The 72089-nt window shown below is 35.5% G+C and overlaps 6 protein-coding genes across 6 annotated transcripts; 3 read left to right on the top strand and 3 right to left on the bottom strand.

Moving 5' to 3' along the window:
• The first annotated feature begins 26503 nt into the window (after positions 1 to 26503).
• Dph2 (Diphthamide biosynthesis 2) lies at positions 26504 to 29153 on the top strand. Its single transcript, XM_073963884.1, has 3 exons — positions 26504 to 26792; positions 26845 to 26988; positions 27743 to 29153. Exons 1-3 carry the CDS (start codon positions 26649 to 26651, stop codon positions 28916 to 28918), a joined length of 1464 nt encoding a protein of 487 aa, XP_073819985.1. The 5' UTR covers positions 26504 to 26648; the 3' UTR covers positions 28919 to 29153.
• A 1439-nt stretch (positions 29154 to 30592) lies between these two features.
• On the bottom strand, positions 30593 to 32950 carry UQCR-C1 (Ubiquinol-cytochrome c reductase core protein 1). Its single transcript, XM_073958935.1, has 4 exons — positions 32695 to 32950; positions 32188 to 32400; positions 31416 to 32121; positions 30593 to 31351 (listed from the first exon to the last, which is right to left on the bottom strand). The coding sequence occupies exons 1-4, from the start codon at positions 32761 to 32763 to the stop codon at positions 30915 to 30917; spliced, it is 1425 nt and encodes a 474-aa protein (XP_073815036.1). The 5' UTR covers positions 32764 to 32950; the 3' UTR covers positions 30593 to 30914.
• Positions 32951 to 35911: 2961 nt separating this feature from the next.
• Positions 35912 to 36984, top strand: CycC (cyclin C). The gene is made up of 2 exons (XM_073958934.1): positions 35912 to 36622; positions 36680 to 36984. The coding sequence occupies exons 1-2, from the start codon at positions 36035 to 36037 to the stop codon at positions 36893 to 36895; spliced, it is 804 nt and encodes a 267-aa protein (XP_073815035.1). The 5' UTR covers positions 35912 to 36034; the 3' UTR covers positions 36896 to 36984.
• Positions 36985 to 39071: 2087 nt separating this feature from the next.
• On the top strand, positions 39072 to 44725 carry LOC141388731 (uncharacterized). Its single transcript, XM_073958931.1, has 7 exons — positions 39072 to 40210; positions 41211 to 42367; positions 42451 to 42668; positions 43310 to 43386; positions 43447 to 44018; positions 44210 to 44365; positions 44425 to 44725. The coding sequence occupies exons 2-6, from the start codon at positions 41329 to 41331 to the stop codon at positions 44284 to 44286; spliced, it is 1983 nt and encodes a 660-aa protein (XP_073815032.1). The 5' UTR covers positions 39072 to 40210; positions 41211 to 41328; the 3' UTR covers positions 44287 to 44365; positions 44425 to 44725.
• LOC141388732 (GPALPP motifs-containing protein 1) lies at positions 44658 to 48785 on the bottom strand. Its single transcript, XM_073958932.1, has 4 exons — positions 48461 to 48785; positions 45923 to 46667; positions 44971 to 45187; positions 44658 to 44915 (listed from the first exon to the last, which is right to left on the bottom strand). The coding sequence occupies exons 2-4, from the start codon at positions 46591 to 46593 to the stop codon at positions 44751 to 44753; spliced, it is 1053 nt and encodes a 350-aa protein (XP_073815033.1). The 5' UTR covers positions 46594 to 46667; positions 48461 to 48785; the 3' UTR covers positions 44658 to 44750.
• LOC141388733 (phosphatidate cytidylyltransferase, mitochondrial) lies at positions 46702 to 48564 on the bottom strand. Its single transcript, XM_073958933.1, has one exon. It carries the CDS (start codon positions 48406 to 48408, stop codon positions 47401 to 47403), a length of 1008 nt encoding a protein of 335 aa, XP_073815034.1. The 5' UTR covers positions 48409 to 48564; the 3' UTR covers positions 46702 to 47400.
• Positions 48786 to 72089: the final 23304 nt, after the last annotated feature.

The following is a 72089-nucleotide window of genomic DNA, read 5'->3' as shown; positions in this document are numbered from 1 at the left end:
ATAAGATTCAGTAGAAATAATACAAATACATATGAATGTCTCTCCATATTTATGTTCTGTAGTTGATTAACAATGAATATTCTAAAGAATATGTTAGGAAAAACAAACAGATTAGCTTATGGGCTCAAATATAGGAAAAAGTTTAGCATTTGTCCACATTTTATTAATTTTTAGTGGTATAGAAATTTATCCTCGGAGTCGGAGCCGGAGTCGTGAAAAAACTGGCCCGGAGTCGGAGTCGAGCCAAAAATACCTCGACTCCGAAACCCTGGTAGCGGTACCACGCGATTCCGGGTATTTTGAAGCGTTTATCTACATTTTCGGTCTGAATTGGTTGTAATTTGGTATTTGGGGTTCCCAGTACTCACAAACCTTCTGCACCAAAAATTGTGGACAAAGATCCGGGGTTTGGTATAGATTCATATAACGGTACCTCCCAATTTCAGATATTTTTATCTACAATTTTGGACCGAATGGGCTGTAATTTGGTATTTGGAGTTCTCGTTGACAGGGAAACTTCCTCACCAAAAAGTGTGGACATACGTATGTCCAGGTTTTGGTAACAGTGGCAAAAAATGGTAAAAGTGGTGAACTGCTCTCATATAAGCTTTGTTCCTTTAGTCCCAATTTACATTAGGCGAGTTTACTTGCGGCAATTGTCAGTTTGTAGGTGAGAGAGGGTGCTGAGAGGCAAAGGGTTACCATATGCCTCACCTCTCTCTCCTACAAAATGACAATTGCCGCAAGTAAACTCGCCCAATGTAAATTGGGACTTACTTTTTATACCCTCCACCATAAGATGGGGGTATATTAAGTTTGTCATTCCGTTTGAACCTACTCGAAATAATCATTGTAGACCCCACAAACTATAGATATTTTTGATCAGCGTACAATTCTACATCGATATAGCCATGACCATCCGTCTGTCCGTCTGTGGAAATCACTCAAAAGTCCGAACGGATTGAAGTAGGTGGATGAACTTTTGGTAAAATCTATTATATGTACGTAGGACTTCTGGTATTGAAAGCCCCATACACAGTACGCGCCACTTTAAGAAATTTTGAATGTATTAGTTGCATTTGACCAAAGAATCGGTTGAAACTTTGTATTTTGTGTTTCCAGAGGCTAAGAAACATTTCTACCAACAAATGTTTATATACATATGTATGTAGGTCCACGTTTTCATATATAGTACGATATTTGGTGTATATCCCAATTTTCGGCATTTTGAAGGGCCTTCAGCCTCATTATAACACCGAAATGGCTGAAATTTCATACATAGTCTTCGCTGAGGGTATAAAACTTTCCACCTGAAATTGGTCGGTATATTATTCAACGTTTTCATATAGCCCCCACAGAACGGTAGCGCCCGATTTTCGGTATTTTGAAGGTTTTAGCCTCATTATGACATATGACCAAAGTGGCTGACATTTGGTATTTAGTCTTTTTCTGGGCTACAACAATTTCTCTCAGAAATTTGTCGGTGTAGGTCAAAGTTTTGATGGGACGTTACCTCCCGATTAACTGTATTTTAAAGGTTGTAGCCTCATTATTTCACCGAAGTGGCTGAAATTTTGTGTTTGGTCTTTTTCTGGGATACCCCCGATTTTCGGTATTTTGAAGGTATGTCCTCAATATACCACCGAAATTTTTGAAATTTGGTATTCAGTGTCAGATGGGGGTGCAAAATTTTCAACCTAATATTTTCGGTATAGGCCCATGTCTTCATATAGCCCCCATAGAACGGAACATCCCGATTTTCGGTATGTTGACAGTTGCTGCTCAATATTCCATCGAAATGACTGATATTTGGTATTAAGTCTTAGATACGGGTATGAAAAAATTCCACCCGAAATTTGCCGGTATAGGTCGACGACCACAAATAGCCCCCATAAGACCGTACTTCCCGATTTTCGGTATTTTGAAAGTTGTGGTCTCAAATTTCCACCGATATGACTGAAATTTAATATTTAAACAGCCATGGGTGTACAAAATATTGCAGAAGAGAATTGTTAGTATTCGAAGGTTGTGTCAGTATTTTGAAGGTTGTGCCTTCAATATCCTTTCGAAACTTTCCACCTGAAATTTTCCGGTATTGTTCCATGTCTTGTTGAAATAACTGAAATTTGGTAGTTCGTCTTCGCTGGAGTTACGAAACTTTTCTCCAGAAATTTATCGGTACAGTAGTGCGATTCTCTAATGCCATGTTCATACCAGCATTTAAATCACTTTGTTTGCTGTCATAATTACGTACACGAATTAAACCGTTCATACGACATTGTACACAATTCATAGCAACATGATTCATATTTTCATTCTTTTTATTTACTGATTTTAGAGAAAGTTTCAACCAAAAGACAAGCACAACAAGTCATAAAGAATCAGTCGGCTTTGCCGACAGAGATATACCCTCAGCCTGTGCAAATTGAAACACTTTTTTCACAAAAAAATTATGTAATTAGGGGGTTCCAAAATGTTGGTCGTATGAACCGACAAGAATGTTGATTGAGATTAACGTTAAAAAATTTTGCGGAAAAGGTACTTAAAGGAATGGACCGACATAGACCATGGGGGAGCCATAGGTGCTGTTTTCTCAAGAAGTATGGACTTGCCCCTGAAACAACTTTTACCATCGTAATTGAGGCAGCGAATGTAAGCTGCTTCAACAAAAATCAAAGTGATTCAATAGCAGGTCTTAAAGTGAACTTATCCAAAATTTTGTGTGGGAGGTACGGGATGGAGTGGACAAATATAGTCCATATTCGAACCTGATATATATCTGGTAGATATTATGAGAATGTGTAAAGTATGGACCAAATCGGTCACTCCCATCGAGAGTTATCGTGCGCACAAATTTTCTGAATATTTTTGAACATCTGTGGGGTAGGTACCTAAAGGAGGAAGGAGGACCGATATTGCTTATCTACGAACTTAAACTAAGTTTGAAAACAATATTAGGAAGGCCAAATTTTGGCCGGAATCGGCATATCCGTTCGATAATTATCTTGCACTTCCACCCATAAACATGGTGTCATAGGGTTTGTTTTTCAACTTTCAGGCTATTTTTTCAGGAAGTATGGACTTGTTACAACAAAAGATGTTACAACAAAAACCAAGGCGATTCGAGAGCAGGTCCTAAACTGAACTTTTCTGAAATTTTGTATGGGAGGTACTCGAAGGAGTTTACCGATTGAGTCCATATTGGAACCTCATCTAAGTCTGGTAGAAATTTCATAATGTGCAAAGTATGGACCAAATCGGTTACTCCCTTCAAGAGTTATCGTACGCACAAATTTTCCGAAAATTTTCGAACTTTTGTGGGGGAGGTACCGGAAGGAGTGGACCGATATAATCCATCTTTTATCTTGAACTAAATTTGGACAAAATATTACGAAAGCCAAATTTTGGACCGAATCGGCAGATCCGTTCGAGAGTTATCTTGCGCTCCAACCACTACACACGGTGTCATAGGGTTTTTTGTAACTTTTAGGCTATTTTCTCAGGAAGTATGGACTTGCCCCTAATGAAACTTACAGCGTCGTATAGAGGACAGCGAATACAACTTGCGTAAACAAAAATCAAAGCGATTCGAGACCAGATCCTAAACTGAACTTTTCCGAAATTTTGTGTGGGAGGTACCCGAAGGAGTGGACCGATTGAGTCCATATTGGAACCTCATCCAAGTTTGGTAGAAATTACACGATGTGTAAAGTATGGACCAAATCGGTTATTCCCTACAAGAGTTATCGTGCGCACAAGTTTTGCGACAATTTTTGAACATTTGTGGGGGAGGTGCCTGAAGGAGTGGACCTATATGGCCCATCTTCGAACTTAAATCGAATCTGGACAAAATATTTCGATACCCAAAATTTGAACCGAATCGATTGATCCGTTCGAGAGTTATCGTGCGCACCAGCCAGCCAGACAGACAGACGGACAGACAGACAGACGGACGGACATTGCTAGATCTACTCAAAATTGTCTGAAACGGATATCGTACAAACATACTTGGGGTCTAAAACCATTATTTCGATGAGGCACATTTTTTGTCGTATCAAAGTGTAAATACCCTCTTTAGCCTAAAGGCTGAGGGTATAATTAATTGATATGAGCTGAAAAAATATTTTACCATCTTTCAGTAGTGGGATTCTGTAAATCATTTTTGTTGTTATCGATAATTGTCGATAAAATTAAAATGCTTATAATTTCGATAATTAACGAAAATTTTTTTTTTTGATGCCAACTTTTCTTTATGTTTTTAGTCATAATTTTGCGATTTAGTTTTACCGGTTTTTGTCGGTAACAGCAAAAATGAGTTACAGAATCCCACTACAGATATCTATTTTGGTGTTTTCAGTATATTTTTTAATTTTTCTATTTTCAAAGACCTGCCAAAATATCTTGTTGGTATATGTACACACTTTTTGGCAGGCACTTGATTTTTGTTTCTAGATGTGTAAGCGAATTTAAAACGATGGATAAGAAATGCAACTGCAATGATAAAGAAGTCAAAAATTGCTATGACTTGAATGTATACTAGTCATTAAACTTTTTACTTTTTTTACTTTTACTTTTCATTCATGTTTTGTAGTTTTTCTAAAAATGTATGGGTTTTTAATAAATTTTTATTTTTTATTTTTCCTGTCATAATTAATTTATTTCGATAAATTCTCTCATTTGTTAGAGATGGAACATATTTTATCGTCTTTCGGAGAGTAATTTAAATTGAACAATGTACAAAAATCGTTGTTCGGTCTCAAAATTTTGTAAGGGAAATGAAGTAATTTGGTTTCGAATAACGAATGGAGAGCGAATTAGCCTTAGTATGTACAAGGCATTAAAATATTTACATATTTTTTTATTAAAATATATGAGAATCAGTGTAACTCTATTATCCGGGAAAATCGATAATCTGTAATCGCTCCGATCCCGACCATTACGGATAATCGAGGTTCGACTGTATATCAGCCTCATTCCGTTGTCAAACGCTTTATTGTAGCTACTGAACTTCTCGACTCGTGGACCTTTCTGAAATTCCACACCCTCCGAACGGCATAGAGTTTTTACCGTGAACAAATGTTTTAAAGAAACCAATTGCCCTTTTGCTAGTGTTACAATTAAAGTCCTCGCTGCACTGTGGTCCCAACCTTGCGACAAATTTAAAAAACGATGTCAACAAATTTCAATGACAATTTAGCAAATTTAGCTCTAAACATATCATATTTTAATATTGCAGCAATATTTTTGTAATTTATAACGGTACTTAACAAAGCAAAACAGAAAAAGTTGACATTTAAGTATGAGGTCTTATACCCCGTTTGCACTTAACCGGATTTAATAAACCCACTGGGTTTCAAATGTCAATTCCATAGGTCACGGTCCACATTAGCGTGAATTTCATTAAAAAAGTTCATGAAATTAGCCGTTTTTAGATCGAGTTTCATAGTAGAGTAAAATCATGAAATTGCTGTAGTGGGAAATTCAATCTAAGAACGCCTACTTTCATGAAATTTTTTAATGAAATTTACTGACCGGCAATATCGCAAACGTTAAACTCGCAGTTTTAAAGATTAAAAAAACGACAGTAACCCTGCGTTTGCAAATGCCAGTATTGGCAAGACAATAGCAAAAATACAAACCTTTTTCATCACAAATACATTTATAAATATGTATGTATAGAGAAAAATATGACTGTATTGGTAAAAATGGTTTGTAATTTTGCTATTGTCTTGCCAATACTGTCTGTGTGTAAACGCCTAGTAAGATACTGACTTCTTACACGACAAATAACTGCAAATTTAAGAGATAAAACACTTTTTTTCGAAATGGAAGTTTTAGTAAAATGTATTTTAATTACTTACTTACTTACTTACTTACTTACTTACTTACTTACTTACTTACTTACTTACTTACTTACTTACTTACTTACTTACTTACTTACTTACTTACTTACTTACTTACTTACTTACTTACTTACTTACTTACTTACTTACTTACTTACTTACTTACTTACTTACTTACTTACTTACTTACTTACTTACTTACTTACTTACTTACTTACTTACTTACTTTCTTACTTACTTACTTACCTACTTACTTACTTACTTACATTAGTCGTGTTTCTTTCGGTGCCTGAGTTAGCAGTTTTTACCACTTTTTACACGCAAAGTGTTCCCTTACTTTTAAAACCATACAATTTATAGCTTTGTTCCTTAGCGTTAAGGTTTCTTAAAGTTTTACCATTTTTAACTTGGAAAGCATTCCTTAACCACAAAAAGTAGTAAAACTTGAAGAAAATTTTAGGAGAGAGTATGCCAAAATGACGTTCTTTTTACTACTTTCTACTCGACAAATTTTGTTGTGTAAAAAGTGGAAAATCTGTCAAACTGCTGATTTGACATTTATTTGACAATTAAGGCAAAAGAAAACAACGCACATTGTCAAAGCAAAATATACTGAAATAAAATATATAAAGAAATAAATATAAATAATACAAAATAAACCAGTAAAATAAAAACTAAAAACAGTGACATTTATTTTATTTTTGTTATTTTTTTAAGACGACATGTTTGCTTTTTTGCCATTGCTACCAGATCTACTATTTTTCCGTTCCCTTCCTTTACTTTTGTGCAAAACTTGTTACGTGAGAGCAATTTTGAGAGTTCTCTCTTTTGCCACTTTTACTATTAAACAAGTAAGAAAAGCGTTAAGTTCGGCCGGCTGTATTAAAGTGAATAATAACAATTAGTTTAATTTTGTTTATGAAAGTTCTAAACTCTTCCTTTTATTGCAGGAGTAGTACATATACACATCTGAACTGATAATACTCCCTTCAAAACAGCTCATATGTCGAAGGTCACACTAGAGTGGTTTTATTGAAACTTTATACTATCACTCTACTGTGAAACTCGACCTAGGAACCCTTGTTTTCATGAAATTGTTTCAATGAAACACTCTAGTGTGACCTTCGACTATCGGGTGACATTTTTGTCCTTTCCAAAACTTGGACCAATATTTATAATTTTCCGAATTGAGCGAAATACATAAAATTGGGCACCGACTAGACCTAAACCTGGATATTCCGGATTTGGATAGTTAACAACATCGGGAGCACCGTTTTATGGAGGCTGTACAAAACGTAATGAATGAAAAGTTCAAATAAAAGTTGACAACACCCCTGCTATCGGTAGAACTTTACGACTACTTTTTATTCGTCGCTAACTTACCGAAAAACATCGCTAATTGGCGAAATTATAAGCATTTTAATGTTACCGATATTTGCCGATAACTCAAAAAATGTGTTATGCCTTGTTCATACTATGGCTAATTCGCTCTCCATTCATTATTCGAACCCAAATTACGATATAAATACTTCATTTCCCATACAAAATTTTGAGACCAAACAACGATTTTTGTACATTGTTAAATTTAAATTACTCTCCGAAAGACGATAAAATATGTCCCATCTCTAACAAATGAGAGAATTTATCGAAATAAATTAATTATGACAGGAAAAATAAAAAATAAAAATTTATTAAAAACCAAAACATTTTTAGAAAAACTACAAAACATGAATGAAAAGTAAACGGTTTAACAACTAGTATACATTCAAGACATAGCAAATTTTGTCTTCTCTTTCATTGCAGTTGCATTTCTTATCCATCGTTTCAAATTCGGGTACAAATTTATAAGCAAAAATCAAATGCCTGCCAGAAAGTCTGTACACCAAAAAGTTGTTTTGCAGGTCTCTCTCCTTAATTTTGAAAATAGAAAAATTAAAAAATGTTCTAAAAACACCAAAATTGTGAAAAAAATTGAAAACATGAATGAAAATAATATAATTTAATATTAAATAGATATCTGAAAGAAGGAAAATTTTTTCAGTTTATATTAACTAATTTAACTTGCCATTTGGCTGAAATTTTCTTTAAAATCAGTAAATAAAAAGTGTGAAAATTTGAATCATGTTGCTATGATTTGAGTAACATGTCGTATGAACGGGTTAATTCGTATACGTAATTATGAGAGGGAACAACGTGATTCAAATACTGGTATGAACATGACATTTGTAAGAGCAATTATGAATTTAATGTAAAGTTTAAAAAAATGAGACTGTTCTAAAATTATACATTTCCGTACTGTTTTTGTCCATTGAATTTTGAACGAATGAATTATAATCACGTTCGACTGTACTTCGCTGAGGCATACAGATCAGGAAAATGGGATTAAAAATCACGATATTTAAAATTAAGAATGAAAAGCGAGCAGTGAAAATCAATTCTTAGTTCGGCTTTTAGGGCATAGAGGGTAGGTAACCTAAGTAAGAAGTATGTTCGTAGCTTAAGTCTTTTGTTTTATGAAACTGAAAACTACACACGGTGCGCCTTAACTAATTTTAAATGGAAGGTTCTTACACCTGGCAAGAAATATCAAGAAAAAAATCGCCGGAGGGGTTTTCCAATAAACCGCGATTTAAGTTCACATTTTTAGGGGTTCTTTAGGTTTTCACGATTTTTTTGTTTCTTGATATTTCCCATCTATGAGCATGGTAGTTTCAAAATCTGCAAAAACTTCCCCTTCCATTTAAATTTGGTTAAGGCACACCGTGTACATAGATATTTGTGAGTTTTTAATTTTTCATTCTTTTCACTCCACATATTTTCCGTTAGACTTGACTGCTCAACATAACATACAAATTAGAATGACCCAAAAAAAAAAACAAAAATTTTAATTTTTGGAAGTCCTACCCCCAATTCTTTTCCATTTGATCCAAAAACCTTATATATTAAATTTGATGGCGATCGGCTAAGGTTAACCCGTCTTACCTAGCGATTTTTGTTTCCATAATAAATTGTATGGGGCCCAAGGTGAATTTTCAGGAAAATCTCTAAATGGCACAATTATGGTCCGATCGATGATAAAACTTTACCAGTTCACTATTGTGGCTAAAAAACGATATCTATCTAAACTGGTCATGAGATAGCAATTTTGAGCAACTTTGACAGTTCTCTCTTTTACCAAAAAGTAAAGGAACAAAGCTTTTGTTGTTTTTCAAAAAACTTAAGGCCTCGGCACATACGGCGCGTTGAGCGTTGTGTTACAACAACCACATGAAAACTTCAAGAACAAACTTGGCATCACTTACACATTTTTCATGTGGTTGTTGTTTTCAACGCGCAACGCGTCGCACAACGTACCGTATGTGCCGGGGGCTTTAGCATAACTTACACTTTTTGCATGTGGTTGTTGTAACGCGACGCTCAATGCGCCGTATGTGCCGCGGCCTTTAAGACATCACTTACATATTTTTCATGTGGTTGTTGTTCTCAACGCGTGACGCGACTCACAACGAACCGTATGTGACGGGGCCATAAGTTATTTTTTGAGTTACCGACAAAAATCGGTAAAATCAAAACGCAAAATTTTGAATGAAATTTTCAAATAAAAGTTGACAACACTGTTACCATCGGTAGAACCATGGTACAATAATTCATAGGTAGGCCAGGTATGAGAATCGCCAAAAAATACAACCCTGTCGCTATGGCGTAAAACGTCAAAATTGTTTTGATGAATGATAACGGATGAGTAAACAAAGAAGAAGAACGAAATGTTGAAATGAAAACAAAACAGAGTTGAATTTTTTGATCAATAATAAATATCAACTCTGCATGTCAACACGGTTTTGACAGATTAAGGGATAACAAAAAAAAAATTTTTAATCAGCTGTTAGCTGTGGCCTACCTAAGAATTATTGTTCCATGGGTAGAACACTACGACTACTTTTTATTCGTCGCTAATGCTTGGTTTACATTTACGAAATCCACTTGATTTCAACTGTCAATTCCATTGCTTAAATGTCAAATGAAATCCAATGGATTTCGGATGAGTTTTCATTTGACGTGTACCCAAAGGAATTGACAGTTAAAATCGAGTGGATTTCGAAAATGTAAACCAAGCATAACTTACCAAAAAACATCGTTATACCCCGGTTACACTATTGAAGGTTAACCCACTGGGTTTAATAGATCCAGTGGGTTAATCTTTGCTGGTTACACTTAGCTTTTCGAGGATATAAACTGTCAGCTGATGTTTGTTTACATATACATACAAAATAACTAATAAAGTCGTGTTATAAACTTATCGTATGAGATATCGTATCGTATCTCGTGAGATATCGTCCCCTCTATGCTCATATTTGGTCTGTTCCTTTACTTTTGAAAATGGTTAAACCGGCAAAGTAGTAAAAGTTGTAAACTGCTCACATATGAATTGTATGGTGTCAGAAGTAAAGGAACGCTTTTCTGTTCCAGAACCTGCAAGAATCTACTATTTTTTACTACGATAGTATTTTTCCCTTTATGTTATCGGAAAAAAATAGTAAAAATTAGTAGATTCTTGCAGTACTGGAACAGACCAAGGGATACATTTTTGTATCATGGCATCAAGCGTACTTTTTTTTAAAAAAAGTGTCTAATACCCTAGACAGACGGCAGCGTTAATTTGCATTAACTGCCTTAATTCAAATTTATTCGTGCATTATCCACATTCTTAATGCACAAAATCAAAGGAAATTTAAACTGAATTTAGCAATTTCAATATGGCAATGCTGTTGAAAATCAATTGTCTTTTGTCAAATTTCCATGTTTAAGAAAGCAAATCTTTCGCGAGTAGAATAGCAGCTAATCGTTTTTCACGCCTTCTAACATATCTCTTTTTCAAAGTTTTATTTTCACAAAAAATTTCATTACCCACCATACCAATTCTATCGAAAATTATATCTTCCTCAAATGTTTTGTTAAAGTTTTGCAATATTTTTATAATATTAAAAAGACTCAAAAATATCGCGAATAAATTAAATTTATTTTTGCTTCATCGTGGTGAAAAGGTCAAAGGTAGAAAGTGTATTTGTTTCGCATTTTTTGGCTAGCTTTATAAAATGGTCTGCTGGGTACAAACAAACAACACAAACAGCTGTTTCATAAATGCAGATACTATCGTCTGTCAGGGCGAAAAATTAATTCAAATAAGGAAATTTTTAATGCAAATTAACTCTGCCGTCTGTCTAGGGTATAATGTAAAAAAAGAAATGATTTTATGATTTTCAAATAACTTTAGATTTATTAACTCCATAAAATCTCATGCGACCAATCGTAAACGTGTAAAACACGACAAACTCTGTTGCAAAAACTGTTGCAACTTTTGGTAGAGTAGAGCTGCTAGAGTTGGATTTTTTTGCACAAATGCCGAATACAACACTGTATTTTTGGTGGATTTGTGTCGGATTTAAAATAAACCCAGTCGTGAGAGGATTTAATTTTTGTATGGCAAATCTGGTCAGATTTGACCAGATTAAGCAATAAATCCTCATGAAGTGGGTTAACCCGGCAAAAAGCTGTAGTATAACCGTTCTTTATAATTACCAAAATTATAAACATTTTAATTTTACCGACATTTGTCGGTAACTCAAAAAATGAGTTAGAGAATCGCACTTCTGACAAAAAAAATAAAGAAGGCGGAACCAATTTTCGAACTAGGTTGCACTTTTCTTTTTTATTCTTTTTATCAGAAGCAAGCACCCGAGGAAGCTTATGTACCTAAGCTTTTAGAACTTTCATAAACTAAAGGAATGTAATTGTTCCTATTCACTTCAATGAAATTCGTGGTGGAGGGTATAAAAAGTTCGGCCCGGCGTTGCTTTATTTTTGGTGAAAGAATAAAGAACGGCCAAGACGAATTTGAAATAGGTCGTTTTTCATTTATTCTTTTACTAGAGAAGAAAGCAAGCAACGAGCTGATTGAGTTTCGGCCTTTACTTTTTTAATTTTATAATAAAATATTGGAAATTTATGCACTCTTTTTTGTCATAGGAAAAATTTTATGGGAGCTTGTAGAGATCTACAAAATGGTTTGCTTGGTCCACACTAGCGTGAATTTCCTTAAAAAAATTCACGAAATTATGCGTTTCTAGATCGAGTTCCATAGAAGAATAAAATCAATTGCTGTAGTGGGGAATTCGATCTAAGAACGCTAAAGGTGAAAACACAATGAGAAATTCATGCTTATCCAAGCCTGAATTTGTCTAAAGGAATAAAGAAATCCAAAATCGCATTTGAATTAGGTATTAACTGGTCTTTATTCATTTACATGAAATTGAGCGTGAAACAAGCAACAAAAGTCATTGTGTTTCTACCTTAAAGCTGGAAACACATACAACGTTTGGGTAAAGTTTTGTGTCGTTTTGGCCGTTTTTACACTGTTGGGCATGATGCCGAAAAATTCAAATTCATTTGAAATATATGCCGAAAAACAGATAAACGCTGGACTTTCGTATCGTCGTCGCCCTGTTGTTGTTGTTTTTTCTCGACGCCCAACGCAAAACTTTAATCAAACGTTGTATCTGATTTCAGCTTAATTGCATGAAATTTTTTAATGAAATTCACGCTAGTGTGCAATGTATATCGAAATCGAGTGGATATCAGCTGTCAATTCCTTTGTGTATACGTCAAATGAAATCTCATCTGAAATCCATTGAGTTTCATTTGACGTTGAGTCAATGGAACTGATAGTTGGAATCGGGTGGATTTCGTAAATGTAAAACTAGCACTACACGACATGGTAGAATAAGAAAAGGTAGCAGCAATACACAGCTGATTCATGGCCCAATTATAAAGGTCCTCTCTCAAAAACAAATGATTTTGATTTGAGCTGTCAAAATTCATATTTGTCATTTGAATTCGATGTGAGGTAGAGAAATGTCAAACTGTAGAGGAACAGGTAGATGCATGGTACAATTACTTAGGTAAAAGCCTCAGCCCTGCTGATCGAATCTAAAACGTAAAAAAAAAACTAAGAATTCGCTATGAAAAATCAAAACAAACAACCATATGATTCGGTAAGTAAGAGATAGCATGTGTTCACTTCACTGTACAAACACAAGCGATAAAAAGAGACAACAAGAAACCATTTGGCGAAAATTTTGACAGTTTACATTACAAAAAAAGTTGCTTTGTTGTAGCAATTCGCCGATGTTTCTACCTAAGTAATTGTACCATGGGTAGATGTATATCGAAAAAAGAAAACAAATCAACTTTATTGCTCTGTTCCAGAACCTGCAAGAAGCTACTATTTTTACTACGATAGTATTTTTCCCTTTATGTTATCGGAAAAAATAGTAAAAATTAGTAGATTCTTGCAGTTCTGGAAAAAACCATATGTTGTACACGTAAAATGTCAACATTTGTTGTGCTTTGTATTAGAATTTAATTTACAATAACTTATTTTGGCAGTTAAAGATCGATCAGCTGGTATTTTCTGTTACGCCAAACAAAAATAACTGCGTCAACAACTTTTTCTCGGAAAATGTTATGTATGCATCTACCTTAATTGACAATAAAGAAATTCGCCTCAAACATATTCCGTGTCGGCGAAAACAAATTTTTCGCCTTTGTTTATGAATTTTGACATTTCAAATCTTTGTTATTGTTTGAATTCGCTTGAGAGGGGACCTGTATAATTGGGCCATGAGCTGATTGAACTGGGTTGTAACCATGGTACAATTACTTAGGTAAAAACATAGGCGAATTGCTACAACAAAGCATCTTTTTTGTAATGTTAAACGTCAAAATTTTTGTCAAGTGGTCTCTTGTTGTCTCTTTTTATCGCATGTGTTTGTCTATAAAGCGAACACATTCTATCTCTAACTTACCAAATCATATGGTTTTTGTTTTGATTTTTCATGGCGAATTCCTAGTTTTTTTGACGTTTTAGATTCGATCAGCTGGGCTGAGGCATCTACCTTTGTAATTGTACCATGGTTGTAACCATGAGGAAATAATAAGGTGGCGTAAAATGACCAGATGATTGGTTTCAATCTGTCAAATTTGTTGTTATTGTGAATAAATTGTATGAAAACGTAAACAAACATTTTGACATATCATGGTACAATTAAAACGTAGATGCCTCAGCCCAGCTGATCGAATCTAAAACGTCAAAAAACTAGGAATTCGCCATGAAAAATCAAAACAAAAAACATATGATTCGGTAAGAAAGAGATGGCATGTCTACGCTTTATAGACAAACACAAGCGATAAAAAGAGACAACAAGAGATCATTTGGCAAACATTTTGACAGTTTACATTACAAAAAAAGTTGCTTTGTTGTAGCAATTCGCCGTTCTTTCTACCTTTTTAATTGTACCATGTGACATATTGAAGAATTTTTGGCCAAAACAGAGTTGTATTTGTGCTACTTACGTGACCTGTTAAATAGATCATGGTTGTAACGTTAGTGTCAAATTTCATATTACATTTTATACATTTATTTCTATTTCGATGTACATTAGGGACATATATTTTTTGAGAAAAAAAATATCATTCGGAAAAAACCATTTCCCAGAAAGACTTCTTCATATCAATGATATGTAACCTCCTCCAAGTTCGAACGATAAGCCGCGCAGTAAATCCCCGCTTGTAGAGGCGATACAACGTTTGTTAATATGTGAGGTATTTTGTTAAAATTTAAAAAAATAAAGCCCTAATAAACATGTGCTTCTTTGATTTCTAAAACAAAACATTGAAACAGCTTCTCCTTTTTCTATGAATATCCAGCGACCCCAAACTTTTCTGCAAGAATTCTACTTTCTGCGAGAATTTATGCATTTAGTGGAATGATGTGGAAACATAAAAATTGAAAATGTAAAGAATTTTCATTCATGTTTTCCAAAATATTCAAACAAATGTGAAAAATTATTAGTTTTTTAAATTCCAATAATTTATAAACATTTCAGACATTTCCATGGTACAAGAATAAAGGTAGTTTCATGCTAACAACTGATTTAAATTTTTTTCAAATTTTGAATTTGAAGTACGTTCATTGTCACTCTGAATTTGACATAGTATGTATGTACGTATGTGTGTCTGTCAAGTGCCAGTCTTTTAATATTGTTACGGAATTAGATTTAACTAATCTCCGTGTAGACGTTGTTTTATTCCCCAGTACGATTTGTACCCAATAAAACAGGGTTCGTTTTAGATTACGTTTCTACAATGCTTTATTTACTTTATTACACTTATTCAGAACCGACTTTAATTACAAAGCACACAGCAAGTCTCTAGTTAGCACGCAGCTCTTATTTAACCGATCTGTTCAGTTCAACGCTTAAAACACAACAACTCACTGTTGCCATTCGTAACTCTATTTATACCCAAAATCTCCTTGGTCTACAAATATCTAGAACATATGGCAACCTCACGAATCTGTGAAGCGAACACACAGACACACATTCGCACTAAGCGAACAACCATACTCACATACATACAAGTAGACAAGCACAGTAATGACGTAATTACAACAACAAACAACTACACGAAATACAAGAAGTAGGAACTTAACGATAATTACATTATTATGGCAAAACAAACAAAAGAACATTAACAAAAGGTAATGTAACGACTAGAATGATGAAGAGAGTTCTACATGGTAGTTGTTGTTGCTTAAATAAAGTAACTGCGTAATAAAACTTTACGTTACAATTCAAATTTTTAAATTAACGGAAATTAAACTAAACTAACTTAAACCTATCAGTTACATTCGTAACATTGCCTCCCGCTTAAGCCTGTTCGTCCCGAATAGGCACAGTTCCCTCTCGGTGGTATGGGCATTGGTAACACTGCCTCCCGCTAAAGCCTGTTCCTCTTGACTAGACGCAGTTCTCGTTCCTTAGTGGTGGCAACCGATTTAGATGTACCCTCTACTGCGTCAGCTTTGGACTTCTGCTCTTCTGGACGTTGCTTTCTCTCCAGGAATCTTGACGTTATACCTTCTTTCTTTGTGGTCACCTTCCTAGGTGCCACCTGGTCTTCATCGGACTTGTCCTTCCTTGTTGTATGCCCGTTTTTCGATGGACATTTCCTCGACATACATCTTCGCTTTTTCCTCCTCGTTGCGAGATTTTTCCACTTTCCTACGGGCCATTTGTCGGCGGCTTCCACCTTCAGCGTATGGACATCGACAGCGATCTCGCCGGATTCTGCCTTTGGGCGATGTTTGTTTTTCTCGTTGTAGCCCACATTTATCGGTATTTCCACATTGGACCAAGTCATCACACGGTGCTTTATGTCCAGATTGATACCGAAGGCAATCATGAAGTCTACACCAAGTATAACTTCGTCCATAATATCGGCCACTACAAAATCGAAATTTACAGATTTTCTACCCATGCTCAGCCTTTGGTAGGCCTTTCCATGCACCGTTCTAGTCTCGCCTGTGGCCGTCCGCAATTTGACTCCATTTAACGGCAATACCTTCCCTTTTACCAAAGCCGGTCTAATAATGTTGCACCGGTGTCCAATGTCAAGGTACGCAATACACCATTGACGAAGCCTTTAACCGTCAAGTTGTGATTCTTCTGCTGGACTATGGCTATAGAAATTGTGGGACCATCGTTTTCATCCTCTGCCACCGGCGCCTCGTGATTAGCAGAACTTGCTGTATCTGATTCACCTGATGTCTCTCTTTGCAGATTCTTGGCCACCGGTTGGTCGTTGCTTTTTGAAGGCGGTGAGGTGGATCTGGGCCTTGCTTGTCTCACATTGCATTCTCGGGCCAAGTGTCCAGTTTTCCGACAGTTATAACAAGTCTTTTTCGTTCTAGGAGCCCCTCGTTTCACATGCATTAGTGCATCTTTCAGCAGGTCGACAACGGTCTGGGAATTGTTGTCCTCAACTTCCAGCCTCCGCACGTTGTAAGCTTTAGGTTTCACCAGCATCTTCGCGGTTTCTTGGCCCAGGGCAAATAACACGGTTTCTGCAAATGTTCCTATCGGTGCCGCATACGTCGCAAATTTTATCTCTGGATCACGAATACCACTTGCAAATGTCTCAATCTTTATGCGGTCCACCAACGGATGTGTCTCTCCTGGATATGCCAGCTGCGCCAATCGCTCTATATCAGCCGCAAAGTCTTGTAAGGTCTCATTTGGCTTCTGGACTCTTCCCCTCAGTTCCATTCGGTAGATCTCTTGCTTGTGTTCACTACCGTACCTACGTTCAAGAGCAGCCATTATATCTCCATAGTTATTCCTAGAAGCGGCGGGAATACTCTGCAATACGTCAGCAGCATCACCCTTCAATGCCATCAGGAGTGATACCGCTTTGTCGTTTTCGTCCCAAGAATCTCTAGCAGCCATTGTCTCGAACTGTAATTTGAACACATTGAAAGAGGTAGAGCCGTCGAACACTGGAGGCTTAATTTTTAACGTGTTATGAATAGCTCTCACTGGGCCACCTTTGATTTCCAGTTCCGACATTTTCTTTTCAAGGTTCACAAATTTCTCATCATGGGCCAGAACTTTCTCGTCAACAGACAAAATCTTTTTATCCAACTCTTTCATTTGTACTTCCACGTTTTCTACTCTCTTTTCAATCACTAACGTGATGTTCTCGAGTTTCTCGTTAATATTTCTAGAGTTCTCTTCTAACTTTTCCTCCAATTTCCTGGAATATTCTTCACTCTTTCTGGAATTTTCTTCGCTCATTCGACAATTTTCTGCTTTCATTTCCATCATAAGTCTGGAATTTTCTTCCATTTTAGCATCTAATTTCTCCATCATTTTACTGGAATTTTCTTCAACCATTCTGCAATTTTCTGCTTTCATTTCCATCATAAGTCTAGAAGTTTCTTCATTCTTTCTAGACATCTCTTCTAACATCTTACAGTTGTCAGATTTCATTTCCGCCATAAGTCTGGAAGTTTCTTCATTTTTCTTATTCATTTCCAGCATCATCATAGCCAGCATTGATTTCAAATCGTCACCCCTGGCAGCTACCGACGAAACTTCCTGAACGCTGGATTCGCCCTTTGCCGATAACTCGACTTCCTCCTTACCGTCGAACTCATATTCATCGATGTTCATTCCACGGCGCTCGAACTCTTCCAACAAGCGTTTTTGTAGTTCGGCCTTGTTGCCAGTAGAACACAACTCCAACTTATTTAGCTCCTTCTTCAAGTCTTCCACTCATAGATCCTTAAACTTCATTGTAGGATGATCGTAATCTCACTTCCTGACACCAATTGTTACGGAATTAGATTTAACTAATCTCCGTGTAGACGTTGTTTTATTCCCCAGTACGATTTGTACCCAATAAAACAGGGTTCGTTTTAGATTACGTTTCTACAATGCTTTATTTACTTTATTACACTTATTCAGAACCGACTTTAATTACAAAGCACACAGCAAGTCTCTAGTTAGCACGCAGCTCTTATTTAACCGATCTGTTCAGTTCAACGCTTAAAACACAACAACTCACTGTTGCCATTCGTAACTCTATTTATACCCAAAATCTCCTTGGTCTAGAATATCTAGAACATATGGCAACCTCTCGAATCTGTGAAGCGAACACACAGACACACATTCGCACTAAGCGAACAACCATACTCACATACATACAAGTAGACAAGCACAGTAATGACGTAATTACAACAACAAACAACTACACGAAATACAAGAAGTAGGAACTTAACGATAATTACATTATTATGGCAAAACAAACAAAAGAACATTAACAAAAGGTAATGTAACGACTAGAATGATGAAGAGAGTTCTACATGGTAGTTGTTGTTGCTTAAATAAAGTAACTGCGTAATAAAACTTTACGTTACAATTCAAATTTTTAAATTAACGGAAATTAAACTAAACTAACTTAAACCTATCAGTTACATTCGTAACAATATGCCTGTCTGCGTACTCGATAATTTGTAATAATTATTACAAATGTTTCAAATTTTGACAGTTGTATAAAGGAAAAGTTGCTGAAAAATGTGTTTCTGCAACATTTAGTAAGTAAAAAGACACACCAAATATTGATTTGTTTTTATAAACTGAAATGAAAAATGTTTGTTTAAAAATTATGTTTTCCTGGTCGTCAAAATGTGCAAACGGGAACTAGGTATAATAAAGAGGCTGCTATTGGTGTAACCTTCACTGATCTGCTGTTGGAGGAACTATGTACATTTGAAGAAATCCCTCATTGATGTTGGTCGTGGTTTTTACCCAACCAGCATGCAAAGATTCGGACAAACATCAATCTGTTTTGGGAATTCTGGCTGAGTTATGACTGACTAAACCTCAAGAAATTGTCATCTACCACGAAAAGAAATTTGGCGAATGCCCGGTCTGTGCAAAAGTGGTAAGAAATGCAAGCCGTTTACAGCAGTTTCGTTGTTGTCAACGAGAATTTCGGAGTAGAAACCCAAGCCTTGGAAGACATCAAGGAAGCTGTGTTTCTTTCAATAGTGTGTAACTAAACCATATCTGTAATAGATTTAACAGAAGTGAAACATCATTTGTTATGTTTAAAACCTTTTATTAATAAAAAAGTAACTAAAATTAACAAGATCTGTTCATCTGTGTGTAGACTCAATTCTTCCTGGACTGGCTTCGCCCATAAATTGGGGGCAGTCCCAATCCACCTGTAGGCCATGTCTATTGAGGCTGCATCGTCCGGATCATAACTGTCTTGGCAGTTGGCGTTCGTCTGCTGCGATTGATGGAGGCGGGGGAAGTTTGACCTATAGATAGTGACAGTGATGCTTAAGGAGGTAACACACAGGCAGTTACTGCATCGACAACATCTTGTTTTGTTTATGTACTGGTGAAATTTTGGTATCCTCAACAAGATGGTCCACTGGTAACATGAGGATCCACCCTGTTGCAGTCGGAGCTGCATTCTGGCAGGTTTGAATATTCTTCGATTGCGTAACGCTAACATTTGCGTACCACGCTGGCGCCTCATAGCTTACCACAGGGTTTCTTTATCAGCGCCCCAAATATTGCCGACCAGCGACTGGAGCACTTTCTTCCTCCTTCCGATCTTGTCGCAAATAGAATTCTCAGAATTCCGTCGTTATTTCTGCTACAATACTAATAACACTAGCGTGAATCCCCATCTGCATGATTTTTCAAACAGTTCGTGTGTTTCTGTTGATGTGGGGTTTGGTAGCTGCTGTTCTAAAATTAATGTCATCAATGACTTCAGCAAAGGCACTCATTTTTGGTAAATACCTTTGGTGTTGTTGCCTGCAGATTTCGTTGTTCCATAGCATCTATAACGGCGGGATAGTTGAAATTCGGTGGTGTCAAAAGTGGATTTTATAAGGGAGCCTTACCAGCCAGGGGATTTACTAAAATTTTCAATGACTTTTATTGAAGAACAAAAATATAATCAGAAACAAATGTAGTTTGTTTTTATTTTTATTACGAAATGCCATGTCAAATATTTGTTGTTCTTTATTTGACATGGTCCTGTACAGACATACAGAGTTGCATAAACATTCATTTCGTAGATGAGATTACCTTTTATCATTCTACCATGAGACATTTCCTTCCCAATAGAAAATCGAGTCTTCGATGACATTTTCGTCGACGATTCGTTGACGAATGTTCCGAAATTGTCATGTACGACAACTTGCATGACCATGTCTTGCATTGTGTCTTGACAACAAACCGAAAAATGCTCAAAAGTGTGCTTTGAAACAATTGTATACATATTTATTCCATGGTACAATAAGGAAGGTAGAACAGGTTCGAAAAAACGATAGAAATTCAACCCTACACATATGCCCGCTTCCTGTCAGAATTGTTATACTGGCATATACAACAGGTTGCCTTTGTTTGTTTAATATTTTTTGTCATTTTATCCAATTCGTTGAAACAGCGCGAAAATGAATGAAACATAAATATTTGTTTTCACATAACATCGAAACTCGGTCAAAAACTTATTTTCAAATTAAGTTTGATAAATATATTCTACAACGGCTCTGTAATTAACGATTTCATTGCAATTTATTTTGAATCTATTTTGAAAACATTTTTAATATTTTTCAAAACAAACACATACACACACAAAATAAAAACTTCACATTGACAAAAGTCGGTCACACTCAGAAAAAAAATTGAAATCAGATGTGAGCTCTGTTATACCTTTCTATTTATACCATGATTTATTCAGATATACAATTTTTGATTTCCTATAAATGTAAAATTATAAAGTCACAAAATTCGGAAACCGCGTTACTAATTAAACAATTTTTATTTATACAACCTGAATTATGTAGAAAACGGTAAGTTAGATTAAATAAAATTAAAACAAAATAAAATTAAATACTCTAAAATTATTATTAGTTATTTTTGAATAGGTGCATTTAGGTTGAAAAACATTGAAAATTCCAGCGACTGTAAAATACAACGTCTGTGGTATATGGTAAGATTTTAGAATATTTAGAGATACTCACAACATTCATTTAAAGTCATTTCTTTTTGCAGAATCCAGAAATAAAAGTAGGTCGCCTTTCAGTCGGCAGGGGTAAGAAGTATAAGGCGTGGTAAAGCTTGAAGCAAAATGGTGGATTGTAAAATATACGGGAGCTAAGTATTATTAATTGTTTAACTAATTTATTTTGTTAATAAATTATATATTTTATAATGAAATAAAAATTTGACACACGTCATCGATGACTAGTAGCAAGACAGGGTCGGTGAAACAGTCGTCGACGAAATACGGGGATTTTAGTCATCTAGATCGTCGTCGACGACAACTTCGCCTATCCTGTCGCCCAAGTTGTCGAGCATGAATACTGGGACACTTGTGTGAAAATATCGTCAACGATCCCAAAGGGCTGTCTCCAAAGAGTCGTGAACGAATTGGAAATGTCGTGCAGGATTCATCAATGTTGTCTTAAAGACACTTTCTATTGGGTTGTTTGGTTTACAAATACAACTGGCAGTAACGTTACAAACAAAAACAATTCCTTTGTGGTTGTTGTTCGAGTTGTATTTGTTGTAGTATTTACTTTACCTTATATTTGTTCTACCATGACTACACGAGTAAACAAAACGGACGAACGCTTAAATGTCCAACATGTTCGATAGTGTGTACGGAGTTTCCAAGTGATTAAACGTAATCAGCTGATCAATACTGCACCTATACGTACGTTGTTCACTAATTCTAATTTCGTTTCGGCATCATTTAGGACCAGAGACCTGCGCCGAGCAAAGTTTGTCGGCGGCGGCGGCTTATGTTGAAAAATGTCAGCGGCGGCTATCAGCCGGCTGTGAGCCGATGTTTTTAACAATTTTTCATATTGCATTACATCGTTTTTATACCCTCCACCATAGGATGGGTGTATATTAAGTTTGTCACTACGTTTGTAACTACTCGAAACAATCATTGTAGACCCCACAAACTATATATATTCTTGATCAGCGTGCAATTCTACATCGATATAGCCATGTCCGTCTCTAGCGTCCGAACGGATTGACGAAGGTGAATGAAATTTTGGGAAAATCTATTATATATACGTAGGACTTTTGGTATTGAAAGCGGGCTATGTAGGTCCACGCTTTCGTATAGCCCCCATAAAAAATGACGCGTGACGCGTCGTCGTTTTAAGGAATTTTTAAGATAATTGTCCCATTTAACCACCGAATTGGTTGTAATTTGGTATTTTGTGCCTCCAGAGACCAAAAAACATTCCTACCAAAGTTGGTTTATATAGGTCCACGTTTTGGTATAGCCCCCATATAACGCCCCATATAAAGTACGCGCCATTTTAATATATTTTGAATGTATTAGTCCCATTTGACGACAGAATCGGTTGTAACTTTGCATTTTGTGTTTTAAGAAGCTAAGAAACATTTCTACCATAAAACGTTTATATAGGTCCACATTTTGATATAGCCCCATAGGACGATATCTCCCGATTTTCGGTATTTTGAAGGTTTTGGCCTCATTATCACACCGAGATGGCTAAAATTGTGGTGGAGGGTATAAAAAGTTCGGCCCGACCGAACTTAACACTTTTTTACTTGTTAATAATAAAAATATATACAGCTGTGTTCAAAATAATAGGAGTGCTCATTCACACCAAGGGAATGGTTGCATAAACGTGGTTAAACTTACCCATTTTGGTTTATTTTGAATTTGTTTAACATTGTTGACATCCCAAAAGTTAATTGATCAGCAGAAATGTGTCAATCCATTTTAAATTATTTTCTGTTTACACCAACATTATAAATCGCCTTCAAATTTGTTGTTCAAAAAAATAGGAGTGCGGAAGAAAAAGGGCAATAAAAATATTTTTAGTTGAGTTTAAGATCAAAATTGTCTACATTTTAGTTGACAGTAGTGAATCCAATGGATTTTATGAGATTTTATGGCTGTTTGAAAACAAAAGTCCTTTGGGGGTAGCCTAAAAACTGGTGATTGTCCTTGCAGCAATTTTTTCCATAAATTGAGCACTTATCGGGTAAGACAATGTATTTTGGAGACAGAACTTTAGTGATTAGAGTTTTTTGATGCTCTGGCTGTTATCTCGAACAATATATAATGATCGGTATCCAGGAAATTCGTGTATTTTGATCCTTGAGCCAAGTTAAAGCCGGTTTCCATTAACTCTTTACGTAAGGATCGGTTAAAAAAGCGTATCTATAAGGCATTAATTTCTCGATCAAGTGATGTTTTGAGGTCCTTAGAATCTTAACTGCACGCAGAATTCATAATATGGTTCATTTTTGAATAATTGGATGATTGGCACATATGAGACATTTTTCAAAACGCTTTGTTAAGGAGGAAACTTTAAAGGCAAACTTTTGAAGCTGGCCTAAGATTATTTTTATTAGGTTTTGCATCGTATAGTAAACAGTTATCTAATGAAACTAACCTAAATGAAGTATTTTTGAGTGAAAAACGTAAGTTTATATTGAAAAATATATTACGGCGTATACCAACCATAGTGCAATCCCAGCCTGCCTATCGCTAAATGGCTCAAAGTACATTTCAACCGTTCACGTTTTAAACATTTTTTGAATAGAAGCGAAATTGATTGCATACACAAGGTTAGCATCCTAAGGACTTCCAAATATTATTTGGTTGGGGAATAAATTCCTTATAGATACGCTTTTTTGGACGATCCTTACCTTAAGGGCTAATGTAAACTGTCTTAAGCTTGGCTCAAGGATCAAAATACACAAATTTATGGGATACCAATCATTATATATTGTTAGAGATAACATCCATAGCACCAAACAAATCTAATCGTTAAAACTTTTCTCTACAAAATCCATTGGGTTGCCCAATAAGTGTTCAATTTATGGAAAAAATTTCTGCAAGGACAATCGCCTGTTTTTGGCTACCTCCAAAGGACTTTTGTTTTCAAACAGCAATCAAATCTCATAAAATCTATTGGATTTACTACTGTTAACTAAAATATTGACAATTTTGATCCTAAACTCAACTAAAAATATTTTTATCGTCCTTTTTCTTCCACACTCCTATTTTTTTGAACAAAAACTTTAAACACGGTTTATAATGTTGGTGTAAACAGTAAATAATTTAAAACAGATTTCCACATTTCTGCTGATGAATTAACTGTTGGGATGTCAACAATGTTAAACAAATTCAAAATAAACCAAAATGGGTAAGTTTAACCATATTTTTTGACAATTTTCATTTTTTGTATGAGCGTTCCTATTATTTTGAACGCAACTGTATGTACACACATAGGCATTTTAAACAACAATTAAAAATATTGCATACATTTTTATTAAAAACATTTTATTTGTAATTTAAGGATTAGGAATTAAGTTTTGATTTTTCAAAATAGTCTGGCTTAATCCCTTTTGTTGTTTTAATATTTAAAACAACAAGTTTATTAGTGGAGAAGGTTTGGCATTGTTCGCCAAGGGGTAAGGCAAGGAAAACTAGTTTCGATCCACGCCACTGGATCTCATCAGTTCCCTTTGTTTCTTGTTTGTGGATATTCTCCACCGAAGTTATTTTTCAATAACTTCTTCAACAAGGAACTTTTTATACCCAAACATCAATCGTATATAAGCTACCAAACAGCATTTGGGTATGTGCATTTGTTGAAAAATCAACGACACATACGAGTGGAAGAAGGTTTGCTTTGTTTCGAAAACACTTTCGTCGGAGTTGTGTTAGGTTACCAAAGAAAAACTTCTCATTGAAGGGTTTTCTTTGTTTACGTTTATACTTCGAGCTGACGATTGAAAAAAGTTCCTTGTTGAAGAAGTTATTGAAAAATAACTTCGGTGGAGAATATGCACAAACAAGAAACAAAGGGAACTGATGAGATCCAGTGGCGTGGATCGAAACTAGTCTTCCTTGCCTTACCCCTTGGCGAACAATGCCAAACCTTCTCCACTAATAAACTTGTTGTTTTAAATATTAAAACAACAAAAGGGATTAAGCCAGACTATTTTGAAAAATCAAAATTGTAACAGCTATCCCAATTAAATAAACGCCACCAATGTTCTATTTGAGAAACACTGGCACGGTTTTGTGTGTTGTTGGTATATAAGCTACCAAACAGCATTTGGGTATGTGCATTTGTTGAAAAATCAACGACACATACGAGTGGAAGAAGGTTTGCTTTGTTTCGAAAACACTTTCGTCGGAGTTGTGTTAGGTTACCAAAGAAAAACTTCTCATTGAAGGGTTTTCTTTGTTTACGTTTATACTTCGAGCTGACGATTGATGTTTGGGTATAAAAAGTTCCTTGTTGAAGAAGTTATTGAAAAATAACTTCGGTGGAGAATATCCACAAACAAGAAACAAAGGGAACTGATGAGATCCAGTGGCGTGGATCGAAACTAGTCTTCCTTGCCTTACCCCTTGGCGAACAATGCCAAACCTTCTCCACTAATAAACTTGTTGTTTTAAATATTAAAACAACAAAAGGGATTAAGCCAGACTATTTTGAAAAATCAAAATTGTAACAGCTATCCCAATTAAATAAACGCCACCAATGTTCTATTAGGAATTAAGTCTTATGCCAGACTATGAAAAATTTCATTAACATGAAAATTAGTTCATAGGTAAGAGGTGTGAAGGGAGGTACACAAGTGGCCTGTTCCCGTACTTTATAAAGTGGTAAAAGTCGTAAAACTTGTAAAAGTCGTAAACGATTTTCATATAAATTTTGTGTACAGGAACGCAAAATGAGTAAAAGTGGTAAAAATTGTAAAAACTTTTTAGTTCTGGAACAGAGCTAAGGTCTTATGGTTCTGTAATCTGAAATTATTCTTTGTTTTTAAATTCGTAACTCTCAAACCAATGCAAAATAATGAACATATCAAAATTTTCATATGTAAAATTTTCATAAATGTGTGTGGACGTCAATGAAAATTTAAAAGATAATAACAAAGAATTTTCCAATGAAAATTACATATAACGTGCACCTAAAAGTGTTACCCCATTCGCCAAAAACAGAAAATGTTTTTCAGCAAAAATAAAAAAGATGTTTTAAATCAACAGCAAGTAAATATACAAAAATATATTTTTGAAGTTCATGTTTAATAGCAAGTTTTTAATATTTAAGCATTAAAACATTACTTTTTTCATATTTTTATTATTAATATGAATTTAACGGCTCAGTCGACAAAATTGTCGGCGGCGGCGGCTTTAAAATTTGATCGGCGGCTCGGCTTAGCCGGCTGTGAGCCGATCGGCGCAGGTCTCTGTTTAGGACTACGTGATTCTTACAAAATAAACAAAATTAATATAAACTGTATATAAGATTAAAATACTATATAGATTTCACTCTATTAACCTGTTTAATAATAAAAAATAAAAATGACCTCGGCATTTTCAAGTTCAGATACTGCAGTACTGGAAAGACAGGCGGACATTGATCAGGATATTACTTTGGAACAAATATGGGGAGATTATCAACGTGAAACATGTATCGGATGGATAAGAAACAACAAATACAAAAGGGTAAGGTCGTGGGAGAGGTATGGTGGATAATATTAATGTTTCTTCTTTATAGGTTTGTCTACAATTTCCCGACAACTATTTAAAATGTAGTGAAACCATTGCTGCATATATACGACAGACGTTCAGTGCTACTACGGACGATGTTAAAACATTTATTTTGGCCGATACATCCTATGGCAGTTGTTGTGTAGACGAGGTAAGTTGTATCTTCAGTATTGTTTTGTTTCTTATAATATCTATAATCACACTCCATCGAATGGGAGAGCATGTCGACGATAAAAAATCCTATCACTAAGTCCCGGTCCACGCAAGAGTGATTTCATTGAAAAAATTTTATGAAATTATACGTTTCTATATCGAGTTCCATAGTAGAGTAAAATCATGAGATTGCTGTAGTAGGGAATTGGATCTAATAACGCCTGATTTCATGAATTTTTATAATGAAATTCACTCTAGTGTGCACCGGGACTAATTGTCCGTAGAGCTTCAGGATCACATTTGACAGTATATTCAAGTCGAAATGAGATTTAAGGGCAAGTCAAAATGAGAATTAAGGGCAATATCTTCCAGCCAATAGCCGGCAGTCTTGGGGTGCAGTTAAGGATTACTTGTCGACTACCTATAGCGTGCAGGCATTGGCAAGCCTTGCACTGTACGCGTAGTACGCGAGTACAAGTGCAATGCAAAGAAAGACTATTCAGTCTTATCAGATTGTTGCTCTGAGAACTGCAATAAGGTTCTTTCACATGTCTTCCTTGGACCAATTACACAATACGCAAGCAAAATAATGCTTTCGTTACAGTACTTGCTTGAGTGTCATCGTGGGAATCATCCAAATCGTCATATGGTGGTTAGGATAATATATGCCATACAAGATGCTTGGATTCTCCATTTACCATCTTTAATCCGCCTTGTCAAAATAATTCAAATGTCATTCGTATATTTTTCAGATTGCAGCCGCTCATGTTGACGCCGATAGCCTGGTTCATTTTGGTAATGCGTGTCGAAGCAAAGTGTCACGCTTGCCAGTACTTTACTTGTACCCAGAAAACAATATTGATTTGCCGAAGTTCTATGGGTACCTTGAATCATTTATCGAAATCTCCAGCGAACATCTGGTAACAGTTTATCTTGATATTGGTTATCATCAATTACTCACTGAACCTATAAATGAGGATCTAAAGGATAAATTGAAGAATTTAAAAGCTAAACGTTTAGATATATTGACTTATTGTGGCGATAAATTTGCTACATTTGCAGAAGATGGCCAGTTTTCTCTCTCAAATGGTGATTACACAAAGGATGTAAATGAAATGGATGCAAATAGGATATGTTTATTTATTGGCTCTGACAATCAGCGATTCTTTAACTTGTCACTCACAACCAAGGCGGAGAAATGGTTCATTTATGATGTTCCATCGGCCACGGGCAGCGAGAAGAATCCCCTAACTGCCAATTATATACGTCGCAGATATTTCTATATCGAAAAGTGTAAAGATGCTCAAACTTTGGGTTTAATTGTTGCCACACTAACTGCTGATGGCTATTTGGACGTTGTCAAACATCTACAAACTATGGCTAAGGCTAGAGGCATTAAAACTCAAATTATATCAGTTGGACACATAAATCCAGCCAAATTGGCAAACTTTTTGGAAATCGACTGTTTTGTACTTATTGGTTGTCCATTTAATAATATGTTTGAATCAAAAGAATTCTACAAACCTATTGTATCGGTATTTGAAGCTGAAATGGCATTAAATCCAGCTTGGCATATGCGTTATCCAGAATCGTATGTAACTGATTTCAAAGATTTGTTACCTGAAGGACGTAGTTTTCTAGAATTCAATGCTAATGATATAAATCCTGAAGATGTTAGTTTACTTACGGGGCGTATGCGTCACAATGGCACAAATGGTAATGACGTGGAAACTGCAAATATCTCCGCATTATCTGAACAACAACAAGCTATTGCCACTCAGGCACGAATGGAAGTAATGACAACAAATACTGGCTTAACATTTGAAGATCGTACATGGCAAGGACTTGATCCAGCTTTGGGCCAAACAGAGCCAGCAAAAGTGGAGAAAGGTTTGAGTGGTATACCCATACGTTATACACATGATTAGAATATACATTCACAAATCAGTGATGTACAATATAAATACATAAGTATGTATATAAATATGCTCTTAATTTAAATTGTTACTTAAACTTTTCAGATATTTTCCAATTTATTATTGTATTTCGTCCATTATATCTAATGCAAGTATTCACCATGATTCTGCCAGGCTATGTGCCAGTAATGTTCTTTAAAAGGTGTCGTAATAAAACAAATAATAAATTTTGTATAAAAAACGCAAACATTTATTATGCAGTTTTGTAGTCAATTTCCGAAATTCAAAGGTATGTATCTATATTTGTATGGCAACCTTAGATATTCTATCGAAGTAGATGAATAAACCATAATTTGATATGTAATCAGTAGAGGTTGTACGTAAAAATGTTCTGATTAAATCTCTAAAGGTAACTATTTTTGGGCACAATTAAATGTCAACGTAACAAGTAATGATCCTTATATTATTCTCTCTTGCCTCTCAAGAGAACACATTCTTCCGCTCGGTGTCTCTTGGGAATCTACCGCTAGTAGTAAATTGTGGACAACCCTGGGAAGAAGGATGATCGGACATCAGTCATGTTACATATGGCTATTTCAGCAATTTATTGAGCACCCAGATAGCGACCAGGCGAAGAGAAGTGTTTTCCGATCGCTTCCAGGAGGAACCACCACAATTTACGATGCCAGATGTTGCAGATGTTATCCGAGGCTCAAAATCATCTGACGAGTTTTCACGGATCTCACGAAGTTTCGAGATTGAGATTCCAATAAACTGGATGAACCAGTAGCCGAGACACCCTAATACACCTTCTTCAGATGTATTTCTTATTATTTCCGTTGTAATTTGTAACATTTCATTTGTAATTCGAAATATTTTAATTGTAATTCGAGAATTCAATTTGTAATGCGAATTATTCCATTTGAAATTCAAATTAGCTCATTTTTAATTTGAATTGTTCCAATTGCAATTCGAAACATTCAGGGTTATCATGAATATTTCCCTCGGAATTTTCCGCACGGAAAATAATTTTAAAAAGTGAAATTATTTTAAAATCAATATTTTAAAAAGTTAAAAACTATTAGAATCACTTAATTATGGAATATTCTTGCCGAATCGACAAAAATATTCCCTTTTTGTACATAAATATGGAAATAAAAAATTATGAAATTGGGGAAAGGGAAAAATTCCGCACGGAATTTTTATTCATGATAACCCTGATTGAAATTGTATTATATCGAAAATTGGCAGGGTGGTCCCTTCAAGATCGCCAACCAAAGTGAATCTCACAGTCCGATTTCACTTTTGTGACCAGTAGAAAAGAATCTTGAAAATCTTGAATCCTGAGGTAGTTCGAGGATGTCTAAAGTACTACTCTCCGATCTTGTTTGAAAGGTTGGGTCACCAACTATGTGTAATAGTCATGCGTGGAATTCAGTAGCTAAAAGTCCAAACACCTTACAGCGACACAGCGGGTTTCCCAAGAATATGGGGGGCACTAATATCCCATTGGTGCAGTCGCCTAATTCCTACTGGACCATGATGGCATCACGCAGAAAATTTGTCCAACCTATCTCCTATTTCATTTTTTTTTTAATTTAATTAATTTGTCCCCCTTCTATTTCATTTGATAATCCGAAGACCTTAATAAGTTAAAAGCCATTCGCATGGAACACACATTTAATACTTTTAATAAGTTTCTCAATGAAATTGATATTCCATTTGATTATTTAGTTTATTTGTTTTATTTTTCTCATCATCACATTTCTTTGGATAGTTGTGAATATTTGTTGTTGTTTCTTTTCCTTTTAATTATAAAGTCGGGTGTTTTTGTAATTTGTTTAAGTTTTAAGATTGATTTCTTTCATGTGTTATTATTGTGGTATTATTAAATAAAATTTTCTCTACTACATAGCTCATTCATTAACATTCGTTCTTCTTCTTCGTTTCGAAACTACTTTTGCGAACATCATCACAATTACATCCGCTAAATATCTTTTCTTAAAATTTAGACTCTCAACCAGTACATTGAGGAACGAATTCTGTTGTAGTCGGGAAGATTTTCAACGGGACCAACGGCAGCAACAGCTGGACATCTGTCGAAAATGTATTTCATGGCAACATCACGTACATTTTGGACATCGACGGCATCAATGCGTTGTTCCAATTCGTGCAATGGGATGCGACGGTTGTAGCAGAGCATTTGACGGCCAATGTCTTCACAGATGGGTGTGGTACCGTCCAATTGCAACAACATGTTGGTCTTCAACAAGTTCTTGGCACGTTCGACTTCAGCCTCGGTGACCATGGTGCAGAGACGCATCCATTCCTTTTGTACATTGAAAAGCATGTTTTCGCATTCCAATGGATCGCAGACATAGTAAATGCCCCACAAACCGGTATCTTTGTAGCAGGTGTTGAATGATTGGAAGCTGTGGCACAAATCTGTAAAAAACAAATAGCAATCTTTAAGAACTGCCCTACATTAGGGATTAATAAAGCAACTTACTGTCTTCAGCACTGGCACGAGCCAAGTTGGAGGCATTGTTGACACCACCACCTTGAGAGCGATCCCAAGCACCAATAAGAGTGTTGGCAACCATCAAGGGAATATTGTCTTGATCGGTCCAGCCGCAACCTTCAACAGCGATGGCAATGTGGGCCAAGGGCAAGGAATCATCACGGACACGGACTTCAGAGCCAGTGAAACGGCAGGGGGCAACCTCTGGTGGTTTACCATCATAGGTGTTGGCCAACTTGCCCAAGTTTTGTTCAGCCAATTTAACCAATTCGTTGTGCTTGACACCACCAGCGCCAGCCAAGACAATGCGAGAAGCCTTGTAGTGGGTGCTAATGTAGTCTTGCAAATCAGATTTACCAATGGACTTAATGTTCTTTGTGGGGCCCAAGATAGTTTGACCCAATGGGGTACCTTGGTAGGCAGTGGCGTGCAAATGATCGAATACTACTTCTTGCAAGTTGCTTTCAACTTCTTGCATTTCACGCAAAATTACGGAGCGTTCACGTTCAATTTCGGATTCACCCAATTTTGAGTTTTGGATGATGTCAGCCAAGATTTCAACAGCCTTGGGTACATCCTTGGATAAACACTTGGCGTAGAAAACAGTTTGTTCCCGGGAGGTATAGGCATTCAAATGAGCACCCATGTTTTCAACTTCCAATTCCAAATCGGTTTGGGAACGCTTGGCAGTACCCTAAAATACAACAAACATACATATAATGCTAAATTTATAAAGTTTTATTAAATAATTACAACAAACCTTGAAAGCCATGTGTTCCAAGAAGTGAGCAACACCATTGTTTTGTGGGGTTTCAGAGCGAGAACCAGCATCGATCCAAAGACCCACAGTGGCAGTGGCTGCACCCGAATCCTCACTGGCAACACGCAAGCAATTATCCAAAGTGGTCACTTGAGTGGCTGGGATGTTGACGAGAGTCTTCTTCAAGCTAGCGGCATCGGAAGCTTTGTAGCGCTGCAATAAAAACATTATTAACATCACTCATACACAACACCTAACCTCAAATGGTTCAGTCCTTCCGTTTAGACATCAATGAAGCAATTTTTTAGCTATTGATGAAATTCCAAATTTTACATGGCATAACGATTTCACTTCAGTATTTAACTTTTTCAACTTAAGATTTTTTTCTCTTCGGCCTTTTATTTCATTTTTCCATTACGTAATGTGAATCGTACTGCTTTTGTAACAACAATGTATTCGATTCTTGCCGCAACATTATGCTGAAATTCGCATTTCCTAGAGTTTTACCTTCAACAAATTGATTCCTTTGGATAATTGTCGCATATTTTGCGAAACGCCAAGCACACGCATAGCCATGGTGAAGGGATTTGTTATTCAAAATTCCTTGCTCACTTAAATAATTACAAAATACTCTCGTAAAAGGGGCCCCGACTGGACGAAAATTTTCTTATGTGAAGTTAGTTGCAGCTACTGACAGTTGCTGTCAGTTGCGTATGTTCATTACCATGCGTATGTTCAGTGATTTTTTTGCATTCAGCTGTTCAGGGTTCACATGGCAAAATTTATTAGTTGGTCTGGGACCTTGTATAAAAACATATTTATGGTCTGTTCCAGTACTGCAAGAATCTACTAATTTTTACTATTTTTTCGATAACATAAAGGAAAAAATGTCGTCGTAGTAAAAAATAGTAGCTTCATGCAGCTTCTGGAAAAGAACAATATGGTCCCCACGGTTTAATTAGAGGGTTTGGGTAAAGCACTTTGTCAGTTTATGGTCTGTTGCAGAACTGCAAGAATCTACTAATTTTTACTATTTTTTCCGATAACATAAAGGACAAAATGTTATCGTAGTAAAAATAGTAGATTCTTGCAGGTTCTGGAACAGACCATTAATTTTTTTCTTCCGAGTGTTCCTTAATGGCTATATCACACCATATGCTTTTTCACATGTATGACATCAGCTGGCCTGTATATTAGTATAGCCAAAGTGACAACATACATATATATATAGCCATAAGCTAGGTACACATTGCCATTTTTGAATGACAGCTTTGCTCAAGTAATCGGTTGCTTGCCAATGTGGCTGTTCATTTTTGCCATTCATCATGGTACAATTACAAAGGTAGATGCCTCAGCCCAGCTGATCGAATCTAAAACGTCAAAAAAAACTAGGAATTCGCCATGAAATATCAAAACAAAAACCATATGATTTGGTAAGTTATAGATAGAATGTGTTCGAATGTGTTGCTACAACAAAGCAACTTTTTTTGTAATGTAAACTGTCAAAATTTTCGCCAAATGGTCTCTTGTTGTCTCTTTTTATAGCTTGTGTTTGTCTATAAATGGTCTGTTCCACAACCTGCAAGAACCTACTATTTTTTACTACGATAACATTTTTTCCTTTATGTTATCGGAAAAAATAGTAAAAATTAGTAGATTCTTGCAGTTCTGGAACAGACCAAAAGTGTAGACATGCTATCTCCATGGTACAATTACTTAGGTAGAAACATAGGCGAATTGCTACAACAAAGCATCTTTTTTGTAATGTAAAACGTCAAAATTTTTGCCAAGTTGTCTCTTTTTATCGCATGTGTTTGTCTATAAAGCGAACACATTCTATCTCTTAAGCCCTCGGCACATGGGGTCCGTTTAGTGACACGTTGGGACACGCGTTGTCCCAAAACAGTTAAATTATTGGTCTGTTCCAGAACTGCAAGAATCTACTAATTTTTACTATTTTTTCCGATAACATAAAGGGAAAAATGTTATCGTAGTAAAAAATAGTAGCTTCTTGCAGGTTCTGGAACAGAGCATATGTTTAATTTTAATGCGCCAGCCATATTGTTGTTTTTCAAAAAACTTGGCTTCACTTACACGTTTTTCATGTGGTTGTTGTAACGCAACGCACAACGCACCGTATGTGCCGAGCGCTTTACTTACCGAATCATATGGTTTTTTGTTTTGATTTTTCATGGTGAATTCCTAGTTTTTTGACGATTTAGATTCGATCAGCTGGGCTGAGGCATCTACCTTTGTAATTGTACCATGCAAACCATCGATATTCCCAACATTAGATATTTTCGATAAAATATCGATTGCTATCGATATTATCGTTAAGTTGTCATCGCCATTAATTTGGAGATGGAAATGTCAATGATTTTTTGAAATTACGCAAAAGTAGTTCACATAAATGTAAAGGAGAATAAACAACAGCTTTCATTTTATAAAAAATGTAAAAAAAATAAATTTTAGCTGTGTTCCTTTACTTACCTGAGGTTACCATTTTTACCATTTGTTACCATTTTTAACCTGCAAAGCGTTCCTTAACCCCGAAAAGTGGCAAAACTGGAAGCAATTTTTAAGAGAGTGAGAGAGGAGAGAGAACGAAATGGCTTTCACAATAAAAAAGAAAATGGACGAAAAACAGAAGAAAAAATCGAACGCTGACAAAACTAAATTAAAAACTGTGAAATAAAAGACGAAAATTGATTTTTTTGACATTGCTGACAGATCTAACCATTTTTCCGTTCCTTTACTTTTCTGGTAAAAATGTTCATGAGATGGCAATTTTGAGCAATTTTGACACTTTTCTCTTTTACCACCCTTACCATTAAAAAAGTAAAGGAACAAAGCTTTTATTTTACCGAAAAATGTGTACATGTAACTACGGACTTACTTTCTTAGTCCCGGTCCACACTAGAGTGAATTTCATTAAAAAATTTCATGAAATTAGGTGTTCTTAGGTCGAATTCCCCACTACAGCAATTTCATGATTTTACTCTACTATGGAACTCGATCTAGAGACACATAATTTCATGTCAAAATTTCAGTGAAATTACTCTAATGTGGCCCGGGACTTACACATAACCGAAAAACAGCGAAATTTCTATTTATTTTTGAATGGATTTTAGGTTAGGGGTTTTTATTCCGATAATATCGATAGGTAAAACTATCTATCGATATTGAATTTTTAAATAATAATCGGTATTATCGATAGTGCCATCGATTTTTTGCCAGCACTAGAACAAAGTCAATTGCTCTGTTCCAGAACTGCTAGAATCTATTAATTTGTACTATTTTTTCGATAACATAAAGGAAAAATTGTTATCGTAGTAAAAACTAGTAGCTTCTTGCAGGATCTACAACAGAGCAAATATTGTCGGGACGCCAAACAGACAAGATTTGGGTTTTTTGCAATTAATACATGAACTCAACTGTCCTGTCCTGTGTAAACGCAGGGTTAGTTCTGGAACAAAGTGCAAGAATCTTGGTATGTTCCAGAACTGCAAGAATCTAGAAATTTTTACTATTTTTTTCGTAGTAGAAAATAGCAGCTTCTTGCAGGTTCTGGAACAGAGCACCTACTAATTTTTACTATTTTTTCCGATATCTGACAATCAATACATGAACTCAACTGTCCTGTCATGTGTAAACGCAGGGTTAGTATAATACCCTAAGTTATCGATGTACAAACATCCAATCGATACACGCAAACGTATAGAAAGTGCTATCGTTTATGTGCCAGCTCTATCATTTTGGCATCAACAAACACAGATTTTCACCTGCTTATTTTTCAGCCAAAAATCAAGAAAGTGGTGTCGTTTTCATTGAAATTAAAGTTTTTTAAATGGCTGGTAATTTCTGGCAAAGCTCACATTCACAGCAATGGATTTTAGATCGTCAAGATTTAATACGTGAACGCCAATATGATTTACAAATACTTACCGAAGAAGAATATCAGAAAGTCTTCATATTCTTTGCAAATGTCATACAAGTTCTGGGCGAGCAATTGAAACTCCGTCAACAGGTTATAGCAACGGCAACGGTGTACTTTAAACGTTTTTATGCGCGCAATTCATTGAAGAATATTGATCCATTGCTGTTGGCACCCACATGTATATTGCTTGCATCTAAAGTGGAAGAATTTGGCGTCATTTCCAATTCCCGACTATTGTCGATATGCCAGTCTGTAATCAAAAGTAAATTTGGTTATGCTTACACTCAAGATTTTCCTTACCGTACAAATCACATATTGGAGTGTGAATTTTATTTATTGGAGAATTTAGACTGTTGCCTGATTGTCTATCAACCATATCGGCCGTTGTTGCAATTGGTGCAGGATATGGGTCACGATGATCAATTGTTGACACTGAGTTGGCGTATTGTAAATGATTCACTACGTACCGATGTTTGTCTATTGTATCCACCATATCAGGTAAGTTGTCGAAAACAGTTAACTTCCTTAATTCTTAAATATTATCCTTTACTTCAGATTGCTATTGCGTGTCTACAAATTGCATGCGTAATACTGCAAAAGGATTCCCAAAAAAGTTGGTTTGCCGAGTTAAATGTTGATCTCGATAAGGTGCAAGAAATTGTTCGCGCTATAGTCAATTTATTCGAATTATGGAAGGACTGGAAGGAAAAGGATGAAATACAAATGTTGTTGGCAAAAATTCCTAAACCAAAGCCAGCACCACAGCGTTAAACTAAAACAACAGATTATTAGTATATGAAAAAAACTTATTTATTATTGCAATAAGCTACAAATATAAGACAAAAAAAGAAACGCATAAATTTTAGTCTTCGTTTTTTAAAGGTACTTGGTATGACCAGTTGAAAATTTTGTATCCAATAATCTTGCCTTATCCACAATCTGTTTGGTTTGATTTTTATCGATTTTATTTAGCTTCAAATCAATGTCACCACTGAATGGCCTTCTTTCAGGTTTTAAGCCGCTTTCTTTTAGCTCCTTTGCCTGATAATAAATAGATGGTATATTACAGTTTGGGAAATCGAAATTAAAACCTTACCTTTCTTTTTTCTTCCTTTCTCAGTTTCTTTTGATGTATGTCCACCAATGACTCATCTCGTTTGTGTTTCTTTTTATATTTCTTGGCTTGGCTTGGGCGTGTGCTTTCAACGATTCCTTTGATGTAGTTGGCTTTGTGCGTTCATTTTCAGCTGATTGTGGCGTTTTCATCGGAGGAATATAAATATTGCGTACTCAGCTTCGACGGCATTAAAGTCGAGGATGAAGAGGTTAAAATGTTGTATACCTTCATGCTAACCCGTTTGATAGGAGAGTGGTATGTTGTTATTGGGAATTTCGCCACCCCATTAAACAAGACGGAGGATTTGCAGCAATGCTTTCCTGTCTTATATGATGTAGCCGACCGCATTGGTCTTCAAATAGTCAATGTTGTCTGCGATGCTGCCACATCACATTTACCGTTGCTGTATGCCGTACAAAATGGTGATATATTTATAGATGAACAAAGACATATAAGTTGGTGCGTGGACCTGGCCCACATTGTCTGTTGTGCCTCTCGCGTATTAACGACCAACAAGACCACTTTCGATGATATATTGGTGAAATTCAACCACGTAACCGCCATTATTAAGGACACTTCATTTTTAGAAAATTGTTATTTCAAGGAAACATTCGATCCCAAATTGTATATGAAAGTGTATAGTGAGAAGGTTGTACAACGACTGCTTCGTAAGGAAAGCGAATTGAGAGGCGCCTGACGTTACATTGAGGGCTACGCGGAAATACTTAGAATACATGATTGATCTTTGCAAACTGTTCACTGAAGATGAGCACAGCTCTTTCCGTGCGAAGTTGACCCGATTAACTCGTCTTAAGGAATTTTTCAGCAGCACAAATATCCCCCTGCACGAGATGTATGCACGAAGTATGTCAACCCTAAGAATGGTATTGGTGAGGCATGGAAATATTAGTCTAGTGAGACTAACAACACATGCAACAATAGAAACATACTTCGCCAATATTCGTTCCCACTGCCTCGCTAAACCGACCGTACACACCATGCATTATGCAAAAGCAGGGTACGATGCCCTAATTGAGTACGCCAGTATGGATACATACCTGTATTGGCTAGAAAGAAATTTCCCACGATAAAAAGTTAGTACATATAACATTTTAAACTTTTCATGAATAACAAGTAACCAAAGCGGTTAAACATTTTCTAAATAAAAATATAACATTTTTAGTCAAAAGTTTATTTTCCAAGTATAGCTTACTTACCCGGAATATGTATTCCAAGAATAATGATGTAAGCTGTATATTAAAAAATTTCACAATTTTCACACAAAAGTTTTGGTTCATTTAACCCTATTAATATTACCTGATCGCCATCTCAAATTACAAACTTCTTCCTTGTAATATACTTTTACCTTATTTAAAATCTCGGGGCGATCGGACTATTATTGCGACCTACAGAGCAGCTACAAAATTGGTTAAAAATTTAGTTTTTGTCCACTTCACGACCATCACCAGTAACAATAGGTGTCTTCTCTGCTCTAAAACCGACCTCCATACAAAAATTCGTGACGATTGGTCCATAATTGCGGCGTTACATTAATTTTTCCCAAAACAAACTTATAATACCCCTCCCCACATAGTAGTGTAGGGTATAAAAACCATAGATTTGATCATTTTTGCTAAAATCTACTAAAACCCTTTAAAATACCTTCACATAACGATACACAACATTATGTAATTTTCATAAATTTCGGTCACCACGCGTTCCCTATACATTCTCTGAAGTTTTCAAGAAAATGTGTTCAGCCGTTTTGGAACATACAAACATACCATATTTTATATATAAGATAGACTAATATAATTTTTTTACTTTCAGTAAAATAACATTAATAAATGTAATCTATTGCAACACTTTTTCTGAAGTCATTGCAACAAAAACAAACCTTGCCAGAACATGTCAAATTGGTGGCTACGTGTTCGACATTAACGCCGTAATGTTGTACGTCATTAGCCCTTTCTTCAGACAACTTGCCAACGAAATCCCGTTTGACAATGTGTCTTCAATATTGTTGGATGACGTACCATTTCAAATTTTGGAACCGTTACATAAATTTTTACACTATGGACAATGCAACCTTAACCTAAACGAAATCAAATTTTATAATGACTTGATAAGTGTTTTAGATAACTTACAAATATCTTGCACAGTGACCCTTAACACCGACACCGGCAGTGCTGTTGGTTATACCATCATCAACACCGGCAACAACAAGAGCAGTGGCAGCAACACCGGCAACAACAACAGCAGTGGCAGTGCTGTTGGTTTTACCAACACCAACACCGGCAACAACAACAGCAGTGCTGTTGGTTTTACCATCACCAACACCGGCAACAACAACAGCAGTGGCAGTGCTATTGGTTTTACCAACACCGGCAACAACAACAGCAGTGGCAGCAACACCGGCAACAACAACAGCAGTGGCAGTGCTGTTGGTTTTACCAACACCGGCAACAACAACAGCAGTGGCAGCAACACCGGCAACAACAACAGCAGTGGCAGTGCTGTTGGTTTTACCATCACCAACACCGGCAACAACAACAGCAGTGGCAGTGCTGTTGCTTATACCAACACCGGCAACAACAACAGCAGTGGCAGCAACACCGGCAACAACAGCAGTGGCAGTGCTGTTGCACATGCCATCATCAACACCGGCAGCAACAGCAGCAGTGGCAGTGCTGTTGGTGGCGATTTTGTTGACACCGACACTAGTAGTGATAGTGATTATCATGGTGCTGGCTGTAGTCCACCATGCACAAGTCGCTATGCCCAAAAAAGAAAAGAAATTGGTAGTGACAATCATGTTGAAGCAAAGCTGATGCCACCATCCAACATGCAGAGAGCCGTTGAAATGGTGGTACATGGCAACAAAAATTTAATCAAAATGGCCAACCTCTACGATGTCCCAGTACAGGATTTGCAAATGAGGGTCAACGAAATGATGGTTTATATGGACGGTAAGATGTTTTTATTATTTTGACACTACAACAGTAACCTTTATACTCATATATTAAAATATTTTTTATTTTATTTCATGTAGACAATATTAGTGCCACAAGTACTACAAAACTTGTGGATGACATGTCTGAGATATCAGAAGCCATCGAAGATACATCCTTGGAAGATGCCGCTAATTTTTTATACCCTCCACCATAGTATGGAGGGTATATTAAGTTTGTTTTTCCGTTTGTAACGCATTGAAATACTCATTTGCGACCCTATAAAGTATATATATTCTTGATCAGGATAAAATTCTAAGTCGATCTGAGCACGTCCGTCCGTCCGTCCGTCCGTCTGTGGTAATCACTCTAGCATCCACAAAAATGGAGATAGGACGCTGAAATTTTGGGAAAATGAATAAAGAATAATGATGTAAGCTGTATATTAAAAAATTTCACAATTTTCACACAAAAGTTTTGGTTCATTTAACCCTATTAATATTACCTGATCGCCATCTCAAATTACAAACTTCTTCCTTGTAATATACTTTTACCTTATTTAAAATCTCGGGGCGATCGGACTATTATTGCGACCTACAGAGCAGCTACAAAATTGGTTAAAAATTTAGTTTTTGTCCACTTCACGACCATCACCAGTAACAATAGGTGTCTTCTCTGCTCTAAAACCGACCTCCATACAAAAATTCGTGACGATTGGTCCATAATTGCGGCGTTACATTAATTTTTCCCAAAACAAACTTATAATACCCCTCCCCACATAGTAGTGTAGGGTATAAAAACCATAGATTTGATCATTTTTGCTAAAATCTACTAAAACCCTTTAAAATACCTTCACATAACGATACACAACATTATGTAATTTTCATAAATTTCGGTCACCACGCGTTCCCTATACATTCTCTGAAGTTTTCAAGAAAATGTGTTCAGCCGTTTTGGAACATACAAACATACCATATTTTATATATAAGATAGACTAATATAATTTTTTTACTTTCAGTAAAATAACATTAATAAATGTAATCTATTGCAACACTTTTTCTGAAGTCATTGCAACAAAAACAAACCTTGCCAGAACATGTCAAATTGGTGGCTACGTGTTCGACATTAACGCCGTAATGTTGTACGTCATTAGCCCTTTCTTCAGACAACTTGCCAACGAAATCCCGTTTGACAATGTGTCTTCAATATTGTTGGATGACGTACCATTTCAAATTTTGGAACCGTTACATAAATTTTTACACTATGGACAATGCAACCTTAACCTAAACGAAATCAAATTTTATAATGACTTGATAAGTGTTTTAGATAACTTACAAATATCTTGCACAGTGACCCTTAACACCGACACCGGCAGTGCTGTTGGTTATACCATCATCAACACCGGCAACAACAAGAGCAGTGGCAGCAACACCGGCAACAACAACAGCAGTGGCAGTGCTGTTGGTTTTACCAACACCAACACCGGCAACAACAACAGCAGTGGCAGCAACACCGGCAACAACAACAGCAGTGCTGTTGGTTTTACCATCACCAACACCGGCAACAACAACAGCAGTGGCAGTGCTGTTGGTTTTACCAACACCGGCAACAACAACAGCAGTGGCAGCAACACCGGCAACAACAACAGCAGTGGCAGTGCTGTTGGTTTTACCAACACCGGCAACAACAACAGCAGTGGCAGTGCTGTTGGTTTTACCAACACCGGCAACAACAACAGCAGTGGCAGCAACACCGGCAACAACAACAGCAGTGGCAGTGCTGTTGCTTATACCAACACCGGCAACAACAACAGCAGTGGCAGCAACACCGGCAACAACAGCAGTGGCAGTGCTGTTGCACATGCCATCATCAACACCGGCAGCAGCAGTGGCAGTGCTGTTGGTGGCGATTTTGTTGACACCGACACTAGTAGTGATAGTGATTATCATGGTGCTGGCTGTAGTCCACCATGCACAAGTCGCTATGCCCAAAAAAGAAAAGAAATTGGTAGTGACAATCATGTTGAAGCAAAGCTGATGCCACCATCCAACATGCAGAGAGCCGTTGAAATGGTGGTACATGGCAACAAAAATTTAATCAAAATGGCCAACCTCTACGATGTCCCAGTACAGGATTTGCAAATGAGGGTCAACGAAATGATGGTTTATATGGACGGTAAGATGTTTTTATTATTTTGACACTACAACAGTAACCTTTATACTCATATATTAAAATATTTTTTATTTTATTTCATGTAGACAATATTAGTGCCACAAGTACTACAAAACTTGTGGATGACATGTCTGAGATATCAGAAGCCATCGAAGATACATCCTTGGAAGATGCCGCTAATTTTTTTATATTACACTACGGAAAATATGGCATCTCATACACAACTGTGGGTGAAAAATTCGGCGTCAACCGAAAAAGATTGAGCAAATACCTGCACACAATTCCTGAGTTTCTCGAACTAGAGGTAAACAAAATGAAACGAAAGAAAAGATAAACCAAATTAACACAAAAATTGTGATGTACAAAATAATGCAGTGAAGAAAGGATCTGCTAATGTGTACACCACAGTTCATTAAAGATCACCATTTAGTAAACGGTTGACTTACTAAAACGGTTGATTAGGAAAAAAGTATATTGGCCGTTAAAAACAAAAACCTTTTTGGCGATGATGATGGTTCTGATAAAGATGAGTGTTTAGTACAACTATTTACCCAGGCCTTGAGAACACGAAATTTTATGAAATTATGTAAAGATATTCACTTAAATGTTGATTGATGTATTAATTCGCAAGAATTTGTTGGTTGAGTAGAAAATCCCCTATTTAGTTGTCACACAAAAGTTTTGTATAGGCCGCCGTAGCGTATAAATGATATTAAAATTCCAACGTAAATCATACTCCCCAATATACACAGACAAATCTTGTAACTTCAGTTTTGTATTCCATAGAAGTGGTGATAAATATAGAATACAAAGGATACGGATTTAAGGGACTGAAGTAATTTTTTTTAATTATTTATGTTTTCCGATTAATGTATTTCTAATTACCACGAACTGAATTTGCTATATATAAATAAATAAAATAATCTACAATCTATACGACAACAGTTGGAGAAAATCTTTCAAAATCACCAAGATTGCCTTTGGGATGATAGTAAATATAAAACACCAAGATGTCCACTGATGTAAGGAATTTCTGGTATTTACTTTTTACATGTACTAATTTATCAGTTTGTTTTTTTTAGTATTGTAAACAATGCAGATTGGTATAGAAATCTCAACATCATTGATTTTATATCGAATACGGGTCGGCATTTCCGCTTGGGACAAATGCTTTCCCGATCTTCGGTACAATCACGCTTGGAAACCGAAGGTGGTATGAGCTTTACAGAGTTCACATACCAAACTTTCCAGGCATATGATTGGTTGCATTTATTACGTAGTTATAATTGTCGATTTCAAATGGGCGGTTCAGATCAAATGGGCAATCTTATGTCCGGCCATGAGCTTATAAGTCGCGCCGAAAAGAAGGATGTATTTGGTTTAACCTTACCCATAGTAACAAATGAGGAGGGTGACATATTTGGCAAGTCGGCTGGTAATGCCGTGTGGTTGGATGATAAAAAGACGTCTGCATTTGCTTTGTATCAGTTCTTTGTTCGCCGACCTGACTCTGAAGTAGAAAAATTACTGAAATTATTTACATTTATACCACTAAACGAAATTGACTATCTTATGGAAGAACATCGCAAGCAACCTGAGAAAAGAAAAGCACAAACTATGTTGGCCGTAGACGTCACTTTGTTGGTTCATGGAGGTAAGAAAGTATATTTTTCCCCCTTAAATACAACTCATAAACGGTGGATTTAAGAATTTGGTGTCATTTCCAATTCCCGACTATTGTCGATATGCCAGTCTGTAATCAAAAGTAAATTTGGTTATGCTTACACTCAGGATTTTCCTTACCGTACAAATCACATATTGGAGTGTGAATTTTATTTATTGTAGAATTTAGACTGTTGCCTGATTGTCTATCAACCATATCGGCCGTTGTTGCAATTGGTGCAGGATATGGGTCACGATGATCAATTGTTGACACTGAGTTGGCGTATTGTAAATGATTCACTACGTACCGATGTTTGTCTATTATATCCACCATATCAGGTAAGTTGGCGAATGTAATTAATTATCTTTTGTTCTTCAATATAATCCTTTTCCTTCAGATTGCTACTGCGTGTCTACAAATCGCATGCGTGATACTGCAAAAGGATTCCCAAAAAAGTTGGTTTGCGGAGTTAAATGTTGATCTCGACAAAGTGCAAGAAATTGTACGCGCTATAGTCAATTTATTCGAATTATGGAAGGACTGGAAGGAAAAGGATGAAATACAAATGTTGTTGGCCAAAATTCCTAAACCAAAGCCAGCACCACAGCGTTAAACTAAAACAACAGATTATTAGTATATGAAAAAAACTTATTTTATTTATTATTGCAATAAGCTACAAATATAAGACAAAAAAGAAACGCCTAAATTTTAGTCTTCGTTTTTTTAAAGGTACTTGGTATGACCAGTTGAAAATTTTGTATCCAATAATCTAGCCTTATCCACAATCTGTTTGGTTTGATTTTTATCGATTTTATTTAGCTTTAAATCAATGTCACGACTAAATGGCCTTCTTTCAGGTTTTAAGCCGCTTTCTTTTATCTCCTTTGCCTGATAATAAATAGATGGTATATTACAGTTTGGGAAATTGAAATTAAAACCTTACCTTTCTTTTTTCTTCCTTTCTCAGTTTCTTTTGATGTATGTCCACCAATGACTCATCTCGTTTGTGTTTCTTTTTATATTTCTTGGCCATGCTTTCCTGTTCTTCGTCTCTTTGTTTATCGTACAGGGCTTGGGCGTGTGCTTTCAATGATTCCTTCGATGTAGTTGGCTTTGTGCGCTCATTTTCAGCTGATTGTGGCGTTTTCGTCCAAGATGATCTGCGTACAAGCAACAATAAAAAGTCCTTAGAAAACCCGAAAAATACATACATATGTTTTCACAAACATCAACGAAGGTACAAGGAAGACTTCTCACATATCAATGAGTGCACACCAACTTTTATTTGCTTCACTACAAGAAAGTTTTAGATTCGGTGTCAATGGCACCGAAGCCCCAAAATGTTCACCTTCTACTTTTGCAAGATTTTCTACCCATTGAGAATTAAAAAATACCAACACAACTGAGTCAGCGTGCTGCATCTATAAAAAGATGCATGCACTGATATGAGAGAAGTCTCTTAGGATATGTTGGTGCAATATAATATTAACATAACGGAAAAGATACAATATTGACTTAAGAATTCCAAGATTTTGGTTTATATTGAAAACTGGATTTAGGATTAAGATCAACAACAGTTTTGCCTGGACTATTAAAAGGGTATAGCGTGTAATTATGGCCATGTACCGCATTCTAGTCCGATTTTCTACACACAGTTTTAAATCATTGCCCATTTGCTATTAGCGACATGGGTGAAATCAATCTGTGCTATAGTACAGGACAACTTTGGAGATTTTTCTGATTTCGAGAATCTGAGGGTATGTTTTAAATGGATGTAAATTCTGTTTTCATGCACAAAATCTGAATTTCAAAAGATGTCTTGCTATCCAAACACACAAAAATGTGTGAACTGCAATTCTCAATGATTTAAAATAAAAAAAAAGTTTTTTTATTACCTATCACTAAAATCTGGTCGTTCCTTTCCTTGGTAGAAACCTCTTTTCAAATTATTTAGAGCTGCCAAGCCTCCTTTCATACCCACATCCGGTAATTCCAACATCCATTCTTCACGTACTGTCTGATCAGCAGAAGATGTTCCTGGCAAAATACCATCCAAGGCTGCCATTTTCAATTCTAATGCTCTTTTCTCCAGTTCCATTTGTGTGGCGGAAATTTCCTGACCATTATTATCCGGTACCGGACCATAAGTTCCATATAAACTTTCTTGATGTTCTTCTTTTTCACTTGAAGATTCATGTGACTTTTGCAAATCTTGTGTGGGATACTCTTCAGATACCTTCTCAAGACTTATGTTTTTTGGCAAAACTGGTCCTATAACAGAGGGTTTCTCATCTACAGTTGGTCTATTCATCAAATGAGGAGGTAATGCAGCACCAAAAGATTCAATTTCATCAGTCGCATCTTTATCTCTTGGTGGTGCTATGGGTTGAATTTCTATTAATTTCTGTTTGGAGTCCTTGTAGGATGATTTCTTTTCCTTGCGTGACTTTTTCTCTTTTTTGTGTTTCTTTGACTTCTTTTTATGTTTCTTTTTTAGCTTTCGTTTCCTTTCATAATCCGATGATGAGGATGATGAAGTTGTGCTAGAATCACTATCAGTAGACATTTTTGTGACGATGATATTTGGTGGGTACTGAATGTGTTGTGTATGAACTCAAAAGCATATGATGTAGTTGAAAACTAAAAATATACAGATATATAAAACAGTTTAGTCTTTTTGGCGATTAATTTTTATTGGTATATTTGGTATAAACTACAAAATACATAGATAATTAAGATAGCTTAAGAGAGGTATTTAACAATGTAGGTTATATTTTACAATTAATTTGTTGACAAATAAATTACTGGAAGAATCTTCCAAGAATTATTTCAACGTTTTAAAATGAAAATGATTGAACCACGTGACAGTATTTGATTGTATAGTAGAGACTAATAAAAACTTCAAGGAATAAAATAAATCCAAAATAGTTTCTTAATAAACGATGGATGTAGCGAATGCAGCGAAATGTAGTCAGTATGTATTCAACTGTAACATGTGTAACAAAAAGCATTTCATTGGTTCCATTAGGCGATACAAAATATTCTATGTAGATGGTCAAACTTATACACTTATAATTACCGTGAAATCTGAAAATGAATTTTATAATTCTAGGTAATTAATAAAATTTAAGTATATATTTTAATACAAGATATGTAAAAGTCCAAACAAAATAACCTACTTAACTTCTAAACGCACTAAACTACAATACATTTTCGAAAACAATTTTAGGAAGCATATAATTTGAAATAAATACATTGTATAAAAATAAGCTCTGCTCTAACAATTCCATTAAACGCCACAACTTTACTCCTTATAATAACAATTGGCCAAATCACCAAAACAACTACAGCAACAATACGAGTAAAATGGCCTTTACTTTGCAAATGTTTTCATAGCTTTGCGGGCAGCATATATCAATGATTTTGCTATACCCGCACTGGGTATATTTTTCACAGTTTGTTTTATACTACTGCGCCATACAATATCGTTAACCGACATTGATACAATTTCATGTAGGTTTTTCATAGCAGCCAACGGTTCCACAATATCAATATAGCTGCCCTTAAAAACGGCATTACGTATAAGACGTCTTCTCAGTTCAGCTGGTGCCTGACGCAAATGAAATTCGGTGGCCTTGATTGATTTGTCCTGCTCAAATTGGGTTACTACATTTTCGGAACCCTTCTCTTTAGCAGCAAAATCTACGGCCACATACTGGGCCAAGTCTTTCATTGCTGGTTTATATAGCTCAAAAAAATCACTTTCTTGTGCCTTAACAATATTGGCAACTTTATTTTTATTCTCCCCAAAAATCATACGGAAATCTCCTTTGTAACTTAAATTAGCTATGGCATGGAACAGTTGATATGAAGTAAACTTCTCGGGTAACATTATCAGGGCTATGTGAAAAGCATTTCGTAAATTTGTGGCCAATGCTTGTTTCATTTGTTCATCATCGTCAGGGGGCACAATGTCTTGAACGGGTTTGTGCAATCGTCCCGCCATATATAGATGTTTCCACTCCAACAAATCTTGCAGCATTTGTTCTTTCGATATGACACCATATTTGATTTGTACCCCAATATCGGGCAGTGGTACAAGGGTATTAAAATAGACACCGGCTCCATAATTCTCTTGATATTTCATTATTAACTTTGGTCCCAAATGCCGCATGGCTGAATAATGACTCTCATGGCGACTTATGTTTTCCGCATGCCAGCCCAGTGGATCACGTACACAAAATACTAAATCAATAATGTTATTCTTTTGCTGGCTTATATCGGCATATCCAAGTTGTTGTTTCACACCAGAACCATAGGCAAAAACATATGAAATACCACCTCGAGGAAATCGAGTCAAAATTTCTTTGTACAAAGTCATTTTTTGCTATATGTATCTACAGTATATGAAGAGTTAAATGCAGAATATTTACTTGTTAATATATTGTTTTAACTTGAATTATGTTTTCATTTAGAACTGGGACACTTTTTTCCTTTTCCTCTACGGATTGATTACAGCAGTAAAAAGAAAATCGATTTATCGATTTTTTATTTTTTTCTCGGCGATTTATTGATAATCACCGGCAACAGTAAACTCCGCTTATGTGCCATTTACAATAATGCCAAGTTTACACTTGCGCTCTAAAATCCACTGGATTTCACGAAATCCTGAAATACATCCCGGTGTTTACACTTATTTTTTTGTTGATTTCAAACATATCACAATGATCAAGGTAGATGCATATGCGCAGCTGATCGAACATGAATTTTCAAAACAAGTTGTTGTAAATTGAATTAGTCATCAAATGGTAGCTCTGTTCCAGAACTAAAAAGTTTTTACAATTTTTACCACTTTTACACATTTTGCGTTCCCGTACACAAAATTTGTATGAAAATCGTATACGACTTTTACCACTTTAAAAAGTACGGGAACAGGCCAGGTATGTTCCAGTACTGCAAGAATCTACAAATTTTTTCTATTTTTTCCGATAACATAAAGGAAAAATTGTTATCGGAGTAAAAAATAGTAGCTTCTTGCAGGTTCTGGAACAGAGCAAAAAATATACGACAATATAGAACTTTACAACTTTATTTCGAAAATTATTTATATATCGTATTAATTGTGTATAGTAATAACAAATGAAAAAATAAAAAAATGATTTTATCGTTGATACATCATAATAATAAATTTTGATAGATAAAAGTTGTGTTCAGAACTTGCAGCAGTTTTCCCGTTTAGTGCTAAAAATGCGTTCCCGTACTCCGCAGTTTAGCAAGATTAGCACTTCTCTTTAAACAAAAACAGCACCGAATAACACCCTATTCTCCTGTTTTTTTCCATACAATTTTGGCATAGTAGAAACTAGCAACATGTTCATTACGTAATTTTTTTCGTTCCATTATTTTTTAAGAAATTTGTATGGGGAATCAATTTTTGACAATTCGCTCTTTTTTCTAACAATACAATTAAAAAAGTACAATAACACACTGAAAAATAACATTGTAACAAAGTATTTTAATATTTTTTTCATATTGTTTACAAATTTTGACACTAAAATTTTTTGTTGCATCAATTGACCGTCTACCTTGTTTATTGTGATACGTGAAAAGTGTTGCAACTTTTGGTACTTTTTCAGGCAATAACAGGGTTGTATATCATATGTACTGCGATTTCGATGTTGATTTCGCTGAAATCACGAAATGAGATGACTTCATTTTTGTATGCGAAATCATGATAATTTTTGCTTGATTCCGCGCGATATCACGAAACGCCTTCGAAATCACGAAAAGACGCCGAATGTAAACCAAACATAAGTTTACATTTCCGAAATCGAGTGGGTTTCAACTGTCTATTCCCTTTATACGTCAAATGAAATCCAATGGATTTCAGATGAGATTTCATTTGACGTAGCAACAAATGAACCAGCAAAAAATATTGGAAGTTGTGCAATTGGAGTTATGATTTCACAACATCTTTCGATGTAGTCCAACAGAGTTATGAAAAATGCAGTCCGTTCGATACATTTTAGCTTTGTTCCTTTACTTTTTTAATGGTAAGGGTGGTAAAAGAAAAAAGTGTCAAAATTTCTCTCTCATGAACATTTTTACCAGAAAAGTAAAGGAACGGAAAAATGGTAGATCTGGCAGCAATGTCAAAAAGAAACATAAAAAAAATCAATTTTCGTCTTTTATTTCACAGTTTTTAATTTAGTTTTGTCAGCGTTCGACTTTTTCTCCTTTTTTCGTCCATTTTCTTTTCTATTGTGAAATAATCGTCAAACAAAAGTCGAAAAATCAGTTCTGCCATTGTTTACCTGCAGAAATTTTGCTGGTAGCCTGTGGTAGAAGAGATAGCCATTTTCGCTCTCTCTCCACTCTCACTCTCTTAAAAATTGCTTCCAGTTTTGCCACTTTTCGGGGTTAAGGAACGCTTTGCAGGTTAAAAATGGTAACAAATGGTAACCTCAGGTAAGTAAAGGAACACAGCTTTTATAAGCAGTTGCTTTAGAGATCCCTACAAAACAAAAACAGTTGGTTGATCCCTACCCGTCGCTGTCGACATAACCACCCTTAGGGGTACTTTACACGGTATGTTTTTTACATATGAGTTGTCACTTCTGCCATACAAAATGTATATGCAAAGTGACAACTCATATGTAAAAAACATATCGTGTAAAGTACCCATTACTAGGCGTTTACACAAGACAGACTGTCTGCAAATACAACTCTGATTTACTAACACATACATATATTTGTCGTTTGTCTCCCAGCTGTCCATGATTTTTTCACAGACAGTAGGTTTAACAAATTTTTGACATGTTTTGTAAAAATGTGTGAGATAATAATTGAAATGTGTTGAAAACAACAGAATATGAAGAAAAACTAAATATGTGAACGGAAAATAAAAGAAATCGATGATTTTCATTCATAATTTTACAACTGTTTTTGCAGTTGTCTGGACGCCTACGTCACTAGGTGAATTCATAGAAAAGATGTACTCCAGAGGCAATTGTTCTAGTGATTTAACTACATCCGTGGATGCAAACTTTTTGCTGGGTATTACTGTCCGCGGATGCAGTTGAATCACTACAAGTGTACAGTACATTTGCCGTTGGAGTACATCTTTTCCCAGCAAAAAAAATTGGACATTGTGCAATTGGAGTTATGATTTCACAACATCTTTCGATGTAGTCCAACAGAGTTATGAAAAATGCACTCCGTTCGATACATTTTATAATCAGTTGATTTAGAGATCCCTAGAAAAAAAACAGTTGGTTGGTCCCTACCCGAAACAAAAACAGTTGGTTGATCCCCATCCCTCGCTGCCGACATAATTTCTTGAAAAGAGAAAAAATAAAATAAAAAAATACAAACTTAAGTTGCGAACATTTTTGTGGTAATTTACGAGACGGAAATTTGTAATGGAGTCCATGCCGAAAGCTGAACTAGTGATGGGAAGGCAACAAAAAAACCCTTTAGGATGACGAAGCAAAATCAGTTGCGCTTGGATTAAATGGAGAACGGAGGAAGTACACTCAATTGTGATTGAATTTAATGAAAACTTTTTTAATTTATGTTTATATAATAAAGTTCTTTTTATTCTTGTTTTACACAAATAATAAATGCATTTTATTTATTCTGGATTGATTAAAAACACAATCCGAAGAGTGGCTTTAAATTCAATCCAAAAGACTACATAAAAAGTTGTGATTTCGATCGAAAACGGTGTGCATCCTAGATGTGTGCTGTGGAAGCAAAATGGAGTGCATCCTAGCTGCGCGCTCTTTTGTAAAATTCATAAGTGAATTAATATGAAAATGTGTACTCCAACGGCAAATGTACTGTACACTTGTAGTGATTAAACTGCATACGCGGATGTAAACTTTTTGCTGGGTTTCCTATGAATTCACTTATGAATTTTACAAGAGAGCGCGCAGCTAGGATGCACTCAATTTTGCTTCCACAGCACACAGCTAGGATGCACTCCGTTTTCGATCCAAATCACAGCTTTCGATGTAGTCGTTTGGATTGAATTTAAAGGCACTCTTCGGATTGTGTTTTAATCAATCTACAGATGCAGTAAAAATGCAAGCTATTGCGAAATATCCCAGAATAATTAAGATGCATTTATTATTTGTGTAAAACAAGAACACAAAGAAATTAAATTAAAAAGTTTCCATTAAATTCAATCACATTTGAGCTTACTTCCTCCGTTTCCGATTTAATCTAAGCGCACCTGATTTTCTTTCATCATCCTAAATTTTTTTATGTTGCCTTCCCATCACTAGTTCAGCTTTCGACATGGACTCCAACTCCACTCTATTAAAAATTTCCGTCTCGTGAATTACCGCAAAAATGTTCGCAACTGTAGTTGTTATTTCTTAATTTTATAAAAAATTCTTCGGAATGTATACACTCTTGTTTATCTTTTGAAGACATGTGTAGGGATCAACCAACTGTTTTTTTCTGTAGGGATCTCTACAACAACTGCTTATAAAATATATCGAACGGAGTGCATTTTTCATAACTCTGTTGGACTACATCGAAAGATGTTGTGAAATCATAACTCCAATTGCACAGCTTCCAAAATTTTGTTGCTGGGTCCAGCAAACAAGTGTACGGTGCGGTACATTTGCAGTTGGAGTACATGTTTTCCTATGAATTCACTTATGAATTTTACAAGTGAGCGCGCAGCTAGGATGCACTCCATTTAGCTTCCACAGCACACAGCTAGGATGCACTCGATTTTCGATCCAAATCACAACTTGAGATGCAGTGCAAAGCAAAGGATTGAATTTATATGCATTCTTCGGATTGCATTTTTAATCAGTCCAAAGATGCAATTAAAATGCAAGTCATTGCGAAATATCCCAAAATAAATAAAATGCATTTATTATTTGTGTAAAACAAGAACACAAAGAACTTTATTATATAAACACAAATTAAAAAAAAAATCCATTTAATTCATATAACGCGAATTGTCGCTTTCAGGAATTTTGAATTTGCCCTTGTAATTTAAGATAGATAACCCATCCCTCCAAAAGATCGTACAAAGAAACAGAAAACAACCCGCTCTTAAGTTGACGACCTCGTAAAAGTTGTATGGATTACAAACAGCGAATCTGCACCTGGAATGTTCGGAATCTTCATAGAAGGTGCAGCTTACGCTTTAAAATATGTACTTGAAAAATACAAGACCAATATTACGCCTATACAGAAAATACGATGCATTGGGAAAGGAGTCACAACAACACCTAATGGCCCCAGATCAAAGATATATTTTACAAGCGCTTAGAAGAAATGCATGGTTGTTGTCCTGCCCATGACATTACATTTATTTTACGCGATTTTAATGCCGAAATTGGAAAGGAGAATAACTTTGGTCCAACCGTCCGAAAATTCAGTCTTCCCAGTGAAACATCTGCCAAAGGAATCAGGTTGATAGACTTCGCAGCGACAAAAACATGACAGTTAGCAGTACCAGATTTAAGCATCTCGACATTCATCGTTACGACGAACTAACATGGACTCGGATCACCATATTGTTACGAACAGACACAACACGGAAGTTGGACATCGGTAAGCTGCAATCACAACACATAGCCACATCATATTCCACTTATCTGGCCCCATTGTTTAATGCAAGCACACGTCATTTCTGTTTTCAAAATTTTACATCTTCTATATTTGTTTTTGTATGTATTCAATTTGATTTTGAATAAATTTATTTTGCCGTTTGTCAACTTTGTCAAAACTGTTTTGACACAATAGGAGGACCTCAGTAGTGGGATTCTGTAACTCATTTTTGCTGTTATCGATAATTGTCGGTAAAATTAAAATGCTTATAATTTCGATAATTAACGAAATTTTTCGGTAAGTTAACGATGAATAAAAAGTAGTCGTTAGCCTCTACCGACAAAAACAGTTATGCCAACGTTTCTTAATGTTTTTAGTCATAATTTTGATATTTAATTTTACCGATTTTTGTCGGTAACAGCAAAAATGAGTTACAGAATCCCACTACAGGAAAAAATTGTAATCAGATGTTTGCTGTGCCCTACCTTTTAATGATTGTACCATGCGTTCTCGATTTAATCCAGGTGCATCTGATTTTCCTTCATCAAACTAAAGTTTTTTTATGTTGCCTTCCCATCACTGGTTCAGCTTTCAACGTGGACTCCAACTCCACTCCATTAAAAATTTCCGTCTCGTGAATTACCGCAAAAATGTTCGCAACTTAAGTTGTTATGCTAAGTTTACATTTACGAAATCCACTCGATTTCAACTGTCAATTCCATAGCTCAAACGTCAAATGAAATCTCATCTGGATTTCGTTTGACGTTTAGCCTATGGATTTGACAGTTGAAATCGAGTGGATTTCGTAAATGTAAACCAAGCATTATTTCTTTATTTTATAATGGGTACTTTACACGATATGTATTTTACATATGGGTTGTCACTTCGCGTATACATTTTGTATATAAAAAGTGACAATCCATATGTAAAATACATATCGTGTAAAGTACCCATAACAAATTCTTCGAAATGTATACACTCTTGTGTATCTTTTGAAGAAATGTGTAGGGATCAACCAACTGTTTTTTTCTGTAGGGATCTCTACAGAAAATGCTTATAAAATGTATCGAACGGAGTGCATTTTTCATAACTCTGTTGGACTACATCGAAAGATGTTGTGAAATCATAACTCCAATTGCAAAACTTCCAAACATTTTTGCTGGGTAGTATTTACTTTACCTGGGCTGTTCTACTGCGTCAAAAGCCTTCTCAATATCAAGCAAGATTTAGGCCCATTATTACATCCTTTCTGTAGTTAAATTTTGGCCGGTATCGGACAGATAACACGTTTTTTGTTCTTACATGTTTACTTTATTAACACTGTGCAACAACCAAAAAAATGACAAGGAAAATCGAGTAGATTATGAAAGTAGAGCTAAAAATATGAGACACGTGTATCGGCGCTTTTAAAGTTTACTTCGGAAAGTAACCAAAATAGGCGGGGCAAGTTCCGCCCATTTTTAATTTTTTCGAAATATTCGAGTTAAAATATTGTTACGGAATTGGGTTTAACTAATCTCCGTGTAGACGTTGTTTTATTCCCCGATACGATTTGTACCAAATAAAACAGGGTTCGTTTTAGATTACGTTATAGCTAAGTACACAGCTTTACTTTACTTCTTTACTAGTTGATGTTTACACTTCGCGATAAAATTCATAACTGATCACTATTTGCACGTCATCTGATATTTATATCCCGACATTTATCGTTTGGACGCATCTAGAGCGTGCATCTGGCAACCTGAGAAGCCAACTAACAACAAACACACAGACGCACCAAGCGAACAACAACAACACACATATACTAGAGTTGTGTCGTTCATGAACGAACCGGTTCAAAGGAACGATTCCGTGAAAAGAACGAACGGATCCGTATCCAGTTCATTCTTTTATATCGTTCATTTAGACCTTCTTTCTTCGTGGTCACCCTCCTAAGTGCCACCTGTTCTTCATCGGACTTGTCCTTCCTTGTTGTACGGCCGCTTTTCGATGGACCTTTCCTCGACGTACATCTTCGCTTTTTCCTCCTCGTTGCGAGATTTTCCGCTTTCCTACGGGCCAATTGTCAGCGGCTTCCACCTTCAGCGTACGGACATCGACAGTGATCTCGCCGGATTCTGCCTTTGGGCGTTGCATGCTTTTCTTCTCGTTGTAGCCCACATTTATCGGTATTTCCACATTGGACCAAGTCATCACACGGTGCTTTATGTCCAGGTTGATATCGAAGGCAATCATGAAGTCTACGCCAAGTATAACTTCGTCCACAATATCGGCCACTATAAAATCGAAATTTACCGATTTTTCTACCCATGCTCAGCCTTTGGTAGGCCTTTTCATGTACTGTTGCAGTCTCGCCTGTGGCCGTCCGCAATTTGACTCCATTTAACGGCAATACCTTCCCTTTCACCAAATCCGGTCTAATAATGGACTTTGTTGCACCGGTGTCCAATGTCAAGGTACGCAATACACCATTGATGAAGCCTTTAACCGTTAAGTTGTGATTCTTCTGCTGGACTATGGCTATAGAGATTGTGGGACCATCGTTTTCATCATCTGCCAGCGGCGTCTCGTGATTGGCAGAGCTGACATTATCACCTGATGCCTTATTTCTCAGATTCTTGGTCACAAGTTGGTCTTTTTGAAGACGTTGAGGTGGATCTGGGCCTTGCTTGCCGCAATCTGCATTCTCGGGCCATGTGTCCAGTTTTCCGACAGTTATAACAAGTCTTTTTCGTTCTAGCAGCCTCTCGTTTCACACGCATTAGCAGGTCGACAACGGTCTGGGAATTGTTGTCCTCAACTTCCAGCCTCCGCACGTTGTAAGCTTTAGGTTTCACCAGTATCCTCGCGGTTTCTTGGGCCAGGGCAAATGACACGGTTTCTACAAATGTTCCCATCGGTGCCGCATACGTCGCAAATTTTACCTCTGGATCACGAATACCACTAGCAAATGTCTCAATCTTTATGCGGTCCACCAGCCGCAAAGTCTTGTAAGGTCTCATTTGGCTTGTGGACACTTCCCCTCAGTTCCATTCGGTAGATCTCTTGCTTGTGTTCACTACCGTACTTACGTTCAAGAGCAGCCATTATATCTCCATAGTTGTTCCTAGAAGCTGCGGGAATATGTACTCTGTAATACGTCAGCAGCATCACCCTTCAATGCCGTAAGGAGTTATACCGCCTTTTCGTTGTCGTTCCAAGAGTCTCTAGCAGCCACTGTCTCGAACTGTAATTTGAACACATTGAAAGAGATAGAGCCGTCGAACACAGGAGGTTTGATTTTTAACGGGTTATGGTTAGCTCTCACTGGACCACCTTTGATTTCCAGTTCCGACATTTTCTTCTCAAGGTTCACAAATTTCTCATCATGGGCCAGAAATTTCTCGTCAACAGACAAAATCTTCTTATCCAACTCTTTCATTTGTACCTCCACGTTTTCTACTCTCTTTTCTATCACTATCGTGATGTTCTCGAGTTTCTCGTTAATTTTTCTAGAATTCTCTTCTAACTTTTCCTCTAATTTTCTGGAATTTTCTTCGCTCATTCGACAATTTTCTGCTTTCATTTCCATCATAAGTCTGGAAGTTTCTTCATTCTTTCTAGACATCTCTTCTAACATTTTACTGGAATTTTCTTCTATCATTCTACAATTTTCTGCCTTGATTTCCATCATAAGTCTAGAAGTTTCTTCATTCTTTCTAGACATCTCTTCTAACATCTTACAGTTGTCAGATTTCATTTCCAGCATCATTATAGCCAGCATTGATTTCAAATCGTCACCCCTGGCAGCTACCGATGAAACTTCCTCAACGCTGGATTCGCCCTTTGCCGATAACTCGACTTCCTCCTTACTGTCGAACTCATGTGCGTCGATGTTCATTCCACGGCGCTCGAACTCTTCCAACAAGCGTTTTTGTAGTTCGGCCTTGTTGCCAGTAGAAGGCAACTCCAACTTACTTAGCTCCTTCTTCAAGTCTTCCACTCGTAGATCCTTAAACTTCATTGTAGGATGATCGTAATCCCACTTCTGACACCAATTGTTACGGAATTAGGTTTAACTAATCTCCGTGTAGACGTTGTTTTATTCCCCGATACGATTTGTACCAAATAAAACAGGGTTTTTGATTACGTTTCTACAATGCTTTATTTAATTTATTACACTTATGTTTGGTTTACATTCGGAGTCGTTTCGCGATTTCGAAGGCGTCTCGTGATTTCGCTCGGAATCAAGCAAAATTTATCATGACTTCGCATACAAAAATGAAATCATCTCATGTCGTGATTTCAGCGAAATCAACATCGAAATCACAGTCACACAAAAACCCTGTTTTTGCCTAAAAAGTACCAAAAGTTGCAACACTTTTCACGTATTACAATAAACAAGGTAGATGGTCCATTGTATAAAAAATTTGTAAACAATGTGAATAAATATTAAATTACTTTGTCACAATGCTATTTTTCATTGTGTTCCCGTGCTTTTTTAATGGTAATGTCAAAAAAGCGAATTGTCAAAAATTGCTTCCCCATACAAATTTCTTAAAAAATGCTGGAGCGGAAAAACTGTGGTAATTGCAAAAACTCCAACAGAAATGTAAAAATAAACGTATCGTATTTAGATGCCACTGAACATGCTGCAAGTTTCTAGTAGGTCAAAATTGTATAGCAGAAAACAGGAGAAGAGTGTGTTATTCGAAACCATTTTTTAAAGAGAAGTGCAAGTGTTGCTAGTTTTCGGAGTACGGGAACGCATTTTTAGCACTAAACGGGGAAAATACAGCAAGTGGTGATATTTTGCATGTTCTGAACACACCTTTACCCCCATTATTATAAGTCTTCTTTTGTTATAGTTTGGATATATCGAACAGATTTATAGCGTTCCGGTTAACTTAAAGTTAAAAGTGATCATTAAATTTCATGGAGGACCTTCTTGGCATTAACTTTTAACGTTAAAATTATATTTTTAATTCCTCCAAATTGGTTTATTTTGCGTTTTAAAATCCATCCAATAGTAAAAGAACACATATAATAATGGCCCTTAATCTATCAAAATTAATTATTATGATGTCTCAACGATAAAATCATTCGTTATTTTTTTATTTGTTAGTACTATATACAATTAATAAAATTTATAGAAAATTTTACGATAATTTTCGAAATAAAGTTGTGAAGTTCTATATTGTCGTATATTTTTGATGACTAATACAATTTACAACAACTTGTTTATAAAATTCATGTTCGATCAGCTGCGCATATGCAACTACCTTGATTATTGTGATATGTTTGTCCCAATTTACATTAAGCGAGTTTACTTGCGGCAATTGTCAGTTTGTAGGTGAGAGAGGGGGCTGAGAGGCAAAGGGTTACCATATGCCTCACCTCTCTCTCCATCAAACTGACAATTGCCGCAAGTAAACTCGCCTAATGTAAATTGGGACTTAGAAATCAACAAAAAATAAGTGTAAGCACCGGGGTGTATTTCAGGATTTCGTGAAATCCAGTGGATTTTGGAGCGCAAGTGTAAACTTCACATTATTCGGAACTGACTGTTATAGCTAAGTACACAGCTTTACTTTACTTCTTAATGGGGTTTCTACACGGTATGTTTTTTACATATTCATGCATAGCAACTCTCACTTTCTTTCGCCCATATGTAATTCCTTCTGTACGGCAAAATGTTATTGTTCATTCTTTTTCTGTTGTTTTCTTTATTTATATCGCATACAAACAAAACAGCTGTTTACCTTTGGTTGTACAGACGAGAATAGAGCGCGTTCTATTCGAAAAATATACATATTGTTACGGAATTAGATTTAACTAATCTCCGTGTAGACGTTGTTTTATTCCCCGATACGATTTGTACCAAATAAAACAGGGTTCGTTTTAGATTACGTTTCTACAATGCTTTATTTACTTTATTACACTTATTCGGAGCTGACTGTTATAGCTAAGTACACAGCTTTACTTTACTTCTTTACTAGTCGATGTTTACACTTCGGTATAAAATTCACAACTAAAACGTCATTGCCATTTCCCCTGTATTTATACCCCAAAGTCTCCCTGTTCTAGAAGTGTCCACAAAATCTGGCAACATCTCGAATCTGTGCAACGAACACACAGACGCACATTCGCACTAAGCGAACAACCAGACTCACATACATGGGGAATGATCAATGACGTAATTACAACAACAAATAAATGCAAGAAAAGAAGTAACAAACTAAACAATAATTAAATGACTATGGCAAAACAAAATAAAAGCACATTAATGAAAGGTAAAGTAACATCTAGAATAATGAAGAGAGTTCTACATGGTAGTTGTTGTTGCTTAAATAAAATAACTGCGTAATAAAACGTTACGTTACAATTCAAATTTTTAAATTAACGGAAATTAAACTAAATTAACTTAAACCTATCAGCTACATTCGTAACAATATGTATGCACATAACACTTTGATGCATTGAAATTTCTGTATGGTTCACACCATGTGTACAAAATTCAGATTTGTAAAAAGTGACAGTTGGTATGAAACCCCATTACTAGTGGATGTTTACACTTCGCGATAAAATTCATAACTGTAGTGGGATTCTGTAACTCACATTATCTGTTACCGACAAAAATCGGTAAAATCAAATCGCAAAATTATGACTAAAAACATAAAGAAAAGTTGTCACCACTGTTTGTGTCGGTTGAGACTAGCGACTACTTTTTATTCATCGTAAACTTACCGAAAAATTTCGTTAATTATCGAAATTATAAGCATTATAATTTTACCGACAATTATCGATAACAGCAAAAATGAGTTACAGAATCCCACTACAGTAGTGGGATTCTGTAACTCATATTTGCTGTTATCGATAATTGTCGGTAAAATTAAAATGCTTATAATTTCGATAATTAACGAAATTTGTCGGTAAGTTAACGATGAATAAAAAGTTGTCGGTAGCCTCTACCGACACAAACAGTGATGCCAACTTTTCTTTATGTTTTTAGTCATAATTTTGCGATTTAATTTTACCGATTTTTGTCGGTAACAGCAAAAATGAGATACAGAATCCCACTACAGATCACTGTTTGCCCGTCATCTGTAGTGGGATTCTGTAACTCATTTTTGCTGTTATCGATAATTGTCGGTAAAATTAAAATGCTTATAATTTCGATAATTAACGAAATTTTTCGGTAAGATAAAGATGAATAAAAAGTAGTCGCTAGCCTCTACCGACACAAGCAGTGATGACAACTTTTCTTTATGTTTTTAGTCATAATTTTGCGATTTAATTTAACCGATTTTTTTCGGTAACAGCAAAAAAGAGTTACAGAATCCCACTACTGATATTTATATCCCGACATTTATCGTTTGGAAGTATCTGCAGCATGCGTGCATACAACGTTACTAACACACTGTCAAAAGTTGCAAATATTGAGAATTTTGTGTGCCCTCTTCTTGGTCGGCTGTGATCTAGAGCGTGCATCTGGCAACCTCGAGAAGCCAACTAACAACAAACACGCAGACGCACACTCGCACCAACCGAAGAACAACAACACACATATACGGGATACAAACACAGAAGACAGGCATGACGTAATGGACTATAATACAAGAAAGTACAACAAAAACAAATGCAAGAAATAAAGAAGTAGCAAACTAAACGATAATTACATGATTATGACAAAACAAACAAAAGCACATTAAAGAAAGGTAAAGTAAGAACTAGAATGATGAAGAGAATTCTACATGGTAATAGCTCATTTAGACTAGCCATAAATCTTCGATTGAATTTAATAAATCCAGTACAAATCTCATTGCATTTAGATATACATTTTGGAGGATTTAAATGACAGTCAGCTGATTATTGTTCATAGCACAATAACCAAGGTAGATGCATCAGCCCATCTGATCGAATTTTAAACGTCAAAAGAATTTTTTGTAAATTGAATTCGTCTCAAAAAACATACGTCAAATTACAAATTTATTGTTTAATACTGAAAATGTTAGCACATTATGCTACTAATGCTAACTAAAGAGCAAATAAAGAATTATTTTATCGCAGGTTGCCTATCTAAAATGAATAATCGAATTATTTTATCGTTAAGACATCGTAAAACTTAGTCTTGGTTGATTAAAATCAACTTTGTACATCAAAACAAATTTAATTTTTCGCCTTGTTTACAAATTTTTACAATTTAAATTATTTTTAGTGTAGCAATTCACCGATGCATCTAGCTTGTTTCTTGTGCCAACTTGCAACTTTTTGTATTTTCTAGCAACATGTTGAAAAAAAACAGAGTTGTGAACGAGGATTTATGCCAGATTTAAAACAAATCCACTCAATACGAGCATGGTATAAGTAAAGAGGTAGATTTAAATGAAGAAAATCTATAGAACCCTAGTTTTTCTTGAATTCCTAAAACTTCAAAATAAAAGCAATAAGTGGGTTTGTTTACAATGCATTTTTTGAGTATTTTATAAAAAACGCGAAAAATGAATGTAGAGTTAAGTTTTCTCTACATAATCGAGTTGTGAATATGATAAACTGATTGTTTCCATGCAACTCTCACCAATTTCTTCCATACAAATGGTCTAAAAACAATTTTAAAAATCATTGAATTCGATTGTTTTTAAAATTGTTTGGCATATTATTCAAACACCACACACACATACACAGTTTGTTTATATTGTTTTGAAGTTTTAGGCATACTCGAATGAAAAAATTTAAATTGGCATAAAGCTTTGGCTAACCTTTCTTATTAAACCATGAATACGAGGATTTATACCGTGGTTACACTTAACCGGATTAACCCAGTGTGTTTGGATTTAAAATGTCAATTCCATAGCGCAAACGTCAAATAAATCCTCTCGAAGTGGGTTAACCCGGCAAAAAACTCTAATGTAACCGTACTATTATTTTTGTATGGGAAATCTGGTAGATTTTGGCTGGATTTAGCACATAAAACCTGATAATGTGCTAAATCCGGCCAATGAAGTCATATCTAAATGGGCTGTAATTGTTGTTGCTTAAATAATCCCAGCAAAAAGTTTGCATCCGCGGATGCAGTTAAATCACTAGAACAATTGCCGCTGGAGTACATCTTTTCCTATGAATTCACCTATGAATTTTTCAAGAGAGCGCGCAGCTAGGATGCACTCCATTTTCGATCCAAATCACAGCCTTTGATGTAGTGTTTTGGATTGAATTTAAATGCAGTCTAAATATGTTATAAAATGCAAGCCATTGCAAATATCCCAAAATATATAAAATACATTGCATATTCGTTTAAAACAATAATATTAACTTTATTACATTAACACAAATTATAAAAACTCTATTTAGATTCGATAGTTATCAAACAGGAAGGCAAACTAAAATTGGACTGGTACCAGAAACCCACAGCGTCTGGGAGACTGATTAACTTCACATCGAAACATCCAAGAAGAACAATAATAAACACTGCTTCCAACTTTATTAAAAGAGTGCTAGACATCAGTGACTCAGAGTTCCATATCAAAAATATTGACAGAATCATAGAGATCCTCACCAAAAACTGTTTTCCTATTGAAACAATAAACAATCTTATAAAACGTGCAATAAGAACTGACACCTCTAAAATGCAAGAAATAAACCAAAAGATATACAAACCGATGACATATGTACGGGGTTTCTCTGAAAGAGTAAAACATTCTAAAATATATGACAACACCAAATACGAACTAGCATTTAAATCGAATAACACAGTCAACAGTTTATTCAGCAAATTGAAAAACAAAATAAATGACGAGGATAAATCCAATGTAGTATATCGCATTAATTGCAAGGGCGACAATACCAACATATGCCAAAAGGTATATGTTGGTACCACTAAAACCAAGTTAAAGACCAGAACATCATCACATAAATCTGACCATAAATCCCGGAACAAACCCCTGGAGCAAAAAACTGCGCTAGCGGCGCACTGCACCCTCACAGGACACGTCCCTGATTTCGATGACGTCAAAATATTAGCTCAAGAGAAAAACTATCACAAACGCTTCACTCTCGAGATGCTACACATAATCAACACACCTACAAACAAACGATTAAACTATAAAACAGACACTGACAATTGCGCTCAAAGTTACAGACACTTAGTAAATAAATACTGATTCACAAAACTTTAGTTAAAGAAAGTGTTGTGGGCAGTAAACATCCATTACTTCCTTTAAGTAAGTTTTTATTTTTACTCCTCTTAAGCAAACCTTTTGTAATGTGCAATTATTGTAGTTCCCTGAAGATGATTGGAGACTCCAATCGAAATATTGGAAATAAAGAAAACTTGAAAACATAGAACATCAAGTCTTTTTATTAAAAAAGCCTGTAGCCGAACAATACTAAAACAAAAAAAAAAAACTCTCCATTAAATTTGATCATAACTGAGTTTACTTCCTCTGCTCTGCTTTTTGTGACACCGCAAATGATATTGCTTCATCATCCAAATGGTTTTTCATTTTTTCTTCAACTTTACTAGGCGTTTACACACAGACAGCATTGGCAAGACAATAGCAAAGTTACAAACCATTTTCACCAATACACTTATACATGGTAGAATAAAGTAAAGGTAGGCCACGGCTAACAGCTGATTACAATTTTTTTTCTTTTTATGGCCTAATCTGTCAAAAGCAGGGTTGACATTTTGTACTGTTTTTGACATTATGCAATAATAAAGGTAGATGTATCGCTGAATTGTTCCAACAAAAAAACTTCTGCTGTAACACTATATCTTAAAATTGAAAACAAGGACAAAAAATGTGTATTCGCGTGCCATAATAAAATTGTTGATTTTTTTTAGCAAAACTTACGAATGAACAATTTATCAAATATTGATATTAATTTAAATTTGTTCCAAAAGTACGGGAATGTAAAAACTACAATTTTTGTAAAAATTCTGCTGACATTTATCTGCAAATCGGATACCTGCAATCACGATGTCAGATTAGCCAAACTTGTCAAGTATAAAATAAGTGAATGACATTTTTTCACTGTCATAAGTTTGGGAAGAACTTTTGCTATTTTTGGAACACTTTTCCAACAAGAATATTCTGGAGCCTAGCTAAAGAAATGTTTATACACTATATGACACTTTTAACATATAAAAAGTGAAGCTCTAAGTTCCATATGCTTTTAATACGGGATAGCTATGCAGGTAAATCTACCATTATTATTGTACCATGCCATTTAACGTTTTAAGCCATGGCTGCAGGGTGGCATTTCTCAGTGATTTTCATACCTGGCCTACCTCCACTTTATTGTACCATGCATTTATACTTTTCTCTATACATATTTAAAAATGTATAAATGTATTTGTGAAAAAGGGTTGTATTTTTGCTATTGTCTTGCCAATACTGGCATTTGTAAATGCAGGGTTAGTTCTGATTATCAAAAAAACTCTAACTCCACTTCAAAAATAATTTGAGTCTCGTGAATTACAGCAATGTTCGTATCTTTAGTTTGTATTTTGTATTTTGTGTTCAGAAAAAAAAATACTGCAACTGTAGGGATCAAAAAATTGGCTTGCTTGGCTAGGAATCTATAAGCGAGTGCTTCTAAAATGTATCGAGCGGAGTGAAAAATGCATAACTCCGTGTGGACTGCATCGAAAGATGTATTGAAATCATAACTCTGCATTGCACTACTTCCAAACTTTTTTGCTGGGATGTAACTGCGTAATAAAAAACTTTACGTTACAATTCAAATTTTTAAATTAACGGAAATTAAACTAAATTAACTTAAACCTATCAGTTACATTCGTAGCAATATCTTGGAATCCTTGCATTTTAGCTTCGTTTCAGAACTAAAAATTTTTTACACATTTAACACATTTTGCACATTTTTACTCGAAATGCGCTCCCGTACACCAAAAAAGTTGCAAAATGTTTACTTCTATTTGAACAAAAATGGCGCTGAATAGCTTTCTCTTTATGGCTATATTACACCATATGCTTTTTCACATGTATGACATCAGCTGGTCTGTATATTAGTATACCCAGATTGACAACATACATGTGAAAAAGCATATGGTGTAATATAGCCATTAGAAACTTTTTACACGACAAATTTGAGCGAGCAAAATTGTGCAACATTTTTGCCGCCTTCCGATTGGCTGACATGCCGTCTTTGACATTTGTTCCAGATTTTTTGACTTTTCTGCCATTTTTCCGTTCCCGTACATTTTGAAAAAATGTGGTGTGTTGGACTCATTTTTGACAGTTTTCTCTTTTGAACATTTTACCATTAAAAAAGTACTGGAACGAAGCTAGTGTCTTTGGCAACTTTACTTACCCTGCGTTTACACATGGCAGGACAGTTGACTACATGTATTGATTGTCAAAAACCCAAAACTTGCCTGTGTAACGTAGGCGTCCAGACAACTGCAAAAACAGTTGTTATGAATGAAAATCGTCAATTTCTTTTTGTTTTCCGTTCACATTTTTTGTTTTTGGTCATGTTCTTTTGTTTTCAACACATTTCAATTATTATCTCACTTATTTGTACAAAAATGCCAAAAATTTGTCTTCCCTACTGTCTGTGAAAAAATGATGGACAGCTTTTTTTCCGTTCACATTTTTTGTTTTTGGTCATGTTCTTTTGTTTTCAACACATTTCAATTATTATCTCACTTATTTGTACAAAAATGCCAAAAATTTGTCTTCCCTACTGTCTGTGAAAAAATGATGGACAGCTAGGAGACAGCCGACAAATGTTTGTATGTGTTAGTAAATCAGAGTTGTATTTGCAGACAGACTGTCTTGTGTAAACGCCTAGTTAGGAGGGTGTAGGACAAATTTTAACCCTCATGCGGTTCATCAAAGGGGTGGTTTTTGTCCTTTTTTCGAAAATCTTTCAAAAACTCCTTAAAAATGTGATCATATCAAATCCAAATATTCTACAAAATTATTCGTTATAAAATTTTATTATAAGTCTAAGAATACACCAAATCTGTAACTCTTGTCTAATCGCCAGGAATGTCTAAAAATGAAAAGCACGTTTTAGGGTTAAAGTCGGACTTCATCTGAGTTTATTCAAAATTGTCCCACAAAACATAATTTTCGAGAGATGATGTCAGAGACAAAAATATTCTTCGTCAAATATCACTATGAGTCACCAAAGAAAATAAATGTCTTTTGCTGAAAAAACATGAAAATATTTCCAATTTTTTTGATGAAATTTTTTTCATTCTTCAATTTCACTATGGCCCATTATTACATCCTTTCTGTAGTTAAATTTTTTCCTGGGGCTCAATTCTGTTTCTATGAAAATGTGAAATGAAAACTTTTATAAAGGAGAAAACTGTCAAATGAAAAAAATTATAAAGGAAATATTTTTCATTTAAAATTTTCATAGAACAAGAATCCAGCAATGGTATGCACGCCCGCCTTGCACGCAGAAGGTCGGTGGTTCAATTCCCCGGCCAGGCAACATCAAACATTTTTCAACGGTGGCAAAATACCCCTCAGTAATGTTTGCGACATTTCCTGATTATTTCAGCCTTGAAAAACTTCTCCACAAGTGGTGTCTTAAGACACGCAGTTCGGACTCGGCGATAAACAGTAGGTCCCATGTCATTGAGCTAAATATGAATCGGGGTGCACTCATTGATATGAGAGAAGTCTCCTTTGTCCCGTATGGGATGTTGTGGAACAATGTTTTTTGTGTGTAGTTAAATTTTGGCCGGTATCGGACAGTTAACACGTTTTTGTTCTTACATGTTTCCTTTAATCATAGGTCTGTACAATAACCAAAAAATTTGTACAAATTCGTACAAATTTTTACTGAATGCTGTTCGATAACAAAATTATCAAGCAAAAGAGAGCGAGTTTGGAGAGTTTTGTGACTGAGAACTTGCAAATTTTTCTTGGGAAAATTTGTCCCGCAAAAATTTGCAAGTCTGATCAACTGACTTTTAACTACCTGTTCAATGTTAACAATTGGTCTGTTCCAGAACTGCAAGAATCTACTAATTTTTACTATTTTTTCCGATAACATAAAGGAAAAAATGCTATCATAGTAAAAAATAGTAGCTTCTTGTAGGTTCTGGAACAGAGCAAATGTTAACTCGAAATGTTAACATTTTTGACCAAGAAAATTTCACAATTGCACATTGTTTTTAGATTCTAAAGCGTTGTGGATAGGATTAAAGCATTAAATAGGTAAAATAAAAAACGCCAACAACGGTAAACTGCAATTTTAAAATTTATAGTTTTGTTCTGTTTGGTTTAAAATATCAAAAGAAACAAAAACAAATTTCATACATTTTCGGAAACAGCTGACATTCTTGCAAGTTTTTGCAAAATGCTGTTCGATAACTTTCTGCAATTTTTCTTGCTTGAGAGAGTAACATTCACTGAGAGAGGTTGCTGGAACTGACTGAGTAATTATTGCTGGGAAAGTTATCGTACACACCTAATAAGTGTCAGATAAATCAAAAAGAGTTCTGTGTTCCTTTTAAAAATTAAAGTGCGCCCGAGAATTTTGATGTGTACAGTCTTTTTTGCTTGGTATTGCCATATTTTTACAAAATATAACATTTAGTTTAAATGGAAGATGTAATAACCCAGAAAAACATTTTGGAAGTTATGCATGTGGAGTTATGCTTTCACAACATCCTTCGATGCAGTCCACACGGAGTTATGAAAAATGTACTCCGTTGGATACAATTTATAAGCAGTTGCTTTAGAGATCCCTACAAAAAAAAAAAAAAAAAAACAGTTCGTTGATCCCTAACCACCGCTGGCGAAATCATTTATAACAAATAATACCCCAGTTACACTATTGAAGGTTAACCCACTGGGTTTAATAGATCCAGTGGGTTAATCTTTGCTGGTTACACTTAGCTTTTCGAGGATATAAACTGTCAGCTGATGTTTGTTTACGTATACATACAAAATAACTAATAAAGTCGTGTTTAACACATTTACAATTTCTCGCATGAGATATCGTCCCCTCTTTGCTCATATTGGTATATTTTACACACAGGGATACATTTTTGTATCAAGGTATCAAGCGTACTTTTTGTTAAAAAAGTGTATAATGTAAAAAAATAAATAATTTTATGATTTTCAAATAACTTTAGATTTGTTAACTCCATAAAATCTCATGCGACCAATCGTAAACGTGTAAAACACGACAAACTCTGTTGCAAAAACAGTTGCAACTTTTGGTACTTTTTGAGTAGAGTTGGATTTTTTTGCACAAATACCGAATACAACACTGTATTTTTGGTGGATTTATGCCGGATTTAAAATAAACCCAGTCGTGAGAGGATTTAATTTTTGTATTGCAAATCTAGTCAGATTTGACCAGATTAAGCAATAAATCCTCATAAAGTGGGTTAACCCGGCAAAAAACTGTAGTGTAACCGCACTATAAGAGAGAGTGTACATTTCTAAGAATTTGTTATAAAATAAAGAAATAAATAAAATAAATAAAGTGGAGTCCAGTTGGAGTCCCTGTCGAAAGCTGAACCAGTGATGGGAGGCAACATAAAAAAACTTTAGGTTGATGAAAGAAAATCAGATGCACCTGGATTAAATCGAGAACGGAAGTAAGCTCAAATGTGATTGAATTAAATGGATTTTTATTAACTTGTGTTTATATAATAAAGTTCTTTGTATTATTGTTTTACACAAATAATAAATGCATTTTATTTATTCTGGGATATTTCGCAATGTCTTGCATTTTTATTGCATCTTTAGACTGACTAATAGTAAGTTTACATTTACGAAATCCACTCGATTTCAACTGTCAATTCCTTTGCTTAAACGTTAAATGAAATCCAGTCGATTTCAGACGAGTTTTCATATGACGTATACGCAAAGGAATTGACAGTTGAAGTCGAGTGGATTTCATAATGTAAACCAAGCATAAAAATGCAATCCGAAGAGTGCCTTTAAATTCAATCCAAAACACTACATCAAAAGCTGTGATTTGGATCGAAAATGGAGTGCATCCTAGCTATGTGCTGTGGAAGCAAAATGGAGTGCATCCTAGCTGCGCGCTCCCTTGTAAAATTCATAAGTGAATTCATAGAAAAAGATGTACTCCAACGGCAATTGTACTGTACACTTGTAGTGATTCAACTGCATCCGCGGATGCAAACTTTTTGCTGGGTACATATCGACACCTCCAAACAATAGTATGCTAAGTCGACTTAGCATGTTTTCAAGTTCTTTACATTTTTATATTTAACGTTCTTTAACTTAAATTCTGTCAAATTTTGGTAATTATCGGACAATCCGAACAGAATTTATAAACAAATATTTACTTAGCATAGTACTGAAGGTCAAAGAAATTTCCCAACTTTTAGAGCTTGTCCTGCAAAACTCGCTTTTCAGAAATAGCAAACTATTAAGTCTGTCTGGTTACTTTCCCAGCAAGAATTGTCCAGCAAAAACTTTCTCAGAGAGTAAGGGGTTTTTATTCTCTTTTGCTAGAAAATTGTAAAAAGTAAACAGACACCTTCCCAGCAAAAACCAGCAAGAAATCAGCTGACTTGCCAAAACAGAACAATTTGTCCGCCAACAAAGGAAGCAAACACGTTGTATTTTATTAAAAATAAAAAAGAAAATGAAACAAAAAAGTATTTTTCCACTTTACAAATTTGTTCTCCATTAAACAATACAATTAGACTATGTTATTTCCACAATAAAATTGTTTTTAATGTTCACAAACATAAATCAACAAAAAACTAAAAACGGCTGATTGATTGTTTTCAGGAAGAAGAAGAGCTTGCAAGTGCTTGCTAGAAGAAATTTGTCCAGCAAGAATTTGCAAGCTCTCAGTGAAAGAACTGTCAAAATGTCTCTCTCGAATCGCTCTCTTTTGCTGGTTTTTTTGTGTTAACAGACGACTTCCAGCAACAATTGGTACAAATTGTTACAAATTTTAGGGTAACCAGACACAGCTATTATTTGGAGGTGAACGTCCTTTAACTTAAATTATGTCTAATTTTGGTAATGATCGGTCAATCCGAACAGAAGTTATAAACAAATATTGACTTAGCATAGTACTGAAGTTCAAAAAAATTTCCAAACTTTGAGAGCTTCTCCTGCAAAACTCACTTTTTAGACTTAGCATACTATTATTTGGAGGTGTCGATATAACAATAATCGTACAGCCACCCAGAACTTTATTATAATTATAATTGGTATGTTCCAGTACTGCAAGAATCTACTAATTTTTACTATTTTTTCGATAACATAAAAAAAATGTTATCGTAGTAATAAATAGTAGCTACTTGCAGGTTCTGGAACAGAGCATATATAAACACAAATTTATTATATAAACACAAATTAAAAAAAAGTTTCCATTCAATTCAATCACATTTGAGCTTACTTCCTCCGTTCTCAATTTAATCCAAGCGCATTTGATTTTGCTTCATCATCCAAAAGGTTTTTTATGTTGCCTTCCCATCACTAGTTCAGCTTTCGACATGGACTCCAACTCCGCCCCATTAAAAATTTCCGTCTTGTGAATTACCGCAAAAATGTTAGCAACTTAAGTTTTTATTTCTTTATTTTATAACAAATTCTCCGAAATGTATACACTCTTGTTTGTCTTTTGAAGACAAAGACGTATAGCAATAAAGACCCGAACAAATGCATTTTCCAAAAACATATGCTAATAGTTCCACATTTTGGTTACAGATGGCTACACAACTCACTGGAATTGATAACAGCAATGCCAATCGTTTTTGATTCCCATTTCTCGCGGCAGAAAACATTAACGTCGTGTTTTGTGGCTGAAATTTATTTCTTCACTATTTCTTATTTTTTATTTAATAAAAAAACAAAAGTCAACTCCGTAAAATTTGAGTTTTAATGTTTTTCTTGTCAATATTCCAATGAGTAACAGTTTTCGTTTAACAGAATGTTGCTATGATATCATAGCAACAGAGTTTAACTCCCTCTACAGTTAATTTTTCACAATTGACTTTTCCTATCTTATAATATTGACAGCACTCTCAGTCATTTGCATGGCACAATTACCCAGGTAGTGGCATCGTAACATTTTGAATATGTTATGTCAAAACTTTCTTTATGTTGTTGGGGAAATTACAACAAAAATAATTTTTTGATAAAGGGATTTGATTTTTCATATTCGATCAGCTGGTGTGATACCACTACCTGGTAGTTCTGCCATGGTCATTTGCTAGTCGAGTACAGACGTGTGTTATTTATTTCGGATTAGTAAGTGTCAACAATAAAAAAAAAAACATCACACAGTTATTTCTAATATTACGAGAAAAGTAAACAACAACATTAAGCGAGTGCGGGTTGACGACTCCGTTACTCATGTCTTCAACATGAGGAAAAAGACTAAACCATCAAGTTCTCAGAGTGCTGAGAATCAAAATTATTTTCTCCCGCTGCAAGCGGTTGATGATGATGATGTTGCTGATGAAGTGATCATCGATAATTCTAAACGGGTGAAAATTCCACCGATAACACTGCTGAA

This window comes from Musca autumnalis, unplaced genomic scaffold (assembly GCF_047663935.1).
Source record: "Musca autumnalis isolate F117 unplaced genomic scaffold, ASM4766393v1 scaffold_1, whole genome shotgun sequence".
Taxonomy (NCBI): domain Eukaryota; kingdom Metazoa; phylum Arthropoda; class Insecta; order Diptera; family Muscidae; genus Musca; species Musca autumnalis.
The sequence above is the reverse complement of the archived record's forward strand: the minus strand, read 5'-3'. Positions and strand labels throughout refer to the sequence as shown.

What these genes read in the sequence shown, in the direction of transcription:
- Dph2 (XM_073963884.1), top strand. Translation starts at nt 26,649, where the DNA reads ATGACCTCGGCATTTTCAAGTTCAGATACTGCAGTACTGGAAAGACAG. An exon ending in GAAACAACAAATACAAAAGG is followed by an intron (nt 26,793 to 26,844) that starts GTAAGGTCGTGG and finishes TCTTCTTTATAG; the next exon opens with GTTTGTCTACAATTTCCCGA. An exon ending in GCAGTTGTTGTGTAGACGAG is followed by an intron (nt 26,989 to 27,742) that starts GTAAGTTGTATC and finishes TATATTTTTCAG; the next exon opens with ATTGCAGCCGCTCATGTTGA.
- UQCR-C1 (XM_073958935.1), bottom strand. Translation starts at nt 32,763, where the DNA reads ATGGCTATGCGTGTGCTTGGCGTTTCGCAAAATATGCGACAATTATCC. An exon ending in AAGGAATCAATTTGTTGAAG is followed by an intron (nt 32,401 to 32,694) that starts GTAAAACTCTAG and finishes TTTTTATTGCAG; the next exon opens with CGCTACAAAGCTTCCGATGC. An exon ending in TGGAACACATGGCTTTCAAG is followed by an intron (nt 32,122 to 32,187) that starts GTTTGTTGTAAT and finishes GTTGTATTTTAG; the next exon opens with GGTACTGCCAAGCGTTCCCA.
- CycC (XM_073958934.1), top strand. Translation starts at nt 36,035, where the DNA reads ATGGCTGGTAATTTCTGGCAAAGCTCACATTCACAGCAATGGATTTTA. An exon ending in TATTGTATCCACCATATCAG is followed by an intron (nt 36,623 to 36,679) that starts GTAAGTTGTCGA and finishes CCTTTACTTCAG; the next exon opens with ATTGCTATTGCGTGTCTACA.
- LOC141388731 (XM_073958931.1), top strand. Translation starts at nt 41,329, where the DNA reads ATGTTGTACGTCATTAGCCCTTTCTTCAGACAACTTGCCAACGAAATC. An exon ending in CTGAGTTTCTCGAACTAGAG is followed by an intron (nt 42,669 to 43,309) that starts GTAAACAAAATG and finishes ATACGACAACAG; the next exon opens with TTGGAGAAAATCTTTCAAAA. An exon ending in ACACCAAGATGTCCACTGAT is followed by an intron (nt 43,387 to 43,446) that starts GTAAGGAATTTC and finishes TGTTTTTTTTAG; the next exon opens with TATTGTAAACAATGCAGATT.
- LOC141388732 (XM_073958932.1), bottom strand. Translation starts at nt 46,593, where the DNA reads ATGTCTACTGATAGTGATTCTAGCACAACTTCATCATCCTCATCATCG. An exon ending in CGACCAGATTTTAGTGATAG is followed by an intron (nt 45,188 to 45,922) that starts GTAATAAAAAAA and finishes GCTTGTACGCAG; the next exon opens with ATCATCTTGGACGAAAACGC. An exon ending in GAAAGGAAGAAAAAAGAAAG is followed by an intron (nt 44,916 to 44,970) that starts GTAAGGTTTTAA and finishes ATTTATTATCAG; the next exon opens with GCAAAGGAGATAAAAGAAAG.
- LOC141388733 (XM_073958933.1), bottom strand. Translation starts at nt 48,408, where the DNA reads ATGACTTTGTACAAAGAAATTTTGACTCGATTTCCTCGAGGTGGTATT.